Source organism: Neodiprion pinetum, chromosome 1, assembly GCF_021155775.2.
Source record: "Neodiprion pinetum isolate iyNeoPine1 chromosome 1, iyNeoPine1.2, whole genome shotgun sequence".
NCBI lineage: Eukaryota > Metazoa > Arthropoda > Insecta > Hymenoptera > Diprionidae > Neodiprion > Neodiprion pinetum.
In genome coordinates this window covers 22,114,082-22,186,170 of record NC_060232.1, presented here as the reverse complement: position 1 = coordinate 22,186,170, position 72,089 = coordinate 22,114,082, and the positions used below count along the sequence as shown (strand labels likewise).

The window sequence follows — 72,089 nt, the reverse complement described above, 5'->3', positions numbered from 1 at the left end:
CCGCTCTGTTAAATTTTTAGACAACACTAGTCAACCACTTTGTATCCTTTCGAGTGAAGTTTTGCGCGAACATATTTAAATTTGATTCATATCGTCAAAATTGTAGTGGTGGGCGCCAAAATTTTCAAGTTTCCAGTTCCCCTAACGGCCTTAAATTTTGATAATCTTAGACCTTTGACAGGACCTTAATTGCGTCCCATCGACTAGTTTATTTCAAAAAATTTCTCCAAATATTGAAGAATTGCACTCTCAAATATAAACCAGATAGTCGAGAAATACTTCTCATATGAACAAATAGAAATTTCGGGTTCGATTAAGGTTTGAATGGAAATTCGTACTCAAATGCTGGGAGAAAAATGTCCAAATGTAAAGCCTCGTTATTACCCAAGTCTGCTGTCTCAGCCGGATGAAGAGCTGATCAATATTCACACGGGTAATTTCATATTCCAGTGGCAATGAACGCTGAAGCCCGATTATGTAATACTCGCTGAATATTTCAAATTATTTAGAGAGACACGAGCTCGTCATGTCTTCATACCCAGTTAGTCTTCCAAGTTTTGATAACTCCGTGTACATGAAATTTCCCGGGGCTTCGTTTCAAGAAGGGTTCACAGTATCAATACAGTATTGGACGTGCGCACCACGATGGTATAGGATACCGTCTATCTGCAATTGAATTCTCCGGCTTACCGAATGGAAGTTATTCATATTCCAAAGCCATACTCTATCGATTGCTATTTCACCATGGTAGTCTACAAATTGCGGTCTTACCTGCATGCAACCAGCGGAGATTAGGTCGAGTTTGTACATGGAACACTGAAGATCCAATCACCCCACGTTTATGCGCCAATAGTAAGGATATAGACAGGAGTTTGAATATACTATACGCATTGGTTACTGTAGTTGTCTCATATTGTTACTCCGAACGTTACGGGATATGTTCTTCGATTCCAATTGCATGATGTTTACTCAGGATTTTTCATGTACTTATCATTATACATTCACGATGCGGCTATCAAACTAGCTATCTAGCTTCGACTGGTACCAATCAATGTCTGAGGAAATAGTCCAACTTTGACTGTGTCGTCTTCAGAACATCTCTTCCGAGAAATCTCTGACACAAACCGAAAACAAAATCTTACTCCCGTCACGATTCTGCACGAATATGGCAGATCCAAAGAAAAACTGGACTTCACTCACCTGGGCTTTACTTGGGGCTTTTTAGTTACATCTGATCCGTCTATTGTATCACCCACAGAACACTCCCAGTGGCAAATGCTCTTACATTACCATCCCTTTATCCCGATTCTCATAGTAATGGAAACATTAATTTCATGACGACTTCGACCAGAATTATGAAATATGACAATTTTTTATCACAGTATGTTTTGAATCAAAGAGACGACTTCTAATTAGTCCACTCACATTCGATTTCACGAAGTAGGTAAAATCTAATTTTACAACTACAGCTTGCGAGTCCTCCGTCGGAGTAAGACGGTGATAGGTACTGGCGAAGGAGAGTAGTAAGATGAAAAGAAAAAGTAGGGGAGAGAGTGATATGGATGGAAAATTGGAGCGTACTACGTGCAGAGCTTGAGCATTGTTGGGGTTCGGTCTTTCAATAGGCATTACTGGTTTTCAGACTGGATATGGGAAGTTTAGAAAGTAAGTTTAGCAGGACTGGCGAAGACGGACTCGGCGAGATGCGAAGAGGCGGGTGACGCCAAGACAACTCGATTTCGACTTTTAATGCAATTCGACGACCGCCGAGCCGGGCTCTGCAGGACTCGAGTTTTTCCCATTATCTATCTCAGATATAGTCTCACCGCTACCCGGCCTCCTCGAATAATTGGCTACTCTCCTAGAAAAATACCATCCAAATGTCTTTGGATTTCAAAAGATCGTCAATACTTCTTGTTGAAGACTTTCGGATCGGGAAAACGGAAACTAAACATTAACTGTAAGTTCAGATGAAGAAAGCTCGAGCAATTATGGAACTAATTTGTTTCAATTCTAAGGAAAAATCAAACGAATCCGCAGGCTTCATTTTTTGTGCCAATGATTGAAAACTGCGGCAAGGTTTTCGCTTAGAAACATTTCGAAGTTAACCTCCACATCAAACTAAAGCCTATCCATAAAACTCGCTTACTTAACTATTCTGACTTGTTCTGTGTAGTTGCAAAAATTTTCCCGAGCCGACCCAGTGAACACGTTTATGTAATTTTGACGTCATTCATTATCATGCTCTACATAAGATATGACTCCTGAATGAGACAGATCCTGACGTAACAAAAATGACACGGAAACGATGTTAATTTGACTTTGTGACGACACATACCTGACATCCTTTCTCGTAGGTGGTTCAACATTTCAAAAGTATATATAGAAGTTACCAAATAATTCTATTACATATTTTTAAGTTTGAGTCCGAAGTATTTAGTAGATCTGTATAATGTTTAAAACTGCAGCATGGTACAATACATTATTCAGATCTACTATAAACTTATCACCCGAACGTAAAAATATATAAAAAATTCAATTTGATAACTTATATAAGAATATATAAGAATATCAGGGTATATATGTCCATATCAGGTCATATCAAGCCATATCAGAGAATTATATGGGCTTATCAGACTACACATGGGCTTATCAAAAATTTTTTCACGGGGATGTAATAAAGCTGACGACCCTGTGATATAACTACTCTGGCGAATTGTTCTTAATAATTAAATATTTCGATGGTGAAGAAAAAATTTGGATTTGTTTTCTTCAGTTATAATAAAATCGCTAAGTATATATTTATAAATATCTTAATTCCTACATTCCTTATGTCAATTGGTTAAACATTATACGATTTTCAATATCGAGGAACTTATTCTACGGTGAAATTTCAAGATTCTTCGAAAAAAATGAAGAACTTTTTTTTTTATTGGAGAGACAATACGAAAGAAAATATTACCTATTGTGTAAAATGATTTCATTGCTATGTGAAACGTACATAGCAAATTGACTTCAGTATTATATCATGGCGTTATGTAAATATTATACAGCACTTAAATCATTTTATAACATAAAATTAACGTCACGTTTTAAGTCAGTATAATGTCAGAATGATATCATATAATTTTGCATCACATCTGAGCCACAAAGCATGTCACTATTATGTCTATAATTTGGTTACGCACCTACGACCTATTGATGATGTAAAATCAAGGTCATGTGTTCACTGGGGAGTGCCGTTTAGAGGTGCGTGTACCAATATTAAACATCACTTCGAACGTCGGAGCTGTAATCTTTCAGAGGAAGGCAAGCTTCGAAAACGATGAACCGATCAAACGGAGCCATTACCGGCTTACGCCCACGCAACCTCTATCACGTTCAAGTTCAACATACTTCGTGATCTCAGCAATATTTTACTGAAAAGACTGAATTTCTCTTAATGGTATCATACGTTGTTAAATTTACCAAATATGGTGATCAAATGTAGCAAAGGTAATATTTCTTCGACTTGGTTATTCAATTCGTCAGAAAAGTGGTCAGTACAATAATTTGTGTCATCAAGTACGTAGAACCATAATTTTTTTAGTTAACTAAACATTCCTGTCGCTAAATTTGATTAATGCAACGCATTTTTTTAAATCTTTTGTGTATCCGTAACAGGAAACTGCAGCAAATAGAAGCGAAACGAAACACAAGTCATTTTTATTATATTTCACTTGATAAAATTACAGCTCACGAATGCTGAAAAATATTGTATGAAATCAAACTAAAAATACAGGTTCGTCTAAATGGTAACCACGTTAGAGTTTAAATTCAATTTGTGACCATCTAAACAACGTTTTGTTGAATTATTAATCAACTCAAACTTATTTACCGTTATTTCGTGCGGAAGATTTTGATCTTAAGAATAGAATTTTTACAGACATTTGCGCTGACCTTTAAAAACTTTATAATCACCTTGGATTAGGTTCTTCAGTTACATGAATGCAGAAATTTCACAATATTTGTACCTCTGAAATGAAAATGACCAACAATAAGCAGCTCAGAATCAAGATTTTAGTGGTCAATCGGGGTGAAAATACATTCCCATAAAGATGTGTCAATTTGACCACCCTTATGTATGTAATACATCGTACAAGGCTTATACCTCGACACCGTTGTGACATGCAAAAAACCTCTGAGTCTCATCGTGAGCAAAAAAAAGATTGGAAGAAATGAAAAGAGGAAAAGTTTGGACGGGGAAATCGTTGACAATATTACAGCAGATGAGCGAAAACAGTTACGATGCTCGCGAAAGCTCTCCAATTAAAATCTTCCGGCAACTTTCGGCGACTTTCGCATCACGTTTCCCAAATTCTTTTTTATCGAACGAGAATTCTCTTGGGATGGGATTGATCTGATAATGTTTTGGAACAGATGAGCCTCAACCAGTAAAATTTTTTTTCAAGCAATACTTACAGGCCTGCCTACGTGTAAGTGAAAAGTTGGCGGCCCTGGCAATTTAAATCAGTTAAGCAGTAAACGGGAAACTATTTAATGAAATGAATTACCTAAAAAATGCTATTTTGACAACTTATGTTTTTAACTAGCATTTCTTTTGGTACAAGATATAAAATTGATAAACTGGTGAATTCGAAAAATTAACGACGGAGCCAGGAATCAAACCTGGTATCTAGAGATGCTTGACCGGAGCCTTACTCCACTAGACCTCCTAGCCGCCCTGACTCTGTTGTCGTTAATTCCTCTCATCACCAGTTTAGTTCAAATTTGTTTTCTTGTGCTTTGTATGTGTGAATAGAAAGTATTCGTCTCTTAAGTACCCGATGTAAGAATGTATGTAAGAAATGTTTACATGTTGGAATCTTACGCTTCTGATGGGAAGCACGTAAGACGGTCAAAGACCGTCTAATAATTGAAATGCGGATATGCATTATCATTAGTTACGAGATCGGGTGCTTAAGAGACGTCTTACGTGCTTCCCATCAGAAGCGTAAGATTCCAACATGTAAACATTCCTTGCATACATTCTTACATCGGGTGCTTAAGAGACGAAAAATTTCTTTTGGTAGTTGATGAACGCGGATAAATTTTGTAAAAAGCCGGCTCAGGTCACTGATTTTTACGAAGTCGTTGTACCAATCGATCAATTGGCAAGTTCTTGGTAATTTATAAATTTTATTGAAAACACAAGTGACTATGGCCAGCATCTGAATAATATAAATTATGATTGTCATCTCTCAAATGAATTTAAAATTCTTCCAAACGTTGATTATTTTTTAGTAAGTTATTCAGTCTAAGTATTTTTCTAGAAGCTCTTTTCAACGTTCAAAAAAATTCAAGAACAAACGAAAGCAGCAGACTCCCTTAAGACTATTTGAAAACATCTTCCTTCCACATGACATCTTCTTCATTCGCATTTGACAACGTAGTCTTGTGCTAAACTTTTGGAAAATGAATGATAAATCTACAGTACCACTAATGTACAGCTGTCGCGTTCGGTACTAAACCGAACAAAAACTTCTATCCAATTAAAATGCAAATACAACAAAGTTTGTAACAACTGAGAGCCATTGAAAAAAGAGTTGTACAGATTTGGGAACATTTTTAGCGAGGGCACGCATATATGCTAGTCTTCTTACTCCTCGATACTGAGTTGTCCTCGCTTCCTTTTTACCTCCCATTCATCATTCAAGCGTTTCACACTAGTACTTATCAACGCTCAAGTTTCGTTCTTTCATCCTGTTTCTTATTTATTTTTACGCACAGCTATCGAATTGTCGATGACTTCTTGTCTCTCGTTCATACTATTGCTGTTCCAGAAATAACTCTCATCAGTATGCCATACGTTTCATAGGGTCAAGCGTTACTTAAACTTGGCCGCATGATGGGCGGAAACATGGTTGAAACCACTTGCAAAGAAATGTGAGTAGGGATGGTGTTTAGAGAAATCATAGTTTCCGCCGGGTATAAATAAGCCCTCGGCGTAGAAAGATTAACTCATCTTAGTCCAAATTCTACAGTAATACGGTCGATTGGTGACAGCATTATTATATAAGAAGACGTAAGTGACAGATTTTGAGTAAAAATTACTTTATCCTATCTAACTAAGCCTGTACTCTGTGTATTCTCTCGTAATAATTTGACCATTTCACATATTCATTACGGCGGCCATTCAACCTGTTTCGTCCCCACACGGCACGAAATATGTCAGAAATATTTCCGAAATGTTACAACATTTCAGATTCATTACATAATTTCAGGAATATTTCTGAAATGTTTCTGAAATATGTCAATTGCAATATAACATTCCCAATATTTCGGAAACCTTTCAGAAATATTTCAAATGCAATATAACATTTTCGATATTATAAATATATTTCAGAAATATTCCAAGCGCAATATAACATCACCGGTACTTTCGAAACGTTTCAGAAATATTTCAAATGCAATATAACATCACTGGTACCTTCGAAACGTTTCAGAAATATTTCAAATGCAATATAACACTTTTGATATTATAAATATATTTCAGAAATATTTCAAGCGCAATATAACGTCACCCGAACTTTCGAAACGTTTCAGTAATATTTCCATTTATGTGTGTATACATAAGTATTTTTCATAAAATTTGTCATTTTTAAAATTTTCCATAATGGACACGTGCATAAAGTTTTTCAATATTTATACCTTTCATAAAGTTATGGATCTTTAATAATTATGCATACTGAGCTACGTCCAGTCAAAAAGACCGAAATGAAGACTTTTTGACGGAATACGAATTGGGCGTCATAATTCTCATTTGTCTTGTTGAATCTACCAATTTTCTCGAACAATATCTCTTAAGGGACAACACCACTGTGACGGCTTCAAAAAATCGATTTTTTGAAAACCATCTAGAAAAATCTAGAATACATTTAAGAATAGAATGCCGTTGGTCCCAGGTCGAAAAAATAATTATTTTGGGAGATATGGGAGATATGGGAGATGCCAAAGGGACTCGTGAGAACGGGTCCGAAAGTGTGGTCCACACCGAATGCGTGTTTACTTTAAAACCAGTATAACATTGACCAGATACTTCCAAATTCCAATGTTTAGAATATTCAAGTATTGGAGGTGGTGGTTTCGAACGCCTTAAACGGATACATAAATATTCGTTATTTACGTCTGAACTATATAAGAATAAACAAGCAGTGTTTATATTTTAACTAAACAATTCATCAACAATTAACATTCCTTTTTGATTCCTGGGTGACCGGTTTACACTAATTGTAATATTATAATATTTATTCACATTCTTATTCTACGTATATGTTTATTAAAGCTACCGTCGTACTTATATTAATTCAAATTAACGCGCCTTATTTATTCGCGTTTTATCCGCGAGGAAACGCTAAAAAACCCTAAAAATATGGCATCACGTCGCATACTCGAGCGCGAGTGCTCGAGCGTCACGCGCTAATTTTTCGCGCATCACCGTCGCGTCGTGCACTCTTCCATCCTTCATTCTCGAGCTGTCTTGTTCTTTCGCACCGCGTTTCACAGTTGGTTAGATACCACGGATCTCTTGAGAAAATTACAGAAACCTACGTGGCAAGAAAAGTGGATATTTGGTAAGTAAATGTTTAATTTCCAATAAATGTGTAGAGAATTAGACCAAAAAATATCCTTAGCTACTTGGCATAATTACATATTTACGTGCATATTTGCTATGTACGCGGTTCTGCAGTTTGCTTGCTAAATCGGCTATCCTTGGCCGCCACGTGTTGAATGGTATGCAATTGAAATACCGGCTTATGTGTGAACAGAAAGTACTATACTGCTTATAATTTTTTGTCAAGCTGTGAATTAAATAAAATAATTACGATCGTTGACTTCCCAACTATGAAACATCTATAATATTAAATCTTTTTATAGTTTACTCAACAAGGTTATTTCCTAACCGCAGTTGACCTCTCACGAGTGAGTACTCGTTTGCTTTTCCATAGAATTGAAAAAATCATGCTACGTATTTGAAGGATAACTTTTTGTCAGAATAACTTTTCCTTTGGAGAATCATTGTGATCTGGATGAACTAAGAGTGTTTGACCAAATATTTAGAAAAAGTCAGAAATAGTGGAAATTGTGTTTGGAAATTTCTGGTTTTTTTCTCATATTTTTTGGTTAACAGATCTTCGTTTATCCAAATCAGAATGATTCACCAAAGAAAAATTCGTCCTGATAATTATCCTTCAAATTGCATAATGATTTTCCCCCTTGACGGAAAATCACACGATACGGCATAATTGCCTTATGCAGTATTAAATTATGCATATTCCGATATTCGTATAGTGTCGCGATTTATTAATAAAGGCTAATTTTAATTTATACTAAATTGTTGATCAATTGAAACTTGAAGATACGCCGAACGTTATCAAACTTCGGTTTACTTTTCACTAGTTAATTACTGATTGAAGCCTGTATATTCAAAACTGTACGTTTTTAACATTTTAACTATAATTATTATAGGATATTATTATGCATTATAATTATTTTTCACGCTATACATATAGACGGGCCCTAATGAAACACTTAGTGTATCTAGCTGGCCCAAATAGAACAAGGCTATTTCATAAAAAGCTGTATAAGGCACGTACAGAGCTCTGTATGTACGTCTTATGTCAGCTTCAGTTTTATGCACATTCCTATCATTGTTGATTATAAAATAGCAGAATATACTCTCACAAAACATTCTGCTTATGGGCTATTCCGCGTCAACCGGATCAGTCATCTCTCAGATATTTTTTTAATTTGGCATGTGGATTGTGTAGGGGGAGTTAGATTTTTGCGCCAAAGTGCGAATCTCATAATGCAAAATTCGATTTCTTATTAACAATAACAAATTAGACTCCCATTTTTTTCAAAAATTCATAACTTCGGCAAAAAATTAGATACAATATTTTTTTTTTTTCAAATTACGCAGAAAGCTCCAGAAAATTTAAAAAAAAATACGAAATGGTAAAAAAAAGTTGTTATCAATTGTTTATTTAACAATTAATTTTTCAAAGATTTTTAAAACAGTGACTGACACCATCAAAAACTTTTTTTAAAATTCTGACATGTTCCTTGAACTGTACTACAACCTGTGAATCAATTCCAGAGGGGTGTTTTTCTTCGTTTTCGAGTAAAAAATCATTAAAGGTGTCGATGCGCATGAAATTGCGGCGCGCCGAGTCTCTACGTAACGGCGGGCGGCCGGTTGCCGTCCACCGCTACCCCGCGGTGGCGTCGCAGCGTTATTTTAGAGTCATGTTTACGATGTAGGACATGATTGGAGAATCTGAAAAAAATACCGTACCTTCACAAGGCCTGCTCAAAGCGATAAGTGAAGTTTCAAGAATGTGTTTTTCACCGTTTTTTTATTACAGAGATTCAAAATAACGGTTACACACCATGAGAGTGCACATAAATGATAATAATTACATAACTTGCTACTTATTTTAACACTTTGCCGTCCGCACGATTCGTAAATATTTATTCACCTGGCGCCGGCAGCGCTTATTCGGATCACTTGACTTGTCGCCGGCCGTTCTTGACATTATCTGAAGATTATAAATTGTTAAGTTTTACTAATCTCTTTGATAACTTGTGTAACTTATTGTTACCGAAACAAAACACCAACAGAAAGCTAAAGACACTAAAGTGTTGCCACAGACCCCGAGCGATACTGTGCTCACAACACCACGTGGTGTCGCCGGTTGTTGGCCATCAGTTTGCGCACGTCACCACTGTGGTGTCACCGGACGGCAAAGTGTTAAAATAAAAACACATTCTTGAAACTTCACTTATCGCTTTGAGCAGGCCTTGTGAAGGTACGGTATTTTTTTCAGATTCTCCAATCATGTCCTACATTGTAAAAATGACTCTAAAATAACGCTGCGACGCCACCGCGGGGTAGCGGTGGACGGCAACCGGCCGCCCGCCGTTACGTAGAGACTCGGCGCGCCGCAATTTCATGCGCATCGACACCTTTAATGATTTTTTACTCGAAAACGAAGAAAAACACCCCTCTGGAATTGATTCACAGGTTGTAGTACAGTTCAAGGAACATGTCAGAATTTTAAAAAAAGTTTTTGATGGTGTCAGTCACTGTTTTAAAAATCTTTGAAAAATTAATTGTTAAATAAACAATTGATAACAACTTTTTTTTACCATTTCGTATTTTTTTTTAAATTTTCTGGAGCTTTCCGCGTAAGTTGAAAAAAAGAAAATATTGTATCTAATTTTTTGCCGAAGTTATGAATTTTTGAAAAAAATGGGAGTCTAATTTGTTATTGTTAATAAAAAATCGAATTTTGCATTATGAGATTCGCACTTTGGCGCAAAAATCTAACTCCCCCTACACAATCCACATGCCAAATTAAAAAAATATCTGAGAGATGACTGATCCGGTTGACGCCGAATAGCCCATATAATTAATCATTTTACTCAGATTCAGGACTTTCTTTATTACCTGAAAGATTTTTGAAATGTATTGTGGAATATATCAGAAATATTTTCACTATATCTTTCGGAAATGTTTCAGCAATATATCAGTCACTATTTTCAGATATATCGCTGAAAAATTTCTGAAATATATCGCGGAAATATTTCTGACATATTACCGAAATGTTCCTGACATATTTCTGACATATGTCAGCTACAAAACGTTAGTTATATATGCGGACATGAACATATTTCTGACATATTTCTGAAATGTTGCAATGGAATATAACATGTTTCTGATAAGACATTTCTGAAACATTTCTGAAACATATTGTGCTGTGTGGGGCAGTAATGAGGGATATTATAAAATAAGATACAAAATTTATAGAATCATGTTTTTCAATTGCAGTGTATTTCCTGGAATTCCAACGTAAGTTTTTCGACATGAAATTTGTATGCCGAATCATTTGGATATTGCCAATTGTATTGGCCTGCGCTGGGTTATCTTCGGCTGGTCTGAAAACTAAGCACGAATGGAAATACGTCGACTACGTATGGGAGAACGATAAGCAAAAACAAGATGCCATCCACATGGGGGTTTATAACTACGCAACAATCGTGATATTCGACCATCAGCCACTGCCAGGTACTTTTCTTCCTAATCGTGAACTTTAGAACTATTCATTATTAGGATAAATTGGAATGAATAAGAATATCATAGGATGTTGTACTCATATACTATCTGACCATTGTCATATGACTCTTTCAAAACTTTATCTACATCAGCTAGAAGTAATCCAGCTCAAACTTTAACTGTTACGCATATGGACTCCGCTTGATAGCGAGATGAAAAATTATGTTTGTCAATAACAAGTTAGATTTGAACAATAACTATCTGAAAGCTATACCCGTTATTATCGATTCACAAGAAAGTTGAATTTCTGATCACCATAAGTGTGAGGCTAATGTTCAAGCCGGTACTCACTGAAAATGTTTTAAGTTCTATATATCGATGTTAATTTTGAGGGGTTGAGAAAACGAGAATATCTTTTTCTTTTCCATTCTATGACTACAATCTCTTCCGATCATTTTGGCGCGAGAACAACTGATAAATTTGCAAAATTGGGCTCAGCTTGGGTGTGGTACATATTTGCACGCGCTTTCCTCTAAACAACATTGGTCATTACTTTTGCCACGATGACTCAAAAACGCTTTGACATATCGCCTTAATTTTTATTTTTTTCTTCCAAAAATGAAGGTATCAACCTTCTCTACGAAGCGAACCTAAATCCATGTGAATTTTTCTACAATTGTCGTTGTTATTACAAGAAATGTCATTCGGTTTTCCTTTTTTTCTTAATTTTAGCCGCCATTTTTTATTTACATGTTATTTCAAAAACTTCTGGTCTAAAGAAAAATATTCCCCGAAGGAAATGGCGGTTTGAAATTTCAGAAAACTCTAACCGTTCACTCGGAATCGTGGCAATAAGGGAGTAGCGCATGAGACGCGTGGTCTTGTTTATCTGTCCATATCTATCTTGAATATTTATATTTTTCAAACTTTGACCCCTCAACTTTATAGCCAAAACTCTAATACAAACGTTACAAAAAAGAAAATGTGTGTATGTTGTTACAGTTCTCCAAAAATACCATTTGATTTTTATCACATTATCGGCACATTTTCGCTCCCTAATCTCCTTAAATACAACTTCTCTTCCCAAGAAACAACTTTGGGTAATTGTATTATACTGATTTTTATTTATTATTTTTACAGATGGTCGACAAGTGATAACAACTCCGAAATTCTCCAACAACCCTGCTACGTTATCGATAGTTTCCAATAAAACCGGTGACGGTGGTCCGTTGTTGGCTCCCTACCCAGATTGGAGCTGGCATAAAGCATCGGGAGACTGCTCCGGCATCACGAGCGTTAACAGAGCAGTCGTAAGTATATAGGTATAATATCGCAAGACGTTTCTTGGGTATTCAGTATCCTTACGTGCAGTGTTTGAATATTTACAGATCGATAAGTGCAACAGATTGTGGATCGTCGACTCCGGTACAATCGGAGACGAGCGGGTGTGCCCGGCAAAAATTCTCGCCTTCGACTTGAAAAATGATAGGCTGGTAAAAGAATTTCAACTCTCAGATGATCTGATGCGCAGTCCTTACAATAATTACAAAGGACTGCTCGAAGTACAAATCGTAGAATCGTCTGCCGACGCCTGCGATACATACTGGGTAAGTCAACTCTTACAATCAATTTCGGTATGATGCCAGATGCTTTCGAAACTTAATCGTTATCGACTTCTGCAGGTGTATATCGCAGATGGGCGGAGTTATGGTGTAGTAATTTACGATGGAATGGACGCGTGGCGAATCGACGAAAAAGTCTTCTTCCCGACCAAACAAGCCTCGCAATTCAGTATTGCTGGAGAAAATTTTACGTTGGAAGTTGGACCTTCTGCCTTTTTGATAACCCCGGACGGATTTTTAAAAGAGCCCTACATGATTTTTAAAAGCCTATCCAACTTCAAATCGTGGGCGGTTACTTTGCGGGAGTTGCACAGTACTAAGTGTGGGAATGAAGTCAACCTCTACGTCTCCAATTACACAGGATCCAGTCAAGAAGCAGGGAAGGGTTATTCAAAAGATGGCGTCCTCGTAACTGGTTTCGCTCAGCCAAGGCAACTCGTGTGTTGGAATCTGCAGTACCCTCTGGAATCAGAATACGTCGTACGTATGCCATGTTTCTTCACGATAAAAATCATTAGCTAGATCTTTTTCTCCGGTCAAATGATGCTCATTATCAATGGACACCACCGCATTGCTTATAGAATACACTGGCCAATGATTTGATGACATATTTCGCGAATCTGCAACTCACACGTATTATAACGAATGATTTCAGGGTGTTCTGGCGCAGAATGACACTACCTTGCAGTTCATTAACAGCGTCAAACTGATCACGGAAAATGGTTGTTCAATCGAAAAACTTTCGGTCATGACAAACAGGTTCCAGAAGTACATACTGAAGACTATGGATTTCACGGAAGTTAACTTTAGAGTTATGACGGCTGACTTCAATGCCCTCGTCAAAGGCACCGTGTGCGAGCCGACAGGTCGCCCTGTAGTTGTAAATAGTATAGTGGAAAAGGAATACTTACCTCTAAAAGTTACGTAAGCTTGTCTCCAACATGGAGTTCCTTGTTCCTCTTTGTGTTCTTAAAATAGTCCAATAGCTCGGAACACGAGATTTATGTATTCGACAGATATATTGAAACATTGAAATATACATTGGTTGAAGAATCGTATTTCATTAGTGCACAACATTCCTCGATCATACCAAAAATAAAAATAGGACTACGACAAAGGTTTCCAGCCTGCTACGATCAGTTACAGGTTGATGAATTCTCGATTTCATCAGTTGCGACCTTCTAAGTAAATAACCAATTAACCTCACGTTTTTTATCGTCATTCGTTGAACGCTCACGGAGATCAGATGGATTTGTTGCTTAATTAAATCGGGAAGGTTAGAAATGAGTAAAAATTGCCAAGAATGTAGGTATACTTTACGATAGTCGCTGTTTCATAAAATTTCGAAGTTCTTGTATATGGTATTTCAGAAAATTCCAACTCTTGAGGAAAGCATGGTAAAAGGTTATGTTTTTAAGTAAATAAAAATTAAATTAATTAATTGAAATGATCATTGAAACTGTAAGATGTCTCGGATGAATCTCGAAATACTTCGGATGTATCGCTTAGAAAAAACCAAGGTGTGAATGAGGAAGGTCGACAATGCATAAGTTTCAGCGTCCTATAAATACGAAGCTGAAGCAATCACGAACAATAATAGACCGGGAGCCCGCAACAAAAAGCACGTATGATCGGCTCATGGCTAAAACTTTTTGAGAAGCTAGCCAGTGTTATGAGTAACAGGGAAACGCAAGTATGGCGGCCTGTCAGTGTCATCGTTGCGGTGCGCAATTTTTTGAATATGTCGGAAAAAACCATGCCCTTGGGTGATGAGATCACAGTCAATTCTTGTTTTATATTGTTCATTAGATAGCCAAAGTCCGAAGGAGTTGTATGCCATACCGATACGGCGTCATAAACTGGCCACCATACCTAATTAAACGTGTGATTTTTTTTTGCCTTTTTGAAATACTTTCTCAGAGCTAATTTTTGGAACAGTGATAGAAAATCATGTTTAATCAACGAATATGACCATGCCAGCCTGATCCGGCGTCATTAAGTATCCGCCATACCGGTTCAAAGATGTCAAGTTCTTCACTTGCCCATGTATCATAGGTACTAGTATGGCGGTTTACATGCCTTGGGCGAGCACTTAATATTAATATTAAGGGCTCAATCTTTCAGGGAATTTTTTTTGTTGTATTTCCAACAAAATTTCACGATGGGACCGAAAAAAAAAAAAAATAGTCCAAAAAAAAAGCACCCTACTATATACACACGATTGTGGGCCACCTTCGGTGCATGGCCGCCTAGGTGTCACGTCGACACTCCAACCTAGCTGGTATCACGAAAAGCCGAGCGTTGGAGATCTCCCTACTCATCTCTGCTTTCCGCGGTTCTCCTATTTATACTTGTCGTGATCGCCCATCCTGCTACATCGTCGTCGTCTCTTCCTTATCCATAACCTTGCCGGTACATCGTCGAGTTAGTATGTGTCAGCGAGGCGTCGGTCAGCGTCTGTTATTGTTGTGATCTGTCGTATTTACGGCCGTAGCTGATGTCGGAGGTGACCTCGACCAGCTGTCCGTTACAATACCTGTACCTATAATAGAACGAATACTTGAACATGTTTTATATTCTATCCGCGGTATTCAAGAAAGTCCGCTGTATGTTTAACGGGCGTAATTGTATAACGGCCCGTTGCAATATCCTGTTTTCATTGTTCGTATCTTATAAAACGTATAACCAGCGTAAATTTGACAGTCGAAAACAATAAAAACAGAAGGTTATAACGGGTCGTTATACAATCATGGCTGTTAAACGTACGAACGTTCGTATATACCGCGGTTAGTTACATATCCTTCATTAGTAGTAATACATCGTATAATCATGCGGCTACGCGTAACTCAAGTTTGACCCTGTGACAGGTATGACATATTGGTGATAGCTTTTGCTGAAAGAGCAATAGGGTGAACGAGATACAAGAAGTGATTGGCGAAACGATAACTGTAAGTGAAAACAAATAAGAAACAGGATACAAGGACGAAAATTGAACGTTGATAAGTAGAAATGAGAAACGCGTAAATGACGAATGGGAGGTAAAAAGGAAGCGAGGACAAGTTAGTCTTGAAGAGAGTAAGAAGACAAGTATATGCGTGTCCTCGCTTCAAATGTTCCTAAATCTGTAGAACTCTCTTTTAGACGGCTTTCAGTTGTTCCGAACTTTGTTGTATTTGCATTTTAATTGGATAGAAGTTTCTGTTCGGTTTAGTACCGAACGCGACAGCTGTACATTAGAGGTACTGTAGATTTATCATTTACTCTCCAAAAGTTTAGCACAAGACCACGTTGTTACATGCGAATGAAAAAGGTGTCATGTGGAAGTAAAATATTTTCAAATAATTTTGAGCGAGTCTACTGCTTTCATTTGTTCTTGCATCTTTCTGAACATTGAAAAGAGCTTCTTCGAAAATACTTAGACTAAAAAACTTATTAGAAAATTAATAACATTTAAAAGAATTCCAAATTCATTTGAGAGATGAAAATCATAACTTATATTATTCAGGCGCTGGCCATTGTCACTTAAGTTTTTAATAAACTTTATAAATTACTAAGAAGTTTCCAATTGATCGGTTGGTTACACGACTTCATAAAAATCAGTGACCTGAGTAGGCTTTTTGCGAAACTTACTCCCGTTCGTCAACTAGCAGAAATAAATGCTAGTTACAAATCCAAGTTCTTAAATCAGCATTTTTCAGGTAATTTATTTGCTTAATTAGTTCACGTTCACTGATTTAAATTGCCAGGGCCACCAAATTCTTGCTTACACATTTCAGCAGCCCTGTAAGTACTACTACAAGAAAAATTTTGCTGGTTAGGGCTCATCTGTTCCAAAAAATTATTTGATCAATCCCACTCCAAGAAAAGTCTCCTTCGATAGAAACGAATTTGGGAAACGTGATGGAGAAGTCGCCGAAAGTTGCAGGGAGATTTTAATTGAAGAGCTTTCGCGATTGTCGCAACTGTTTTTGCTCATCCCCTGCGATATTGCGAACGATTTCCCCGTCCAAACTTTCTCTCTTTTCCTCTCTTCCAATATTTTTGTTGCCCACGACGAGAGTCAGAGGTTTTTTGCGTATCACCACGGTGGCGAGATATGAGCCCTCCTGTATAAGAGTAGTCAAATTGACACAGCTTTATGGGAATATATTTTCACTCTAATTGACCATTAAAGACTTGATTCTGAGCTACTGAAGTTGTTGATCATTTTTAATTTAGAAACACAACTGTTGTGAAATTTCTGCATTCATGTAAATGAAAAGCTTAATCCAAGGTAATCATGAAGTTTTTAAATGACAGAGCGAATGTCTGTAAAAATTTTATTCCTAACGATTGGATCAAAATGATCTAGGGGAGAGAGGGGTCTTCTTTGACATATTTTTCTTACTTAGAATCCGCCCTGTTTATCCAATTTCTCAACATATCTCAGTATCCATTGTATGATATAGACATTCAAGTACGTAAATAAAATTCAATGAACGTATAAATGTTGCTGTGATAATAAAAAATTACTGATTTTCGAGAGAGTGCAAATGACAAAACCCCATGTGTGGGGTACCTCGTGCCACGGTGTGGGGTAGAAGGTGATATATACTGTAAAACGTGGAGCAATGTGTGCTACGTAGGAAAAACAGGCAAATAACGTATCGAGTTTCACTAATTGTTTATTGCATTTTTGAGTACACATTGTACAACGCTGAATATCTCTGATATATATTTCACTTAAAATCATATAAAAGTAGAATCTTTTTCAGTATACGAACCTAATGCGTAGCAGTTGTACAGACATTTTTTTTATTCACTCAGTACCACAATACCTATTATATTTTCCATCAAAACTTAACACACATTGCATAACTCTGAACATCTTACACATTACACGCGAAATAGTGTTCAAGAACAGTATTTTGGAGTACGGTAACTAAGAATGGTAAATATGGTAAATATGGTAAATCAAAACTTAACATATCATTATCACTCATTATTATTCTTGAACCTGAAATAGTTTGTTAGGGATAGTTATTTCGTACGAAAACTTATTACTAAAAAGTACACATATCTTTGCGATTTGACCTTAAATGTATTCAGGTAAATATCGTTTTCATTCTCATTGGAATTTGAAACTTATTACTATGATGAATATTTTCCATTACTTTAGTCTGAAACGTACTCAGGTACAGAATAACAAACAGGCTTAAGTGTTTGTTTTTCACGTTAAAAAGCAGGCGCTTGGCCTTTGCTCGGTAAAGATTCCTTCTTCACTCCTTTGGCTTCCGAATTTGTAGCGGGAATTTCTGTGACAAAATTATCATCTAATTTGAGTTCCTTGCACACTTTCTTTCGACTTGACTTATTCTGCAGCTCCTTTCCTTCTACCAACTCTTTTTTAATCTTTCTAGCTTTCATTTCATTGCATAGAGTATCTTTCGCACGGGTATTTGTTAATATCACGCTACTTTTTCGTTTTCTGTAGATTCCTTTTCGAGGTTCGGCCTTTGGAAATGGTTTCATATCTTGCGGCAAAATAGTTGTTTTCTTATATATTCGATCTTTGAGTTAGTTCTCGATTCAAGTTCAACTTTCGGTGAATCTTCTGGAACTTCAGGAACTACAGATTCACTGGTGATAACTGATAGCTTACCATCTGTTATCACTGTAATGTGGAGGACAATCAGCTCATTACAATTCTCAAGAGGTGTTAAGATATCAGATAACAATGGAGCATCAAGCAATATCGACGCGTTGTGATGAGCACAATTTGTTTGACCCCCATCACTTGCTGAGCTTGCAACTGCTACATCAACTGCATGAAGTGCTAACGGATCGTCAACATCAAAACTAGTTCGCGAATCTGTGAATTCATTCTCATTATCATCATTCTTATTATTATTATTATCATTCTTATTAACATTACGTGAAGTATCATTGATGTTAGAATCTACGCTTAGGGCCTGATTCGTTTCAATGGTAGGAGTAAGTCGATCAGTGACATACGAGCACAGGTATTCATCGTCATAAAATAGATTTCGATTCAACGGCTAAACATCCGTCGATTGATTATAATCCATTCATTGCATTCGAAGTATGTGACGGTAGGGTCATCAGGATCATTCCATTTTCCTTACAAAAATTCAAAGAACCATTCGAAATTTTTCCTTGGAAATAATAAGAATGGAGTGATCGAATTTCCATTCGTAGCAATAAAACAACATGCTGTGATGAGAATTCTCTGTTCACCGGATATCATTTGACCAATCTGCTTCTTACTCTTCTGTGTAGTTACATACGGTGGATTGTTGGCTGTTGTTAATGCAATTTCGTCTAGGTTGTAAATGAAAGCAGGTGACACGTCATTTCCCAGCTGCTTGTACGCTGCTTCTAAACTGTCTTAGAAAGTACTTGACCTGGCTAGACTGGTCCCTTCTGGTTTTCTGAGCGATGAAACTTTTTTCATGAAATATAAAAACCAATCTACAACAGCTGATTTTTTGTGAAGCCATTACTCTAAACAATTTGAATTATTGGCAACAACTAATTGCTATGCTAATGCCATGATGTATATTCGATGCGGTGAGCAAATAGTTTCTCAACTGTAGCTCACTAACTTCTGAGAAAACAATTCTGGTCCGGAAATTAGGAGCAAAATTCGTACCCTGCTGTGCATCTGTTGGAAGTTTCTTGTACTTAGTGACGTATCGCTATAAAGTCATTCTGTTGATTCCTAATGCTGCTGCAGTGGAACGGACATTCCAGTCGTCATCAACAACTTTTCGAACACCATCTTCCATCGTAGCACCATCGATGACTTTTTAGTCAGATTTATTTTTGCCATTTCAGATCATGTCTGCTGAGATTTATTTTTATGTCAATCAACTCGAATACCTGAAAAATAAAATCATACTTATACACTGCGCTATGGGATTGTCAGAAGGAGCTCCGTAAAAGTTTGTTGCAATGTACCCCGCTGCTCGTTGATAATGTTTTTACCTAATCATTATTTGGCAGAAGAACCAGTTTCAGGTGACGTTACTCATACTTGCACTTACCTGTGTGCATGGCTAATGATATATGAGCAGATTTTCAACAAAAACTCCACGACAATGGATAAAAAGACAAATTATGCAAAGCACAAAAACCAACTTTCGGAAGGCCGGAATCTATTTTGTATTTCTACATGATGGCAACCTTTCACTGCATGAAAATGTAGAATTCACAGATTTTAGACAACGAATGACAGGTTGATAGTACAAAATTCCGCCACGCCAGGCAAACGAGATATGGGTAGTGGAATAGGGTGCCCATGCCCCGAGTCACAGGGGACCCCACTCACTCCTACACAAAATAACGGTGAATAATTTTTAATTGATTAGTTATTCAAGAAAACGCTGTTAGTTGAACTCTAGCGCGGTTACCGTCTTGCTGTGGTTTGAACACTGTTATCACTAAACTCCCACGAATTATTTGTTGCCTCGCCTTTGATATCGATTTTTCAGTATCATACTGTTAAGATCACAAAGTACGTTAAAGTTGAAAAATAAGAGCGTATTCCTAGAGTAAAATTATGGTGTTCATCGTCACGGTCCGTTATAGCGGTTCAGTGCACGTAAGCTGTTAATGGCTCCGTTTGATCGGTAAATTGTTTTCCAGGCCTATCTTCCCCTGCAAGATTACAGCTTCGACGTTCGAAGTGATGTTTAATATTGGTACACGCACTCCTAGTGATAGAACGGCACCCTCCAGACCTTGATTTTACACCATTAATAGGTCATGGGGAGGTAACGAAATTTTACGTAAATTTGACGGAATAGTAACATAGTTTGTGACTCGGACGTGATGCAAAATTATATGATATTATTCGGACATTATACTGACTTAAAAAGTGATGTTAATTTTATGTTATAAAATGATTTAAATCCAATATAATATTTACATAACGCCATGATATAATGCCGAAGTCATATTTCTATGTACATTTGACATAATAATGAAATCATATTACAGAATGGGTAATATTTTCTTTCGCATTGTCTCTCGAATGACAAAAAAAAAAGTTTTTAATCTTTTTCGAAGAATATTAAATTTCCAGCGTAGAATAACTTTTTTAATGTTGTAAATCGAATAATGTTGAATCATTCGATATACGGGATGTAGGCATTAGGATTTTTATGAACACATATTTAGCAATTTTTATCAAAATTAAAGAAAAACAATCCAAACTTTTTCTTTAACATCGAAATATTTAGTTATTAAGAACAATTTGCGCTTATTACTACGTCACAGGGACGTCAGTTTTATTACAACTTTGTGAAAAAAATTACTGATTAATATGAACAATGAACATATATGTATACCCTAATATTCTCATGTATGTCTATATCAGACAATATGTCACCGGAATTGCATTTTGATATCGGTATATATATCGAACTTTATATACATATTTACATACGGTCATATCAGATTACATAAGGTCATATCAGTTAATGAAATCTATGCATTTACAGATTGTAACGAGGCATTTTTAATACCCGTTAAAAACGCCTCCCTAAAACCTGGGCGGAACCAAAATTCAGGAGTTTCCGATATCGAGTAGCAAGGTAATTGCAAAAGAGCGCCAGAACTGGAGTCACGCATCCGAGATTCCGAAAGGATATACTGTAGCAAGTAGCAAATAAGATATTTCGGGTTTTTTGTTTCTTTCATTTTTCGAGTTTCAACGGCATCAAGCAGGAAGTCGGCAACAAATTCAAGGAAACTGCGGAGTGGCGAAATAGCGACGATCTCGCAGGAAGGATGTCGAGGCTGCGAAGGAGGAGCCAACGAGGATCCCTGCATCGCGGGAATCCAAGGCGGATGAGATTCCCGCTGGCGGCCGGCGTACCGCAACTTCTCTCCCTCGCTCTGCCAACAATTGACTGCCGAATTTGCGTAGGACCGGCTAGCAACGAGGGAGCACCACCCCGCTCACCACCGAGACATCACAGAGCTGCGCAGAGGACGAAATTGCGATCCAGCGTCAAGTTCTGCGCCGCGATGCTTCGACAGGTGCGCGTCGAGTTGCGCAATCTACGAGATCGATGACGAATCAATTGACGCGTATTCTTGCGGGTGTGACGTCACGTAGGGAGTAGCGTGCCAAAATCGGTGTTGCGTTCGGTCGTCGATTTTGAAACCGCTCTAGTTCTGGCGATCGTGCGAAACAGTCGCTCGAGCACAGTTTTCGAGTTGGCAAGTTCCTTTTTTGTAGCGACGATGTTGCCGAAGACTGACACGAGGGTTGGAGAATTCATCGTGGATGTAAAGGAATAGCCATTTTAGATTTGCGTTGTCGAACATGTGCTCGAAATTCGTTTTCCGATCCTTTTGCTTGTAAGTTCTCGGTCATTTCTCCGGGTGGCCGAGGTGCAGTAAAAATGAGGGTCACAAGCTATATCCGACCACATTTATGGCTAATATAACTTTTTTATCTCGTCAATAGATCTTATGATATATAGGTCATCTATGACCCGATATTTCAATGTATTTCGATATCGGAAAATGTCAATCAGAAATCAAGTTTTAACGGATACAACCAGATATGTCCGCGTGTGATTTTGTTTATTCCAGTGAAATATTTTCTAATATAGAAACGTATGAGAATATCAGGGCATATATGTCTGTATCAGGTCATATAAAGTCATCCCTGGTAAAAAGAAACTCTTTCATTCATTAATGAAGGATTAGAAAATTCTATTGAAAAACCGTTTCCATTATCTATGATTTCAACTTTCAAATGTAGTTTTACAAAAAAATTGTTTTCTAATCAATTATTCCGAGTCGTATCCACAATATTATTTCTCGTAGGTGGTGCAACATTTCAAATTTTATATGTATAGTAGTTACCAAATAATTCTCTTATATATTTTTACGTTTGAGTCATAAGTGTATAGTATATCTGTATAAAGTATTGTACTATGTTACAGCTTTACGTGTTTGTATTGCATGATATTGTTGTCTAAAGTGTACGTCTATGTTCCATTCCACTACATTATATCTGCATGATGTCTGGTATATATCACCACAAAGTCATAGTTATGAACAAAAAAATTAACTGTCCTTATTACATCAACGTTGAGTCAAATTGATATTTTTTCTATTTCATTTTTATGAAATATCTGACCTAAATGAGTGTGAAATAATGATTCATATATGATTCATTCGCGAGTCATATCTTATGTCATGCATGATATTGAATGACATCATGTTGATGTCAAAAATACGTAACCGTGTTCACTGGGTTGGTGTACCTGGCGAAAATGTTATGCCACATCTCACTTCTCTCACAATGTATCCGACATTTCGCTAGTTTCATACGTTTATACATTTTTAGAGCTTTCATTTAAGCTCTATATCAATACGATAGATGCACAGAGAGCCGAACTATACCAGTTCTAATATTTACAACATCGTAGAATCGTCAGTTCGACCATGAATTTTCGTAACGACTTTCAGACTTCAAGATTAGAAATGTATATAGGCATGTCATATTAAGCTAAATAAAAATAAGTCCGAACACGGCTCCGAGAAGCTTACGTAGATAGCACCAGAGAGTACGTGTCGATCACCGCGCTCGGTCGATAATGACGTAACGTGGTAGTGCGGTATACGGCTAAATTTCGTAAAAAATACGTCGGCTGCGAGACACAATAATTCATAATGATTCGATGCGAGTGAACAGACGGAGGGAATATCACAGCCAGTGTTGAAAAGTTTGGAAATGGAAGAAATAAATCGGTAGACATCATTTATATTAACTTTTTTTTATCTACAATAATGTTGCGGCGTAAAAATTGGACCGAGAATAGTTCCGCTTTCTTGAATCCCTTTACTTTTAGGGTTGTGACAGCACAGTTGTGGAAATAATCGGGATAATGAATAAGGAAGCATTTGAACATGTTTTGAAACGAACGTGTGAAAAATTTATAAGCTATATTTTACAGGAACGAAGAATTGCCGATCGGATATTCATCAAAAAATTATTCTACTAATGAGTCTGACGGCATGGCCATTATTTGGAGCTTGATGTAAGAAAATTTGTATAATGCAGAACATCGTGCTTTGTGGAATACATTTTCATTCCATCAGTCACAAAATAATATGCAATGTGACGGTGTTGAGAAGTGAGATTAAAAAGTATCAAAACATGATTTATTATTAGTTCTACTTACTAATTTAACTTATTTTCATGGATTTTTATCAATGTATGAGTTATTTTGTTTTTTATTCATATTTAATTATCATTTGTAGTTGGATAAGTTTAAAGTCAGTCTGACCCCAGTGTGGCAGCAATGTGATTCCAGAGAGATGTGGAAGCTAAGGGTCAAGCTTTAATCATGCTTTTATTGCGAATTAAGGGACATGTACTTGGCAGTAGTTTGTGATTGGAATCTTCTGTGATAAAGATTCCCATCATAATATATACCATAAAAATTTCCTCCACGACGATTTCAACATTATCGCTAAGAACAGTCTTCACTTTCGCATTATATCGATACTCCATTCCAGGCATACCTTTTTCATTCGCTTAGAGAAGTAAGCTAATACGTGGGATTCAGTCAAGAGTTCGACACCGAACGTTCCTGAGTCCATTCTTTCCCCCATAACTACTGCATAGTAAGGCCCAAATACCGCTTTGATGTATGAGAAAGAAATCTTTGCCATAACTGCACTCTTTTGATCATATTTGCTCTCGAGTATTTTTGCCAGCGTCTGACGAGAAGGTGGTTTTTGCAGCGGTACTGCTTTCATCGCAAAATACCGAAAACCCTCCCGCTGTGGAGTACAAATTGGCATGTTGTCCCTACATACCATTAAAACGAGTGCATCGTTTGATCCTGCAGCACATTCACCACCGTCTGAAATAAAATGCATTGACGTAACAACAAAGTTCGGCGTATAGGATTGCAGTAAATCACGAATGTGAAAAAAATTGCCAACCTGAGACAGCGATTGCTCTTTTCCGTGTTTCATTGATGCTACATCGTCGTTTAGAAGAAAGTACTCCACGTATGGATCTGACGATGACTGTCTAGCTGGTGACTGTCGACTCGATCTCTGGCGAGAGTGTTCAAAATCATGGGATATTCAGCGTATTTGCATATAATATTACGCCCAAAAATCTTGCATCCTACTTACTTGAATTAAAATCACAAGATGATCATCAGCGTCGTCATCCTCAACCTGAATATTGAACACATTGTTTTTTTTCTTTTTTTTTTTTTGAGATCATCCCATCCAAAGTTTAATTCCGTGCAAAGTTTTTAAGTGATTCCAAAAATTTTCCGTGAATTCACAGTAACCTAATAGCGTTGTGCATTGCTTACATCTTACTTCTTTTTTACATTCCTTGATAAAGTAATGCCACATGCCACTTTTAGGAGTCACGTTGATACAGTATTTATCGCCAAGATACGATGTTTTGTAGTTTTGGGACAGAAATGCGTACGCAGCGATCGCCATGGTCACCATCGAGGAAAAACAGAAATAAAAATATTGTTTGATTCGAAAGATTCGAACCTTTCAATCGTTCTGCCGCGTCAAACTATTCCGCACAAAAATGATGATAATCTGATCGCTAATCGGCTAAAAATACTCGATTAGCGCGATAATCAAATCCAAGTAAGGTAAGACAAGTTCAGATAAAAATTTAATCAATAGTTCACAACAAAACTTGTTTACTAGAAGTATTTATTATGAATCATGCAACGGTCTCGTGTCAAGGGAAAAAGTCGGGCATTTTCAATAACTATTGCTTCATATATTACTGCGTAGTTCTATAGTTATTTAATATCATGCTGTGATCCAAATTATTATAGGTACTGTCTTCGGATACTTCGTTTCCATCGATATTTGTTGCATGCGATAATTTTATACCAAACACACTACATTATACCAAAATGCGTAATAGTTACGGACGACTCACGGAGCTCTTAAGGGGGGAACCCAGTTTAGACCGATCGAAAAATCGTCTTTTTTTTTATTGCATGAATCGTTAGTATAACTATTCAAGAATATGTGGTCAAAATTTCGAAGCAAAATTCCCATTAGTTCGAATGCAATGAGCACTTAAGTGACCGCCCGTCGGTTCTGTGAAGAAGCGCACGGTAATTATAACGGTGATGGAGATTCGAAAACGTTCACAGCGATTCTAAATTTGAATCCCTGCGGTAATGAACTGAAAGTTGTTAAAAGTGAATGTATAGGCCATGTTCAGAAAAGGATGGGAACTCGGCTCCGAAACATCAGGAAAGATAAAAAACTGGGCGGAAAAGGAAAATTGACAGAGGCGTTGGTGAAAAAGCTCAGCACGTACTACGGCTTAGCGATTCGAAGAAATATAAACAGCGTCGAAGACATGAAGAAGGCTATAATGGCAACTTTTCAGCACATGATAACCACAGACAACAATCCACAACACGACAACTGTCCAGAGGGAGAAGATAGCTGGTGCAAGTGGCAGCAAGGTAAAGCACTTGGAACAGAGCCTGAACCGCACCCTGCCCCATTACACTCCGACGTTGAAAAAGAAATTCATCCGATATACGAAGATTTATCGAGAGACGATCTGCTGACGAGATGCTTAGGCGGTCGTACGCAGAATGCGAACGAAAGTTTCAATTCAACCGTTTGGCGACTGGCTCCAAAGCATCTACATGCTGGTTTAAAAATAGTCGAGGTTGCAGCATTCTTGGCTACTGCATTATTCAATGAAGGAAATTCAGCCCTTCTAATGCTGATGAATGAATTAAATATCGTCGTTGGCTCACAGAGCTTCAATTATGCCGAGAGCATGGACAGAAAGCGCGTGACGAGACAGAATAGGCGCAGCTCATTGGAGACGAAGGAAGGTCGTATAGCTCGTCAAGCGGAGTTGCAAGCTAAAAATGACGAATATGAGCAAGATCCCCCCCTTAAAGACGTGCCATCTCCTTTACAGATCCTATTTAGCCTCCATCAAACGTAGGACTTTGCAGGCTTACATTAGGGCTAATATTTTGACTCGGATAACGACGAGTAGTTCGAAGCGTCGGAGAGTTCGAGGCGCACAAGTAGCGCAAATCTCGTTGCCTTGGACTGTACGCTCAATATTTTGTACTAGCGAATCGCGATACTTGTCTCTGATCTTTAAAAGAGGAAAACACTCATTGAATTTTTGGATGGGCATCCGAAATTCGTAATTTTCAGTAAGTACATGTACCGTGACTGTGCTCTGACCGAGTTTTGCGTTTCAACTCGATTTTTCAAATTCCGTTCCATTATACATATTTACTAATTGTGAGACACTATTCTCCTCTCTTAAGAACATCCCCAACGTGCATTTCTAGCTATATGAAGTAACAGCATCAGATATTTCATAGATTTATAATAGGAGCTATTTTCTGTGTAGAATTAATGTACCAAAAAATCAGAAATTAGACAATTGTTCTCAAAGCCCTTTGATTTTCATATTTAATGAACAAAACGCGATATCACAAAATACATACTCATATTTGTTGGAAATAAAATTGGAAATACGTACAAATTATTTTAGATTTTCAAATTGATTTTTAACAAGTTCTATGTATGCTTAACCGAAACAATTATTCTTTCCGCTCTGAAACACTGTTTTCCTACTCGAAATATGCACAGAGAGAAGGAATTTCAGGACTTTTTATAGTAAGGCATCGCTTGCCAGAAATTATAATGTTAGCATAGACGAACCGTGGCAATAAGCTCAGGACCGCAGAACCCGACCGTGCGGAAGTGCTGACACAAAGACCTGACTCCGGCACATACTGAAACCTTATTGTCTAATTACTCCCGCGTATTAATACAACTTTGTTGCAGCTCCGGCCTCTTGGACCCTCCGTCCCAGGGAGCTAAGTCTTCTGTCTGTAAAGTCGAGAGGTGCGTAAACGTTTACCCGAGTCACCCTTCCAAGCAAGAGTTACAGTTGAAAATAGTGATTTTATCAGACACTCTTGCGCAAATGTCGCCCTGATGCACTTGTATCTAAATAGTACTTTTTGCAACAAATGAAACCCAAGGAATGGTGATGAGTCTGCGCACGAACACGAGTTCGGGGTGACCCGACGGCGAACCGGAGACAAGTACGGATTTCGCACGCGGATCATCATTTCCCAGTTTCGTCACTAATTGCATACAATATTTTTTTGATCATAAATGCGTGGAAAACGGGTTTTGATTCTCGTAACACGTGCCTTAAATGGCCTGCAGTGTCAGCTGTGTATCAAACCTAGCCTCACACGGTTTACTTCAATTGCGCATGCGTAGCGATTCACAGTGGTTTCTAGTGTGCGCGCGCAGTAGCGCACAGCACTCTATACGACCAAGTGCGCATGCGTAGAGATGCACAGTGTTTTATATGATTCAGGCTACGCAAAAACGGCGTAAACATGTGTTCCAGACATCAAAAATTGAGTTTTCGACACGTGTGTGGTAAAATATATCGTTTTCTTCATTAATTCTCATTTTCTCAGTTCATAAGTTGACAAGTAATTACTTGTCGTCATCAAACATACATAAATTTTTCTCCACGTATTCTTTAGAGAGATCAGCACGGCGTACTTCTAGCTTGGCCTATTCCTAGTTTTAATCACGTTGATATTTTAAGACTACACACGTACATTTCTTATCACGTAAGCTCTTGTTATATAAAATACACATACGCAGAGATTATAGTTATATAATTAAACCACAAGCGGAGCTACTAACATCCAGTGTCAAATTGGCTATAATTTTATAGAATGCTCGAACCATTACTTTTCGGTACTATTGCTCATTTTTCTCCATGAATACTATTTCGCGTTACGTTTGCTAATTGAAGTGAGCGCCTGAATTATATTTAGTGCTTTTAGATTGCATTTTAATTTTTTAATAGACAAATACGTACATCCCTTATATATATCTGGACTCGTTTCATATAGGCACAATTCGCGCGTCGACGTCTCAATCATATATTCATTTGTTGACATGGCAAGAGTACAATTTCCGTAGCGCCAAAATTTGACGGTGAATTTTGGGTTTGTGTATAAAAATGAACAAAAGTTAAAGAGTACTAAAGGTTAATATTCCGATTATTGTACGAGATATCGAAAATTTTCTGTCAATGTTCCGGTTATGCCCCTGTCTTACGGAAACCTCACTTATTCCAACCTTTGCCGCGGATAACATCGTGATCTGGATTCACCCTATCTATTGTAATAGTCCAGTCACATTAGATTAAAATGAGGCACATAGAAAAATTAACCGGTAAAAAGCTATAAATTGGTAGAGTCCTTTATTTTGGCATCTTTTTGAAGTTAGTAAAAGACTGACCTCTACCTCCAGGGCTCAATCTGCCATTTTGAAAAAAGTTGCTCCAGTCGAGTTTTTCCACCACACCTCGATAATCGTTGATCCGATCGCGATGAAAGTTATTATAAACATTAAGGCTCGGTAAATTCTCTATAAAAAAAGTATAATTCATTTTATTCATACCTTCAACGGTATCTCCGTAATACATCGTTAAACACAGAAACAATTTTTACTTATACGCTACGCTCTTGAACCTATGCTTCTATGCGTTCAAAATATCAACAAAAAACTATTGGCTACATTTTAAAAGTCCTCATACTGAATGTGATAATAACGTCTACGAAATAGTGTCTTATAATAGTCGCTGGTCATACCTGGGCCTGCTGCGTAGCAACAGAACCGAAAGGGGGGAACTATGGGCTCGAGGGTCGAGGGAGGCTTAGGTCTGCTATAGTCTAAGAACTGGCGGTGGTTTATAAACAAAATTTTGTATCTTATCATATGCTCTTAACATCGGTGATAATTGATTCGGAAGTTTACCTGGCGTCCAGTACTGGAAAATCAATTGAAAAGTGTCATATCGTAAGTGCTAGTTTTTAGTATGACACCAGAGAAAGATATTTTGAGTTGAATAGTAAAAATGACGGACACTTTCGTAGCTGGAAAAATAACGGCAGACGGCAATAAACATAGGCGAAAATGTGTCTGACTTACGTCATACCATAACGGCTGGAACAACAATAAATATTTGTAGAAAGTCATCAAAATTCTAAATACCTGTAGAAAAGGACAGACAAATATCTTGAACCGAATACCCTGGATGACAACGATAAAGAGTTATTTTCGATTACCAGAATTTTATTTCGTTACATTGTTATATAGCAGGGTGAGCTTATGTATTAATTATTATTATTATTCACTATTTGTTATTGTTATTTAGCCATATTCGGCCTTACGTAGCATTGTTCACGGTATGATATTAATGTCTGGGTTGAAAATTTTATTCAGAAAATTAGTTAATTGTTCTGTTTTTGATAATTTGATTGGACTATAAATCGATTGAACCACATTCGAAACGAATAATTTTCAGAACATAGTATCTTATTTTATCTATTCATTCATTTTTGCTACGTCATGCACATCATTCATGTTAGCGTGGTTTATCATAACTACAAGTCAATTGCGGTATATTACCTTTTGAACTTTCATCCTTCATAAAAATCCAATGTCTTCTCAGTATGAATACAGTGCTTGGACTTAAAATGTGTACGGTTCACATGAATTGAACTACGAAACAACTGACCAAGTAATCGGACTGATTCTATTGAAAATGGCTTGGATAAATGGAATACGGAAACGGGTAAGCGAAAATCGGTTGTTCGTTCTGTCCCGAAATTCCCCCATATACATAATAACAGAGAGCATTATGGCCGATGTAAAAAATTTCACGTATCTGACAATGGGCTGTCTGAATATAAGAGAAGGGTCCAAGGACCGTGACGATGCTTATGTATAAAAGCGAGCTCACTGTGAACGCGATATAATGTAAAAATACGTATTAACATATCATGTGATCGATCTTCCACACCTATGCGCTCCTTTGACTCACCTACATCTGAAACTTCTCTTTTTACCCATAACGCACACCATAGTTCAGTAGATTCTCGTGCATTCGCACGAGCCAAACCCATTCCAGTAATAATACCCGCTTGGATAAGACGGTTCATGCAAGATGGATGTTTATTGGAATACATAAATTTCGCCAACCCTGCAGCAGCCTATAAGCAGCCGCGTGGTCGTGGGTGTACAAGGTAGATGTTTGGTACAAGAGTAAAGGGAAATGGGATAAAGGGGAAACGGACGTGGGGTCGGTGTTCATATGTACGTTCGCATCAACGTGGCCGCGCGAAATATTCTCCGGCATTATTAGCTGCAGGATGCAAGCTGCATTGATCCTTGTATCACGCAAGGACGGAAGTAGGTACATAGTGCGATTTTCAGACGCTCTGCAGAGATGGGACATTTCACTCGGCTGCGGCACTCGTTACGCTCTGGAATACTGGTAGTCGAGGAAATAAAGCACTAAAAACGGCCCAACTATCGATTTTTTGAGCAGTAAGACGGATTTTAATGCGGTTTTTTGCATTCGCTTCGTAAGAGCGCCTACAAACTTTGTGAACTAAATTGATTAATTAATTTTTTGAAAATGCATTATGGCATTAATAATATGCATTTTGCAAGTGCACTTCCAAGAGACACTAAATAAAAAATTAACTGCAGAAGACAAAGTCTATACTTCTTGTCACCACAATCTACACAATTCTTATAATATTTCAATAAATAATTAAGAACAATATACTTTAATTGAGGTAAAAATGATAATACTCAAGATAATTCCAGAAAAAGACGTTGAAACGTTCACCCTGGGCACCACGTACCTCGGAGACGGTTGCCGTATCGATATTCGTGTTCAGCGACCCCAAAAACCCCCGAGTAGCAAAACTGGACTCATTTCCATTAATATTTACCGAGTTGCAAATTTTTTATTTAGTGTCTCTTGGAAGTGCACTTGCAAAATGCATATTATTAATGCCATAATGCATTTTCAAAAAATTAATTAATCAATTTAGTTCACAAAGTTTGTAGGCGCTCTTACGAAGCGAATGCAAAAAACCGCATTAAAATCCGTCTTACTGCTCAAAAAATCGACAGTCCATTGCTTTATTTCCTCGACTATGGATTGCCTCAAGTGAGTCACGATCATATACACTTGGTCACAACGCATGTGAACAAATCGTTAAGCGATATGACACGTTTATGATTGAATGATTGTACACTGCATATCGAGGGGTTGATGATTTTTCGATTGTTAAACACGTTTATAGTATACATCTACTGTCGTGAAAAGGGAGATTTTGGTAGATTGTTATCGATGAACTCAAAAACTGCTAAACTGATTTGAAAGCTTCTTTCACCGCTGAAAAGTACCTGGGGATTTAAAAAAAGTGCCATGGGAATTCAGTAAACGATTTATTTTACGAGACGGTTATACATATATAGATACTAATGCGAATTAATTGTTTCACTATATTTCGTCTAAAGGACTATACCTTGATTTTACTAAGGCTATATTTTATTGCACCAACTTCTCTGTGAACGCACAGAAAACTTAATTGTATATATTATATAGATTATGCGGTTAAAAACAAACGCTTCGGTTCACGATGTCTGTTATACCGGCATCATTTCCTCAGTAATAATTTGTTACATCGACTCGTTGACGACTTTTTGAATTGATTGTCATAATTATGAATTATCTTGAATGAACTTGAATTAAATCAACATTAATTGGCTATAAGAACTTTCGAAGATTTTGGAAATGATCGTGCTTTGAAACACTGAAATTTAATCGAATAGGTATCTGAAAGTCAAGAAAAACTCATTGGAATTAGTCGCTAAAAAATATTGACGTGTCAATTCGAGGTTGGGTTGTTTCTTTCTCGTTGCACATTTGATTCGGATGTTAGCAATTCTCCTTGCGCATCAAGTCGGAGTTTAATGAGATACCATATCAGTTTTGAAAATAAAAAATTGATGAACCCCGTTGATTCACATTCGATCAAACGAATCACGGAACTTGGTCTTATAGCAGGTAAAAGATTAATAATCTATAAGTGTATCAAGATCATAACGAACCTTCGTGTAAATTGAATATTTCACTTTGTATTACACGTAATAAACATATCTTGAAGCTGCAGAATAGTATCAGCCTAGTATTTGGCTACTGCTGCGAGAATTTTTTTCTTTTTTTTTCTTTTCATTTTTAAATTATAGATATTGATCATTTTTAATATACGCGAAAGATATTTAATGTTTCTTCAAATGCATCCATCCCGATGTCGATATTTTCGAATGAAATGTGCATAAAAAACCAGAGGACGGGACAATTTTCAAGTAGTTCAAAATGTATTAAAACAGTGTAAATTTTCATTTTAATTTCACTCCTCTGAAGATGAGGATAGTACAAAATACTATTGGCTCGATTTTTCGGTAAAAAAGGAAGCGCCAACAACCCTTTCAAACAAACACCGATACATTAGGTTACGTTTATAATATTAGGAATCGTTGGGTTTATCTATCTAAATAAAATTCAGAACTCATGAGTTTTCATTACAAATAAAACTACCGTCGTTTTAAGGTGGATAGTCAAAACTTGAACGGTGAAACTGTTTCATCGCTTTAATGTATTTAATATACCACTACATGTATTTTAGCGAATACAAATCATTATGAATGTTAGATACGGTGTGTAGATTCCTATACTAGCTACTTGAGCTATTATACCTGACGATAAGCTCGCGAAGGGAGAAAAAACAATGGTTTGATTAATCGAGGCACGAGTTCTACGGACTTTTCGGTACAGCTGAACCTTAAAGATGCATGCTACAAGATTGAAACGGGATGTTGAAAAAAATCAAAACGAGGGATCTCTTGAAATTTAATGCGTAAGATATGCGCTTGAAAAATTACATGCAATTGAATATAAAATAAACTCTCTGTATTGCGAGGCTAACTCGACTTTTGCCCCCACGCAAACTCTCCTAAAATGTAAACTTCAATGATGGAATAATCATGACAAGTCTCCCTGGTGAAGAAAACATGAGACGTAGTCTTGCCGAGCGATTCGTTATTCATGTAAACGATTCAATAAGTCGTCTCATAAGATATGATGAGGAATATCATGATCGTCATTTCCTCAGACTTTCTTTGACCCAAGTGAAGAGAGACTCTTATTTATTAGATTTATATTCTATTTATCGACTCATGGTGACAAAGACTTCAACGAATGTAGGTAATTTCATAGGTGCAATTGAAATTTTGAATAGAATCGTCTGACAATAGATGCGATTTTAACTGAGAATAGTTATCGAAGTTGAAATATAAAACCTTATTCATATCTTGTAAAAATTCGTTCTTCAACATTCTTTCACATTTCTTTCCATGTATCAGAATTTTATTCAAGACATTGCTCAGTTTAGGAGAATATTATTTCCACTTTAAGTAGTTCAAAACCTACGTTCAAAATTCCTATGCAAACAGCTTACAGTATGTAATTTTCGTAGATGAAATGGAGCTCTCGTTTTAAAAATCACAACACTTCAATGCAAAATTTGCAATCAGTAGCGAAAAGTCGCTGAAAAAAAAGTTCCGATGAAAAATTGTTTACAAGTAAAAATATAGATAAGCTCGAAAAATTGCGGATGTTTGAGTTGCAAAACGCTTGCCTCCTTCGTTGGCCAGATAGAAAAAGTGCGATACCTGATTCGGAAATATAAAATGCTTCGCTATTCACCCGGTGAAATGTTAAAAGTGACAAGTGGAAAACCGCAGCGATAAAAGTTTTCTCATAAAATTTTTACAGTCACCAAATCAACAGTTTCACTTTAATGCTTTCGCAGGTATACGTGAATACGTTTATATGTGCTCAGGCGTGTAAGGCGTACATGCATATGACACACAAATGAAATCGTGAGCTTGGAGAAAAGTTTTCACTCTGAATATCTCGGCAGTTAACACCGAGACCAGGCCACGAAGTCGTTGGATATTAAACATGAGCGTAAAGCAAAACGCGTGCATGACGAGGCATGCGGACTGTGACGTGAAGTTGGCCTCAGGGTGTGGTCTTATTAAAATATGTATATACGCGGCCCGACATCAGATAGCATAAATTTTATAATCATCGTAACGTACAGGGTTGACTCTTGCGAGGAAATCTCGTTCCGATTTAACGGATAAGAAACTTTCTTAAAATTATAATATAAACAGAATGAGCAGAGTAATTTGAGGCCTCGTTAGAGCCGACGGTAGGCGTAATGTGACACGCGCCGGTGAGATTTTCATTTCCTAAATCGCAGAGAGTAGAACCTCGTCCCACCAAACGTCATGGTTCTTGTGTCGAGTGTTGAGGTCATGCAGTACTCCACCTTTACCGACTGAGCAAACTCACACCTTTTGTTTCTTTATTAAGCAAACAAACGAACGGAAAGAGTTCAAATTTCCACGTTGAATCGCTATTTTGTAGCGGAAGTCAGGAGAGTTACTCATATCCCGATAATCGTCAAAATATATATGGTTTTTTGACACGTGTCACTTTTACGCAATTCCGGAATAAATTAGGAGTAAACTGAGGGTGCGAGTAAAAAATCAGACAAACCAGAAATCAGAATGGTCAAAATTTCGGACACAAATATATCGAAAACTCACAATCGCGAAAGAACAAAGTGGTGAATCTTCATTAAGCGAGAAATAATGGAAATAGAATATAAAAGTATCGAAATTTGAAGTTATAGAATTTAGAATACACAACTGGTGAAAATTCCGAAAGGCCATTAGCAGAATGAGGCAAATGCGATTGCTCACAAACACAAATAAATAACCTTCAGATGGGTCATAAGGCAGAATTTTCATCTATCCGAATTCATAAATGCAGCAGTGATCTCATAGAAGGCTCAGAATATAGAATTGTAGTATATCAGAATCGTCAGAACGAAGAATCGCAATATATCAGAAGAGTCATGAACATCGTAAACTGATCCGTCGCGAGACTGTTGTGATGGAATATTGAGGTCGCTAGACGAGAACTAAAAATTAAAATAATTTCGTAAATAACAGATGCTTTCAACTTCCGCTGGACGCACGGCCGAGCATTCCCTGGTTGGAACATTTTACGCCTCGGTCTTTCCGGAATTGCGCAAAGTATCTCAGCGATGTATTTTTTGGCCCTGAAATGCGGGAAATGTGAGAATAGTGACACGTATTTCTCATGAACGGTGGAGACTAAGAATTAGATGGTTTTCGTATCAGAGTATACACTGTACGATATCCAGATTGCATTCAAATCGAAATTCTCACCATAAAAATCTGGCTGAAAGTTGCTGGATTGGCCTACGTCTATATTAAAAGGTTAAATCGCGGCAACCTGGGTTTTGAAGTTGACACTTTTGAATTTGGTTAAGGTTTCAAGTAGAGATGTTGATATCAAGTGTCTGCGAAACGCACTGTCTTGTGAACTGAATTCAATTTTTACGGGTTGCCATCGGCAAATTTTTAGTAATTCAGTGACAAAAAAATATGCTTTGCAACATCTGCTGGGAAAGTTGGATTTATGAAGCCTGTGTGGAGCGCGCGTAAAGCACCCCATTTCCAAACAGTGCGGAAAAACGACGATGGCGCAAGCGTACGACTGAAATGCTCCATTTTCCACATTAGTGGAGAATAGAGCTTCTTGGCACAGGCACATTTTTGAATAAATGAAAAATAAAAAACAACATCAAACGTGCTCAATAATCATACAGTACGTTAAATTGAGATATTCTAAAATGGATATGAACCCAAAGTAGCCTTAGTATGGAAAATAGCGCATTTCAGTTGTACTCATGCGCCAAAGTTGTTTTTTCGCACTGTTCGGAAATAGGAAGCCATACGCACGCTCCACAAGTTTAAAAAATTGAACTTTCCAAGCAAATATAGCGAAAATCATCGTGTGTGAGATTTGTCAAGGTATCACTTATTTTCCGCATTTGTTATCCAATATGCTACTCCTTGATTATTACGCAAAGTGTCTCAGCGATGCATTTCTTGGCCCGGAAATATGGGAAATGTGGTAATTTTCACACATGCTATAATCCCAAACATTTCTTTAACGTTTTCCAAAATATGAGTAACTTTCTTGAATTCCGCTACAACAGAGCGATGCACCGTTGTAATTTGAACCCTTTTCTTTCGTTTGTTTATGTAATATAAGAAGAAAAAGGATGCGTTTTCTCGGTCGGTAAAAGTATGAGTACCTCTATGACCTTAAAAGCAGCGGGGTAACTTGGCTCCACCCAATCAGATCTTCAGCCAATCGACGGTGCGCCCCTGCACCGTTCACACAGTCTCCGGGGTCGCCGGAGAAAAAGGGGTCAGAATCCAGAAAATTGAGTTCACGATAGCGGGGTTCTACTGTAATTCGAGCAGATCTACGTCACGGGTAGAGCGTGGATTTTCATTTTACGCAGGCACGGGTAATCATAAGCAAAAGCGAGCGATGATATTATACAAGCGTTTTCGCTTAATTTTAATATAATAATTATTGAAAAGGTGCAGCAGCCTGTCAACGGTATAGAACTAGGTATTTCAATGCGGAATGATGAGATGGAGTTCTCTTGAATCCATTCGGAACACGGACGGTAAAACGAGGAGCCCTCTCCGGGACAAAGACAAGGGCAAACACTGAATGGGGCTCCTTGGGCACGACGAGCTTCGTGTATATACGTTCGAGTAAAACGGTCCCCGCCGACGAGCAGCGAGCCCGTAATGGCTTAACTGTTCAAAGAAATACTTAATGTGTCCGCGCCTCGGTGCCTGGCACGCGAACATTCTCGGTTAGAGGGTAAGCCTGATGGTCCAAGTTCACACAACTGCTACAAATTATTCCAGGACCCGAATCACTTTGTAGTATAATTTGAATTAGTCTATTTTTGTTTTGTGGGGTTGAAAAGTTTTTTTTCACTTTTCTAACGCACAATATTTTTACATTATCGTGAAGAGACCTTCCATCTTAGCGGATTTTTTACGCAACGTGCTCCCTCAAGGTTTTCAGGGTATACCCAGACGAAGCAGGGTTGAAAGGATATCTCATAAAAATCGATATTTCAGATAAAAACGAGTAATAAACACAAAATGGGTCTTGAGGAAAAATCTCATCTAATTTCGATTCGATATTTCGCACTTTTGGGCATTCTAGGAATCAAATAAGTGATTTAAAAGAAATTCAACGAACTACAAAAAAAAAAACTATGGGCAACAAATTTTCACAACATTGTGAAATTTTTAAAGAAATTATCATCTCTGACGAAAATTATCATATTTGATCTCCGTTTTGCATCTGTTTTCCCTGTTTCTCAATCCTCAATGAATAGATTGTACAACTGCAATATAATGCACATTTTGGAAAATGATACCGATTATTGGCTTGGCGCAGATGACGTTACGCGTTTCTATAATGGCGACAGCAGCTTCAACCATGCTCCAGAGCTTATTGACATCTTCGAGTTTCTTTCCTACTGAAATTTTGTTCTGCCTTGCGAAAAGACTTTCCGTGAGTATTCCTAGATTTATTACATAAAATTCTTTCGAAGTACTCACATTAAATAAAAAATTCAAGCCACTTTTCTGAAACCGGATTCTTATCTCGGAAACTGTCTGTCGTATATCTGAAAAGTTCGGCACACCAAGCTTGAGGAACTGAACGGACTGAAAAAACCAATTTCATTATTTTCCCACTAATTTCAGGTCGTGTCATGATCAACTTAGGCGGGAAAACATGTCAATTTTCTTCTAAAAAATGTGTTCGTTTTTTCAAACTGTGCCTCTTGATTTTCGAGGATTTTACCTAAAATATCACTCTTTAAATAACACCAAACCTATAAACCAGCCGACACCGTAAGCCAAAAAATGATCTGGAATTAAAGAAGAAATTATACTTTTTCTCCACTGTAACAAGATTCGCCATTTGACAAACTTGGGCCTTATAGTACTAATTACGGCTGTTCGATTGATCGATTCGTTGTTTTCTTGATTCATCGCTTAATCGGCTATTTTAATGAATCATTTATCCGATTAATCAAACTCTATGACTCATCAATTATTTCCACAGCCTTGGTACCAATCAATACATTTGTGCAGGAACAGCGCAATCTTGTGAATAGGAATGAAGAAATAAAAACCGGGCGATCCTTTCAAACGGCCATTTTACAACTTCGAACGTCCGAGTTGCGAATCCCAATTCATGGGAGTTTAAGCTTCCCCCCCCCCCTTAGGCAACCCTTATCTCTAGGGTTATTTGATTTTTTACCCAATCCCGTGCTGTACGAGTTACAAACCGTATCCTCTCGTCGTCAAATTCTATCACCTTGAAGTTCCACACATTCTTTCATCACCAGATCCTCTAATTTTCCGGTCATTTCCTCGGCTCTGATACTCTTCAAGTTACGGAACGCGCATTTATCGCTAACACCCGCGCCCAGCTCCGTATCCGCACATATTAAGGGACCAGGTCCCGGCTACTTGTGTTTTGGAATTGACGCTTTTTAATCACGTTGCTAATATCAAGGCTTCATGAAATGCGTTATCTAATGGATTTAACTGAGATTTGTGAGGGTTAACTTACACAGATTATGCAACTCGAAAGTTTTTGTTATTTCAACCATGAGACATTTCTTCCTATTGGTGAAATAACGACTGACAAGAATAATTACAAAAGTTTTACAAGTTCAGAACGAAAACATGTTCATTTTCGTTTCAGCTGTAACAAAATGTGCTGGATTTAACGAGACCGAAACTTTGCCGCGACGCTTCGTGTGAAGTTGATTTAATTATGATCTCGTTTTCATCTCTCTCCAAAAACGTCGGAATGTAATCCTACGTGCCTACTTTCTACAGAAAACTAACAACAATCACTTTACTAAAAATTTGTAGAAAACGTGTTTTCTGTTGGCTCCGGAGGATCTACCTTAATATAGATTTCATATCCGAAACGATTAGACTTTATTCTGCAAAAACACGTCCAGTCAGAAAGTGCTAAAAATTCGTAGACGAAGGTACAATTCGAAAACGTGTCAAAAATGAACCACGTGTTTCTCATGAATGGTAAGGACAAAAATTTAGAGGATTTTCGTATCAGGGTGTACACTATACGATATACGGATTTCATTCATTGTCAGATCGAAATTTTACCATAAAAATCGTCTACGTCTATATTAAAAAGTTGTTAATTTTTTAAGTAGAGGTGCTAATATCAAGATTATCAAGTGACTGCGAAACGTATCGTCTTGTGAAGTGAATTCAACTTTTACATGTTGCCATCGACAAATTTTTGTTTTCAAATTTCAGTGACAAAAAAAATATGTTTTGCAACATCTGCTAGGAAAGTTGGATTTATGAAGCCTGTCGAGCACGCGTGAAGCACCCCATTTTCAAACAGTGCGAAAAAACAACGATGGCGCATGCGTACAACTGAAATGCTCTGTTTTCCACATTAGTGGCGGATAGAGCTTTTTGGCACAGGCACATTTTTGAGTAAATGAATACTAAAAAAAAGTATCAAGCGTGCTCAATAATCACGCAGTGAGTTAAATTGAGTTATTTTAAAATGGGTGTGCACCAAAAATAGCCGTAGTATGGAAAGTAGCGTATTTTAGTTGTACTCATGCGCCAACGATGTTTTTGTACACTGTTCGGAAATAGAGAGCTTTGCGCAGAAATACGCAGACTCCACAGGTTTAAAAAATTGATCTTTACAAGCAGATATTGCGAAAGCTATGGTGTGCGAGATTTGTCAAGGTATCACTTATTTTCCGCACTTGTTATCCAATATGCTACGTCTCGAAATCGCGACTAACAAGAATGATTACGAAAATTTCACAACTGCTGTTTTTAACGCAACCTGGAGGCAGACGGACGCCGCTTCGCATGGAATCGTCACAGTTATCGCGAAACATGAGTTTCGCAAAGACGCATGGTGTTTTTTCTTCCCGTAGGCTGGTTCCATACTTCCATTGTTCCCGCGCCGGAGTCCATTCTTCTGGTATAGTTGTTTAAACGACGAAGTGAGATAAACTTTCTTGAATATATAATTAAGTTGGAGGAGTTAAGAGACGAAACAAAGTTGCTGCGGCAGAGATAGCCGCTTGTATAGAATGTGCCAACCCACCTCGCGTCTCTCCAGCAAACTGTAAATAAAGAATATTTTCTTTCCGGCCCGTTATTCTCGCCCCTTTCGCATCCCCGAGCTTCGCGTATACACGTTTTTACGCTTAATTATTTTTCAGAAGTCTCTGGCAGCCTGAATACGCCTGCTCGTTCCCCGAGGCGTCTTTCGTATAACTAATAAGGTACAAATTGCTAATTGGAGCTTAGCATGAAATTCCGGTATACTGCACGTGTATATACGATAATGTAAACCCTCGAAATTATCCAATTCTAACGAAATGAGAAAATTCGTGAGAGGATACTCGCTGATTTTACTTCTTCCAGTCACACTATTTGCCGTTACTTTTGTCTACCTGCGATCGGAGAATCTGTACGTTCTCATAAGCTGCCTATAGAAAATCATTACATGCGCTCCGTGCGCTTTCGTTCTTTGTGAGGTACAGTACAATCCCTGAAAAATCCACGTGTCTTAGCCTCGCATCCATAAAATACAGTGATTTGTCTATTTTTAATCTTAACTGATTCAATAATCATCACTTTCTAATAAATAAATTCTCTTTCATGTTGAGTAAAAAATCTTCAAAAGATATTATACCTCCCTGTTTTCTTGTGTTCTTTGACGGCACGTTCCGCATTTCAAATATATGTTATAAATCTCTTCGTTCATTTCAGAGAAATTATGGGGGTTCCTAAGTCTCGAGAATAATTTTTTTCAATTTTTGGTTCTCTGCATATTCTTGTGGTCGGGTCCATTATCTTTATTTTAATTGGTCACTGAAGCTGAAATTTGCAAAATTAAAAAAGTTACGGGCAGAAATGTCGTGCCCAGCTTCGCCGTTACGCGGATGTTTCACCACTGGAAACCACATTTTCGATAACGGTAACCACGATCCCATCAAATCCGTCCATCCGATCACTTTTAAATTTATACACAATTTTCATATGATTATAGACTAACCTTCTGTATAAAGGATTTAATATCTGTCTGTCCGTTCAACATGTTCACTGCTGAAAATCCAAAAAATGTGCCATTCAAAAAATGCGAGACTGTCCTGTATATTAGGAAGCTGGTAAATTTTTGACAAAACGTATGACATATCGATACATGTATCGACCACTTACGTTCATAACTCTGACAGTGGATGGATAGTTTTATCGTTCATCGCAAGTTTCGAAAGTTCGAGGTTCGGAAAGTTATACCAATAGTCCAAGTCCCTCTTAGAAGCTGTTGTGTTTAGTTCTTGTTAGTGTTTAGTTCGGTTGGCTAAAAAATCTTAAGAAGCAACTTGACAAGGAATGATTCCAAGTGATTTAAATATAGGAGGTAAAAGCTGGTTTTGCTAAAGTAAAAATCTCATTAGTACATTAGTTCATTAGCTCATTAGTACGTTAGCTCATTAGTACAAATCTGAAAGCTGCTTCACGAAACGTGACCATTTTCTATTGTAATGTGTGAAAAAATATGCTCGTATATTTTTATATAATATTTTCACAGAATTTTCCAAAATGGTTGTCTACTACAGTTTAACAGATGGATTAGGTTTATTTTAATATAACTAATAACACATTTGTTTTCGTAGCCCTCCGAAGGTCGGCTTTAGTTCACCATCTTAAACAACAAGTACGGAAAGTTTTGATTTTGCTAATATCTTAATTTCTGGATGCTTCAACGCAAAAAAATTTATCACATCATTTTTCCAGACAATCTAATTATCCACACATGAGACCGTACTTGGGATTAGTTTGGAAAATTCCGTGAAGAAGTTGGAAGGAATTAAATCTTTTTTGCATGTCATTCAAATGGGTGAAAATCACATGCTGTGAAGCACCGGTTAGATGTGACACAATAATCCTATACCCCGGGATGATTTTTTGTGCGTTAAAAAGTAATGTCTATACCTTGTTTCAACGTAAATAAGAGAAGAAAAAAAAAAGAAAAAAAAAAACAACCCCGATGCGAAACAGTCCAAGGAATACACGTGCGTACAAAATGCGAGAGAGCATACATGCTGGGGCGAAGAATGATGTATACATTTTCGACAAACACGATAACACTTTTACTGTTCGCTGTTGCTTTCGCGTGGGTGTGAGTGAGTACGTGCTAGTTGTGTCCGCAGCAGGAACTCCACACTTCCGGGGTCGCGTAGGAGGAAACAGTACGTTAATTAGTACGCTATACCGAGTCGCGAGGAAAGTGGAAATCCTTTTTCTCTGGAACAGTGTTTCCCACACCAGGACCACAGCCATTTAGGACGTACACAAGCTGCTCGGTGACCTTGACATCTCGAAATGTAACCAAAATTTGATCCAAAGATCGACATTTATCGTTCGAATCATATTGATGTTATTTATTATCTTTCGTTATGAGATTGATTTTCTGCGATTTGGACTCAATTTAACACATGTATTCTAGGACTTGAGGTTATCCCACAATTGACCCAAAAATACAGAGAATTAAATGAAACTCAAACGGAGAAATGTCCCAAAGTACACACGTATAAATAAGAGATAAATAACATTATCATGTTAACAAAATTTCTTATTAACTTTGCAATGGTGTATTTTGGAATAATACAACCAATAATCGAGAGTTAGCTCAGGCTGGTGTGACAGATAAATATTTTTCACTAAACTCTCAACATTGATACATTTTGTTTTTCTTTTAAATTTCCTGATGTAACAGATAAATATGTTTTCACTGAACTCTGAACATCGATTCATTTTGATTTTTCTTAAAAATATGGCTCTTCTAATCTTTAGAGAAAGTTAACTGTTGCCGGTGGTAAATGATGTAGGTAATGGGAATATTTTTGAGAAAGGCTTTGGGTATTCCATCCTCAAAAACGATGAGAACTGGGTGAAGTATTTCTTTTCTCAGTGTCAATAAGCAACTTATATAACAAAAATACTGTGCGATTTTTCCTTTACCAAATTGTATAAGATTTTTTTAAATCAAGCTTTGATATCGAAAAAAAAATTTCTAGTTATAAGTGCTATGATAGTCTTCAACTATTTTTATTTGACACCATAATGGAATTGTAATTCTGAACAAAAATTGAAAATGAGTTTCGCGGCTTACAATTAGTCAAAAATCTAGTTACATGCATTGATATTGTCTTTGGATGAAGTTAGTCGTAACATATTTCGTGAAAACCTTGAGATTGCTTGGCGTCATTTAAGAGACATAGTCGTACATCAAGTATTTCTCAAATTATTATATTCTTAGGGTCAGAAGATCTCCTTAAAAATATAAAAATAGAAAATAGTTGTATTACACACAAAAGCTTAGATATGATCGATGCTTCATCTCACATGGCTTCAAAATGCTTCGAAATCTGATAGATTCGATCAATTTCACTTTGCGCAGACGGATGCTATTGAGAATAATACCTTTTACTAATTCACTTGAAAACTTTTTTTTTATATTATGTCGGTATTTTAATATATTTAATCCTACAACATTGTAAAACATTACAGACTATTAGTACACCTTCTTAGCTTCTTTGATTCAGTAACTTTCAATTCAAGTGTCGTAGAAACTTGTGAAATCTAAACATCCGATATCACAAGTGAAGTATTTTCCTTTGTCTTGCATTCATGTTCACTACAGTCCATAAAATTTCTGATCACTTTTGCGAATTTGAACCTATTCGATTACTCGCCTCATACTGAAATTCGACCGTAAAAGAGCTTTAGGCGACAGTTTTCAACACACTCTGCACTTCGCCGTTTGAAAATTTGTATTTTCGTACAAATCAAAGCACGTTCGTACCTACACTTACGGTCACAACATTCGATTGAACGTAATTAATATATCAAACGATTTCGACAACTGGTACCAAGGGTTCCCAGAACCGATGCATCAATGCTGTTTATAACAGTGAGGTAGGTATAGAACCAACGCTACGTGGAGGTAGAACGCTGCATTTATAATCGGCCCGCGATGACAGAGCTCATGCGTAGGTCGACATATCCGTTAAATTTCGAGCATGATTATCATCATTGGAAAATTCGCAACCATCTGTTTGCATAATAATAGCCACGGCATGAGCCGAGACTGTTTCACACTGCTACCGATGCACCGACACAACTTCGAACAGGATTCACCGACGCGCGCAAACGCTTGCGAAGTTAATTCTACACCGATGGTTTAACTGCGGATCAAATGTTGATCTAACCACGAAGGGTATAACGCAGTTGTCCGCACGTGTCTCTTTACTTGCACGTGCAAATCGTCCGCCACCGATACATATTCATCGGAGTTAATGCTATAATGATACGCTCCGGTGGTTGTATTCTCTACACTCGATACGCGGGTTCACGTAAGGGATGAACTTTCACCCCTCGGTAACCCGCAGCGCAGCGGTCCGTTCCTGCCATCGCCGACAGAATTTTCATTCTACATTCCGAACCGTATACATACGTACCATATAACCTCGCGTCTTTTACAACGCTCGACTCCAGCAGACTCGGTTTTCACATACCACGTGGAACACTTTGCAATTCGCATTCTCGATTGTCACTAGAACGAATCACTGGACATTTTCTTACTTTTCATCACGTTTGCGGTGATGTAAGAGGGGTATTGGTTTCTGTCGAAAATCACTTTTTTTTTTCTTGAGTTTCAATGAATCTTCACGTTTTCGAATATCTAGAAAACGAAAAACAGGTTTTTAGAAAAACGTCGGTCTGTCAGTCTGTCCGACAAACTCGCGCGATAATCTCGGAAAAGGCTCGATAAAAAAAATCTGAAACTTAATGGATTTTAAAATCAAATGATAGGCATGAAAATTGGCATGTCACGTCTAAATTGACGTTCCGGTTATACCGGAAGTTAATCGATGTTCAATGTTTTATTGACAAACCCGTACTTTTTCTATAAGAACGATTATGTTTTCCGAGTCATTATACTTATCTTTTGAAAAATGTATAAATTTTTTATCTTTCAGATTGTTTTCAATCTTTTTTCCAACACATTATCATGTGTCTGCTAAGTCCTTTCAGATTCAGATTTTTCATTTGACCGTTTTAGAGATCATCGTGGAAGTTTGTCGGACAGACCGACAGACTTCCACTTCATGACGATGAAAAGTATCGTCAAAAAGCTGTTTCTCCGGCTTGTTATTTTTCATGTTTATCAAATTTTGTCCAGTTTTAGTTTTATCTTTCGTCAAGTCTTGAAGAAGGCAGTTAATGAATGCATTCTATTCTCAAAAGTGCAGACGGTATTTCGTCACGCAGCGATGAAAATATGTCCTAAATAATTCATTTTTTTTTTCTTTTCAGAACCACTCGACTGCATTTATTTATTTATTTTTTCACTGTGGTCACGGCAATTTATCCCAAACGTAACGGACTATCTATCACTCGAGTATAATTGCAATAGTGAAGCCCCGTTGTGGGTCGGACTTTAGAAAACTGTTGTTTTACAATCCTTCACGATTTCTTGTCATCATCCAAAAAAAGTTATCTTCAACTCTAGATTCATGAAATAGGTTTGTGATCGTAACGCCTGCATGTATGAACTATAATTCCAGTTTTATTCGTTCGACAACTTTGACATAACTTTATCGAATGGAAATCGGCGCTTCACCATTGGAATGTTCCAGAATATGAAAATATTTGTATTATTCCTAACATTTTTGCTAGAGCAAGGTCTGAACATTACTTTTTGACAAACTAAAAATCCTTCCAAAGTATAGCTCCCAAAGATTTTCAGCTCAAGGCTAGAAGTGCCTTACACGGCGTGACTTTTTTCCCGTACATCACGTGCCAATAAGTATAACGATTTCAATATCTACATAGAATTTTTCAAAATATAGGTGCAGTACTGGTTAACAGTTGGACCGGGTTCATTTTTGGATTCCGTTTTTAATTATTGGAATTACAAGTAAAAGACTGATTCGCATTTGTCGGTAGGTACCTGTATGCGCTGTTTTACTCTCACGAAGTTATAATGATCCATTACTTAATAGAGATTCTGGGCTGATTCAGGATGGGAAGCCTCATTACTGTTTTCAAACTCTGAAACGTTGGATTTAACGATTATGGAAGAAAGTAGTTATAACAAAGAAGGAGTTTTCACTCTCTATACTCTTAATTCTTAAACTCTAGTTTCGAGCCATTGAACGACAACCAATGAGCGACAATCGCTTTTACTTAGATCTCCCAACAGTTCTACGATTACGAGCTGAAAACTCATTAACTCCCGAATTTCAACCAATAAAAATACACTTTGAATGAGTGTTAGAATAATGCAAGTAATGGAATGACGAAGTTCGAGAAAGTTTTTCAAAGTACACGTCGATCTTGAAAAGACTTCTTATACACACGTATTACTTACGTGTTTTTAACGTTAGTTTTTGACTCGAGCACGTAATTATTATCAAAAGCCCAAAAATATCAGTCAAGATAGCATCTCAATTAGCTCGATCAAATGAATAAGCATAAAGCGCGCAGCACAGCAAAATAAATATGTGAACTATATGCTAAATTGTTTGACTGACAATGTATGAAATACATGCTAAATTCTTTGAGACCCAAGAGGGACACTCGTGTACCCTAACTCAGCGCCGGCGCTAGGTATGGGCTAACCGGGCAACCGCCCGGGGCCCTGTTCCCGAGGGGGCCCAAAGACTGAAGAAAATAAGAATTTTTTTCGGAATAAGGTTAACTGCGATAATACATTATCCTGTGTGTGAACATCGAGATGATAGGTGTAAGAAAAAAAATATGAAAAAAAATTATAAAATGAGGTTGAACGATTGGGCCCTTGTAGAAACATTGTACGGCTCACGCTGCTGTACTAGGTTACCGGTGAGCACGGACCGCGCGGGGTGTTGGCTGGACCGACGGCCCCCACCACAATTTGTTCGGCTGCAGCGCATGCGCCAGTTTATAGCTCAAACGTCAAGCTACGTCGTGCGGCGCGGCGTGCCCAGAGACTACTATCAGACCACGCTGCTTGTAACTTGTATGGACTGTGGATTCACTGCTACGCTCTGTCTAGCTGAACCGCTGTATTCGCATATTCCATAGGAACTCTTTTAACAACGTGAACATTTCTTGAAAATTTTCTCGCTACCTATTGTTGTTTCTTATTTTTTATTCTCGATGCTCTTTTGAAATTACTAGTAATTTGCAAACTCTCGGATATCGACGAGACATTTATTCAGAAGCTGCCGACGTTCCGGTCAGGCAGCGGCCGATCACGTTTAGGGCACAATCTTTAATATAGGCATTTCTACGGATATTCATATTACTTAACATTAATTAACCGCGTTCAACTTGACTTACATTGCATAAATTACGATTTGATTGAATTTTTCTGAATTTATTTTTGTAATTGTTGGATTGCACAAGTCATAGTCGATAGTCATTATGAACAAGCCCAAAGACTTATCAGGGTCCCAAAAGCGGAAATTAAAAAAAGCTCGATGTGAAGCGGACAAAAAAAGTGCTGTTTTTTTTCAAGGCTATGTTAAGCGGTTGAGGTCTGATAATGAGGGTGGTGAATATAGCCAAACCACGGATGATTTAGACCCCGCTTGTCCACCTTCCAAGGACGCCGTAGATTCTGATGGAAATTTGGACGCTCAGTCAGTGAATACCGGAGATATGACGATAGCTACAGATAGAAACAACTTGGCAGAAAAAGTTATAGAAAAAGATTCTACAGTATCAAATATTGATTGGCAAGATCCTGCTAAGTGGCCGAATAACATCAGCGACAGTTCACGCGTAGCATTGGTAAAGCTAGGGCCTACAAAAATAGATCGGAATACAATTTTTCCTTTTGATACAGATCGCCGGCGCTTCACCATAGAAAATTGTTATCGAACCCTGAAGAATGGCGAAAAAATGGAGAGATCCTGGTTAATTTATTCAAAGACTAAGGATTCCGTTTATTGTTTTTGCTGCAAATTGTTTGGCCTCCGCAACATTCCAACCCAATTGCAATCGACCGGATTTAGATCCTGGTGGCACTTGCAAGACAGTTTGAGCTCGCATGAAAAATCCAAAATGCACATTGAATGCATGACAGACTGGAAAGAACTCAAAGTCCGTTTAGATTGTAGAAAAACCATCGATGATGAGAATCAAAATTTAATCCAAAGAGAGGAAACCTATTGGAAACAAGTACTTGAAAGACTCGTTGAAATAATTAAGCATTTAGCTAAGCGGAATATGGCATTTCGAGGTTCTGTCGATCGATTATACGAGCCGAATAACGGTAATTTCTTGAGCCAAGTTGAACTGATGGCGAAATTCGATCCTATTTTAAGCGAACATGTACGTCGAGTTCAAAGTGGGGACCTCCAGCGCGTTCACTATTTGGGAAAGGAAACTCAGAACGAATTCATTGACATACTGGGTAATGCAATTTTCAAAGAAATTAGCAGGCGAGTGGTAGCCGCGAAATATTACTCCATAATTTTAGACTGCACCTCCGATATTAGTCATGAAGAACAAATGACTGCCGTTGTTCGATTTGTCACTGTGTCTAAAAACACCGTGGAAATTTGCGAGCATTTCATTGGCTTCGTTGTTGTAGACGATACAACTGGTAAGGGATTGTATGAAACGTTGTTAGATATCTTGAAATCAAACAATCTTGAATTGAATAACTGTCGGGGTCAAGGGTATGACAATGGCAGTAATATGAAAGGTAAAAATAGTGGTGTTCAGGCCAGAATTTTGAAGGATAATAAAAGAGCGTTTTTCGTTTCCTGCAGTTGTCACAACCTCAACCTAGTAGTTTCAGATGCCGGACATTCGTCCGTCACAGCTGAACTATTCTTTGGTGTTCTTCAAAGGCTATTCGCAGTCTTCGCTGCTTCAACCCAGAGGTGGCAAATATTGAAGGAGCACGTTAATATCAGTGTGAAATCATTGCCTGAAACTGGCTGGGAAGGGAAAATAAATGCTGTAAAAGCTGTGAGGTTCCAAATAGCAAAAATCAGAGATGCGTTGCAGGAACTTTGTCGAATGTCGCAAGGTAAAGATGCAAAGCTGAGATCGGAACTGAGAGGCCTATGTTTCGAAATTGAGTCATTGTCTTTTCTGATTAGATTGGTAGTATGGTATGATGTACTGCAAGTGATCAACAAAATCAGTAAAGCTTCACAATGTCCGAAAGTTGATTTGCATACTGCGATGAACATGATTGATGGTGCTCTTCTTCAATTACAAACCTTTCGAGAATCCGGTTTCAAAACTTGCATAGCCACCGCTAAAAAAATGGCTGGGAAGTTAGATATTTCACAAACTTTACCCGAATCACGTACCCCACGAACAAGACGATTCTTTGATTATGAGTCTCAGCACGACGAACGACCTAGCGATTCGATGAAAAGGTTAGAAATTGAATTTTTCAACAAATTATGCGATATAGCGATATCAAGCCTACGCGAACGTTTCGAAATGACCCAAAACGTTTGTGAACCATTTAGTATCATCCGAAACTCGGATAACTTTATGAGATTGGACAGAAACCAAATTTTGACTAAGTCCAAGGCTTTAGAAAATTATATGACTGGTGAAGACGAGAACAATGACATTGATGGTCGGGAGCTTGCCGAAGAACTGGAATCTTTAAAAGCTTACTTCGTAGCCGCTGGAATGACCGACTTGAGTGCACTCGTTATGATATCGCACATTATTGATAAAGGTCTGGATGAGATATATCCAAATTTCACTGTGACCTTAAGAATTTTCTTAACATTACCAGTAACCTCCGCGTCGGGTGAAAGGACCTTCTCAAAGCTAAAGCTCGTCAAAACTTACCTGCGATCCACTATGTGCCAAGATCAACTGAATGGTTTAGCTGCGATGTCAATTGAGGATGGAATTTGCAACGAGTTGAATTTCAGCGATATTATAGCATCTTTTGCGAACAAAAAATCTCGCAAAGTCCCACTTTAAGACTTCAGTGGTCCAAAAATTTCCGATAAGGGGCCCGATTTTCAAGGCTCGCCCGGGACCAGCCGTGGGCTAGCGCCGGCACTGCCCTAACTTGTTGCGAAAATGACACAACATTAGTAGTATAGATACGAGATTTGTGAATAAAAAAAATGGCGGCTCACCGACTCCTTCCTATCTTACCGACAGTCGGTATGTTACCACCACGATGGTAAGCCTTATCCATAATATTGTAACCAGCTGTTAACATACATGGCGCCACCAGTATTTTCGCTCGATTTTGCCGTCAGACAAACAGCCATTTTGATAGCAGCCATTTTGATTTTTGCTTAGTCGGATGAGCAGCCATTTTGATTTTTTATCGTCAGACAGTTTGTTAATGAGATTTCTTGCTTGACCGGATGACCAGCCATTTTGATTTTTTCACCGTTTGATGAGCAGATATTTCAAATTTTTTTATTGTTAGATGGTAAACATCTTACCGACGAAATTGTTATCCCTGATGTTACCGAAAGTTTGGTGTTACCGGGGTGGGTTACCGCAGGTTTGTCGTATGTGGCGCTCCCCTCCGCCGCATCATCGATCAATCGATATTTCATCGAACGACTCTGCGCGATGTTTCCAATGATCGCCGCAAGATGGCAACTTTTTTATTTATCATGGCGGCGGGTGGGTGAACGTTTCAAATAATAACGGTTGGACGCTTTGAATAGATTCACGCTAATAGTTTACCCCCAGGGCGAAAATAATATTTTCGACATACTTCAAATACATTCTTTCGGGCTAATTGACTGGATGGCGACACCGCAATTAGATAGGCTGGGAATATTGATGATGATCCGTAAACTTTCACGCTAATAGTTTACCCCCAGGCTTATTTTACATTCGATGGGGTGAGTGGTATACATATAAGACGTGAGCCTATTCCGATGATCACACTGTTCTCATCGTCTCTTCGCGTCGTGAACTGCTCTTACTCGTGAAAAAACAAGAAGCTGATTGAAACGCGATGGATCTAACAAAAGTTAAGCACGTCGGCCGTCTGGAGAATCCACCAACCAAGAAGATGTCGGAACTTGAAATTGGAGAGGTGTACAACGTCACCGGGTTACGGCTGGTCAAAACGAAATTTGGGGTACGTGTTCTGGCGACGATCGATGGAGAATACAACGTCTTTTTACCACCGAGAATCGCAAGGTTTCTACAAGAAGATTCCAATCAGCTGACTGAAATGTGCAACATGGCTGGGAAAAATCGTCTGCAAATGAAATACCTTGGTGGGGAATTCAACAAGTTTGAATTTTCATGCAGTTATGCGCCATAAATAATAAAGCGGCGTACCGTTGAGAATTTCTGTCAACCATGTTTTCTTCTCGACTCCTTTGACGTACACGTAGCATGCATTTCTTACCATTTTTCTCACAATCTTCGGCACATCCTCGTGAGATTTGTCGCCAGCATTCCATGATATTCCGTAATGATTGTATATCAACCAGACATTAGTAGCTCTACATTCAAGCAGCACTGCAGATACGAAAATTGTCAATAATAAATATCAACTAGATAGATTAAAAAAAACGTTGGGAAGTTCTTTCAAAATTTTCTACTTCAAGCAGTTTACGACATCCAAGCTGATAATCTGTAAGTACGGTATCTTTTAATAGCTTCAAATATAACGTTTAATAAACATGATATCATAAAACGAATTCAATTAATTGTTGGATAATTTATTCCAGAAATTAGATCAACACACGTGCATCAGTGAAATTCAATATTTCGGTTTATACACTTTTCAAGAATACCGAAACTCATGCGCGGAATGAATTAATTCCTGGCTAGCAGTCATAAAATATCGTTAACTTGCATTAGGTGCCAGGTAAGAATTTGAAATGGCAATCGTACGTGGCGTAGGTTTCTGGCCGTCATGTAACCGGTTGATAATTTTATCTCAGCATGCACTCCACGACGACAATCAACTCGACATGTGCCCCGGCTAAGTGGTGGCGAGCTGAGTAAGCTTCGTGATCCCTTTTTTGTGGTTGCTGCCGACTACATGCCAGTGACCATATCTACGACCTCCTCCACCTCAGCCTGCTACGTTCAATTATTATAATAACTCAACTACAATGGAGTGCCATTCGTGGCAATCAGACGAAAATATTTCATATTGCAGATGTTGAAACAAGGCAATCTCGTCTAATCGCAGTCTACCTTATCGACAGGACATTATAGGACTCTACCCATATCTAGATTTTCTGTACTAACGTGTTCTTTGTTAGACCAACAGATATTGAACTGATACAAATAAATATTTACTTAGCCGTCCATGACCGCACATTTACTTGATTCAATGACGTTTTTCTCTCAGTGTATAGTGTGACGAATTGTATTTGAAATCGGGGAAGAGACAGAGAGGGAGGGAGAAAGACGAGTTTGGGGTCGAAAGAGTTAGTAGATCTACTTAGCTCGATAGGATAAGACGTGTGACAGTAGTGATTTGAAGCGAAACCATGGCCAGGTATAAATTTTAAGCAAATATACAACCGAGCGTAAAAAGAGTTCAATCGCTATTTATTTTATTCAGTTTTAATATCGTCACCGTCTTCTATACATTTTTATACGTCCGCCGGAAAAACCCCTCTCTCGTCTTAATTTTATTTTACGGATAATTGTCTCCTCACGCCTCGTTCTTATCTTTTTATTTATACATCTTTATGTTATTTGTTATTTATTATGTGTTTTGTTATTCTTAAAACTATTAGGCTACGTTGGTAAACCTACGACGAGTCGTGTGCTTTTTTTTACTGTAACCCTAGAAGAACCTAGCTAAAAAAGAGTGCAGAGAAAATAAAATCGTTACAATAGGTTGTCGAATTCTCAGATTATATCTACGTCAATTGAAATATTGTTACCTACGTTATGATGCTCGATGTACTTTATTCACACAGTCAATTATCAATTTGCCATTATCTCTAAAAAGGTCCATTCGGCCTCTTTCTTATTTTTTAGTCAGGTAAGAATCCATTTAGCCCCCATGTTCCCCCCTATCATAACAATTCAACGGAACAAGGGAGAAAGAAGCTCGAATAATTCGAAAAGTGGATGAAGACTAAATCCACCACGTGGGCTACTCTGTCCAGGTGAAAGGTGTTGATATTCTATTGTAATTTATTATAATGCTATGCGGGATGAACGCGGCGGCGGTATCGTGTGCCGCAGCATAACCGACGGAGTAAAACACGAATCACCTAGGTGTGCTAAAATACATGCATTTCAAGGTTTACTGCCGGGTCTGAGGCTTCGCTTAGTCTGGTTTACTCTGTACACAGGATTACGCAGTTCCGACACCGCGAACTCCTCCCGAGCCTCCAGATCCGCAAACTCTTCCAGCTTTCTCATGGATACTCGGGTTCTCCACTGTGCATACTGCCAGATGAATACGTGCGCCGTAATACCACCCTTACTTTCCCTCGCCTGTTTTCGTATAATGATTACGGCGCCTCTAGTCTGTGTATCACAAACACATATGTAGGGTGCGTTGTACGGGATGGTCAGTTTTAATCGCCCCAAGCAAATATCTGGGTAACGAGAAGAGATACAAAAAAAAATAAAATATTTCGTATCCGACTTGGAAAGTTTCAAGGGCGAAAGACTAGATCAGATGCTGATGTTGGTCGACTTGTGGAGTCTGCTGTTTTTGAAATTTTGTACGCAACGTATTATCTTAGATAAGAAATACGTATTTTCGGTAAGAGCAGTTGATAGCGAGATTCAAGACAAATTCAAAGACACCAATTTCAAACGAATTTTTTCTTTGAATTTTTTTTTTCTCTCACCTCAGCTACAGAACTCATTCATTACCCTTTACCCTATATCATGATTTATGATCTGAACTAACGGTACGAAATTATATGATATTCGTGAGCAGGTAGGTCAAATAGTGAGTAATGAGAAGAATTCGTCGTTTTGCTACAACCGTTGTTTTACGTTTTTGTAAAATATGTATTTTGACCATCACTCAACGAATTCTCCTCATTAAAGCTATGAAAATATCTAATAAATTCAATCGCGCCAAGTTTGTATTTACTAGAAAACTTTTCAGCGAGAGTGGGGGACATGCGTACCTGCAAAATCTGCGGTGAGAGAGAATAATTTTTTTTTTCTACTTGCTTTTGGATTTGTCTTTGATCTTTCTATAATATAAGCTACTGATAGGCGAAAAACGTATTCCTTCGTTCATATCAAACGTCACTTACAAAATCTGAAAAATATAACGACAACAAGCCCACCCACTTAAGCAGCATCTTCCCACCTTGAGACTTTTTCTTGAATCTTTCTTCGTTTCTGAAATATTCGCCTGGAACGATTGAAAATGATCACCCTGTATATCGTAGCAGTAGCTTTGGTTTTCACCGAACCTTCGAGAACGGGAAGAAATGGATTACAGCTTTGAGGGAAAGGGTTGAATGTACAATACGTAACTAGTGGACTGTTTCAGATGATAAAAGTATTTGGTCGTCTTTTATTTTTATTTTTTTTTTACCGCCACAAGATCTAAATGTTAATTTTCAGCGAACTGAAGCATATTTTTATCTCAGGTCTCAGAGATGGCAGATTTCTGCACACGACAAATAAAAAAAAAACTGTTGGATTTATATGTGCGACGACAATTATGCTGTGAGCATTTTTTTTTTTTTATGAAAATTGGATTCTTTTTTTGATCAGATTATGACAGGGATTGCGCTAAGAATTACTCATGACTACCTATGTTGAATTCACCTTCAGGAATGTTCTTTTAACTTGGTGAATATTTCAACCTCGGTGAAATTCTCTTTAAAAAAAACTTTATCCATATAATTACAGTTACCTATGCAAATACGACAGATTTTTTCCACGTAAGTGAGTCTTTCCCATTTTAAGAACATGTAACAAAATAAAAAAAAAAAAAACAACATTCATTTCAGTTAAAATAACCGTGAGTACGATTTGGTGATCGGACTAACTTCAATTTACTATACCTAAACTAACAGTCCGTCGTGGTTTCACCCGGATCCAAATTTGATGTAATAAAATGAAAACTCGGCACAGATAATCTTGCTTATAGTTAAGAGGATTTGACTTTAGATTGATAATATCTGATTTCACTGTGGAGGTTAGAAGTAAGGAAAAGTATCTCATATGGGATTTCAAGTGAAAAAGTTTCCACCAAAAAGCGACATACAGTGGTTCAACAAGTTATCAGAATGGCGCTGATAAGCAATAAGGCTTCAATCTGAGTGGCACTTTCTTTTAAATGTGAATCAGGATTCGATCTGATTGGCGCTTTGTAGAACTTTTGCTACAGCAACGCCACCTTAATTGTACTCTATTTCATAAACACTTTCTACACATGGAGATGGTCCCTCTTACCTCTATCCTCCACAAACTTGACCGAAAACCTAACCTAACCTAACCTAACCTATCCTCGGTCTGTAATTGTTTTGTCAGGATTCACATAAGTGCGTGGTCCCGTTTCGTCTTGGCTTACAAATATCGTTATATTTCCAAAACTATTGATCTGGTTGTAACGAAATGTAGCAAAACATAGCCAGACGTTGTAGCTAGCAAAAAAAAAAAATGGGTTCAAACTCGGTTCAGTAGTTCTGGAGTTATAAGCCAGCATGCGTGAGAAAAATTTAGAGTATCACGTATGCAGAGAAGTGAAGATAACAGCAATCCTGTCTTTGTAAGCCTTGGAAGGGTGGCATCATCCCACCATTTTTAACAAGAGGTATAAAAAATCTTGATTTTGTTGATTTTTAGTTCCTGATTGCTCTAACTTAGAAAAACGCTATTATCATGATTTAAAGTAATTCAATTATCGGCACTATTATATCCATGTAAGTCTGCACACGCAGTAAGTTGGGCTTTGCGAGGAAACACGGCTACGTAAGTTTTTCACTTACTTTTGCGCTCTTTTGCATTTCTCATACCAACCGCATGCCTTGAATAGAGAACGTAGCGGCACGCACAAGGTACCTACGCTGTTTGAAGAAGAAAAGTTTTCTTCTTCTCGGTACGTTGACAAACAACTTTTAAACGAGTAGAAACTTTGCAAAGTAACTTGTATATATATGTATGTATATACAAGGAGGAAAGGTCTGGAATAAGTTTTCTGATAGTCAGCTCCGTCTATGCGGTTTACCAATTTTACGGCTGGGTTTCCTTGTCGTGCAGATGAAATTTCCAGTCGAGACATCCAATTTGTACCGATAACCCTCTCATGAAATAAACCGTGAACAAAATTCTAGAAGTGATTGTAATGCCAGACCGCCGAATTGTCCAGCGCGTTTATTTTAGAGATTCAACGAAACGAGAATTGAAAGTAATCAGGATCAAAATGCAATTTAAGATAAAAATACCTACTAAATTTAGAACAAAAAATGTTATGGAAAATCATTTCTAGCGTAGAATAAGCATAGCACTAGTTTAAAAGGTAGAAAAATGATTGGAAGTATGTACTGAAATGGGTGAATTCTCGTGCAAACTTGTTATCATCGCGCATTTCGATTTATACTGTTAATTGAAAAGAGATTCGCAATTGCCTTCGTTTCAATTTTACTAATTCTCATCGTTTCGTGAATAAATACTGTGTGATTTTTCCAATTTCTGTAATCAAATTCAAGTTCTGCCCCGATTCAACAGAACCCAGTACTGTTAAGTTTTATAAGAAATAACGTTACCTTTTATTCATAATAATAATCCTCAATCATTAGCGCTAATTTATCCTAATCAATCATCGCGAAGTGAATTTTAATAAACTTTCTAACAATAACTTTCGGCAACACAACACAAACTCGAAATTTCAAAAGACTAAGTGACGGGTATCGTCGTCTTGAATTCCATCAACCCATTTGGTATCGAGGTGAAGCCCTTTGAATCAACCAAGGACGACTTACATCCGACGGCCTTAATCTCGCCACAGCCATAATAAGTTAATTCGACTTGCTTGTCTGTTATTAATTGTAATAATTTTCACATTTAAATTAAGAGTTGACAAGCTTCACTTGTCATCATTTTGCAAAGAATTGTTCTCCACGGTTTAATTAAAGAATTGATCCACATTTAAATCAAGAATTGGTGCAGTCCAGCTGAGAAGTTCATTTCCTGATGCAGATAAAGGTATCCTTTTAAAGGTACCCTACTCTTAGCTCGGCCGCATAAAAAATTTCAATCATTATGTCGCAAAATTCCCGAATCTCATACATGTGAATACATACATGTGGATGTATCAAAAATTGTAGCGAGTTAAGGTAGTAAGATGAAGGCTTGGCTTGACGCGGAATGCCCCATATATACATGTACATATATACACATTATAAAATGTTAACCATCCAGAAAGAGAGATAAATACGTTATAACTCGACCAAACAATTTAGAACATCCATTATTATGTTTACCAATTAACGTAAACCCTTGAACTGTCTTTTTGCAGCTAGTCTGGTTTGAACTACATATTTCACGCGTCCACGATACAATTTTACATTCATTTTATACGTGTTCATTTTTATATTGTAATCTAGTTTCATTTAATCATTTTATTAATAACCAAACAAATTCATTCTCATTAACAGATCGTTTGAAGAATATATTTTATTTTTTATCTGATTAACCCATATTTATTATTCATTTCTGAACTATCACCTAACCTTTATCATTATAATTTCACCTCAACCATTTGAAGGACTCTGACAGTCCTGTATAGAACTATAGCAACACGAACCCACATACCGGCTTATCGAAAGATATTCATATCCCGAAGGATGTCATATTTTAAATAAGTTATCTGATTGAATCTGTCATTATTTTTATAAAAAATGCCTGTAATGTTAATTTAGCTTCTTTTGTACAACTTCGCATATGTTATTACCTTGATATTTTTATTAGTACAGTCTTTAATCAAGCACCATATTAACTTAACCTCGAATGAGGTATCTTGGAATGTAACATAATAATTGCATTCGCATTTAAAATAATATTAGTTATAATATAAACGAATAGTGTTTAAAAAATTGTAAAAAAGCAATTTCTCTATGGAATATTGTTTTTACAGCCTGATGATGGTGGCTGCAGTCTTACCGAAACGTCGCTACAATAAAACTTTTTCTTCAAACAACGACCTAACTTCGACGAAATCGTTCCATTATCGAAAGATAGGCCGTTTGATTTTTTAATTTTTATTCACTGTCGTTACACGGGAGCAGCCTTGCTTATTTATAAACATTCACAACCACCGCTCTTTCACGTCTCATCCCCACGAAACACAGGAATTGGTTATCAAGAGAAAAAAAAAATGAAATTAGTAAGCGGTACTTTGCGGGCCTTTTTAGAAAAATATCTCTATGAACGAACCAAATTCTATCATTATCGTTGTATACATCATGCAACGAAAGAGGCGCGCCAAGTTTCACCAACTAATTTAATTTGTTTCTGAATTTTCAATACCATCGTGTAGCAGTTGCCGATCATTCGCTTGCAATTACGCACTGGTAGCAGGGTTCGGTAGCACACTTATAGTTGGGCGTCAAAAGCACACACAATATTCACTGCTTATATATCGATCGGAAAGTTTCATTAACTCTTGACTACCAGACCGGCTTCCGATTGGCACCGCTCTATCATATCTCTAATTTGGCAGTATGTCAACGTACGAGTTATTTGGTTTTTTATTCATACTTACTACTAGGAAGCCCTAATACGTAGTATCTTTTTTGATAAAGGATGCGAATATTCATGTATGCTGTATTTTTGTAAAATATTTTTTGTTTTTTTGTTGTATAGTGATTATATGCATGTATTTTTGATAAAAGAAGGGACCACGTTTTAAATGTACTCGGGCAAAGGTTTCTGCACCAGAGGTACTTTTTGGGTTAACTTCCAGTATTGTTTGGCATTCACCGGGGTTAATCCTTTACATATCAAAGTTAAAGTACAGATTCGCAAACAGAGAATCGAGAGAGTTAGTCTCGGTTGCACATGTACGATCGATAATGCGCCACTACGTTTGTTAGTACTTACTCCTTCCGAACAAAGTAAGGCACACAAAGTTTGGCAGGATCGTTGCGCCAAATAGACCGATGAACGGTTAAGCAGGCAAGTTAATTTGTGGCTTACCAAAGGTTCACAAATCCTCTCAACAATTAAGTACGGGTATCTGTCTTAAACCTCGATGTTCTTTCCATTGTTTCTAACCAATTTCGTAACGGTTTTCAACACAATATTTTTCGAACTAATCCAAAAGTGGCTGCTCTCGGTTAATCTCACTGCCATCGAACCAGCAACTATTTTTATTATGCCCATATTATGGCTCAAGATTTACTCCTAATTAAATGGTGCAGCTCCCGACTACTTTAAGACCACTTTCTTACGGCGTTCCTAGAGTAATCAAACTCCGCAAGAGCCAATGCAGCCCTGCTACAGGAACGTAAAATATTTACAGGCGGGTGTGACAAGATTTTATGGCTCATAGTTTCCGAGGACTGAGCTTCTCCCGGTGTTAATTGTAGTCTTGGGTATATTATTATAGCTATAGCAGCCTCGTGAAAAAGATGAAAAAAATCTTTCACGGATTTCTTCCCCGTACTTCCGCTTAATTTTTTCAGCGGAAAAGACTACGTGATAGAAAAGAGCACTGGGTGCACGGAGCATTAAGATGAGAAGCAAAATTTCAGTTGGTAGAAGAATCCAATTTCCGTAGCTTTTAGGAATATCCTGGAAGCCATGTTCCATGAAATTTTATGGGTGAACAGAATTATTCTTAACGGCATGCTATCGCCTCTTGGTGTATTGCTTTACTTACACATTCCTCGTGCAGCGGTGCCTATTCACGAGAATCCCACATTCATTCCAGACGATACCAGATAAATTTTTCAATAAGCCTGCTGACTTTTTCAAATTTTGAACCGCGACTTTTTCTTTTATTTCGGTTGATTTTGCTTCAATCTTATTTTCCAAACCTCTTCCTTCTCACCAGAGAAGGATATTCTTAACGTATTGTCTATAATATGAACTTTGTATTTTTTACCTACGTACCTACTTCTCATTCTGAACTAATTGCAATGAGAAGAGTAAAAATATTCGAAAGAATAATGTATTAAGATATTGTTAAATCACAATTTTATGATATATACGTAGATTATAATGATTGTACAAATCAGATGCTTTTTTACCAACCAGCAAAGCACAAGAAGCAATCTGTCTCAAACAACTTGTAGTGTATTTACTGGAGAATAAAATAAGCGATTGTTTAAGAAAATTAGAAATATCATATCGCGTGTCTAATGGTAGGTATAAAGACGTAGATATGCGCTATTATGCGAGTTTTTACCACGAACGAAGATTAGATTAATTAAGGGTGAAAGGTTGTAAGTATTGTTTGTTATGCCCTTTCATCGCGAGCTTTATGCAAAATAACCACATTCGCTAAATATGACACTGATACGACGACACTTACGTTTCATACTAGTTTGCGAGAAAATAAAAAATTTTAAACATCCTTCCCGAAATTGACGAATCCTTACGTTCAAAGGTGTTTGCGTTGCTTTGCGAAAATAATACAAATATGGCGGATACAACCTTATACCATTCATAAATGTGATAAATAAAAATATATTTTGTTGCTGAAAGGGCGAATACACCAGACATGAGGCCTTTTACCATTATTTATTTTTTCGGCTAATTTTAGTACAGATACATATGCGTTTTGAGTGCTTTTGTAGTGAATGTTGCGGAATAAAAATTATATGCTCGGTTAGCACTTTTTTACCTTTAGCCACGCGATGTGGATTTATAAGTGCGCAAATAGTGAAATAATATGATTCCTCTTGTTGTTAGTAACATAGCATTTACAGTTGAAATTCAGCGTCCAAACATCGTTTATACAAATCACAGGGACTTTTTGATATCATATTTAATTGCATAAGGTTACAAACCTTAGCTGAGTCACGTTATTGAGTCGGCAAATTTTTAAGCCTATTGTATGTCCCATAAATTTTAAATAAGGAAAATAGGAGCAGGTTTGGAGCTATTTCAACATCCAACTAGCTTGAAAGACTTTCAGACAAAAAATTGTATACTTGCAGCCCGTAAGTTGCCGTTTTCGATAAAATTTTGACACCTACTCAAGCCATGTCTGTAACATGTGATATCAGAACGTCTGTTTGCGTTTCGACAAACCGCCAATTCGTCGCTGCACTTAACCCACTTTTTACTTTCCCCGTATATTTTTCTTCTTGTAGTATTACCACCCCTTGCGTCTTCCTACAAGCCAAGTTCGTACGGAAAAATGCTACAATTCGAACTATTACGAACTATTTTAAAATTAACTTTTGCAAAACAACAAAAATTGTTGTATAATGTCCAAGCAGTTATTTTTATTGACCGCTGGGGCTTTGCTAATCGTAACGGTTAATCCATTCCATAATGCGAATTCGCATCTGCATTGCAAAACTGTCATATAAGTTTGGCGACGTTCAACGTTTTATAAATGCGTTTTTCGTAATTAGCCGTTGTCATTTTTGAATTTCAGCTTGACTATTCGATTTGCCAGGATATTTCACTACCGCAAATGTATCTTACAACGTAAAATATCGTCTATGACACTATTGTTATTAAGTAGTTGAAAAATTCGAGATCCTAATTCGCATCAATGTGGAATTTGAACATACATGATCCAAATTTGGAATTTAAGAGGTAAAAAAACTATTGTGAACAGTCACTTCTGCCAATAGTAGTTCTTGATACCAAATTTTGAAGATAGTCAGAATTTCCCAACAAATAATAAATATTAATGATGAAATTGTACGATTTATCGGAATCCGAATATTGTAGCTTCATAAAGTAGATGATTCATTTGTGGTCACTGTTACAAAATCTTCTATTTAATGATGTAATTTTCTATTCATTGTGAAATCTATTTAATTGCTTAATTCTGTATTAAAATCAAACAATGCGCAAGTTTCAAACAGGAGCTTTGGATACTTGATACAATTTGACGTTAAAAAATTTGTGCCTACGTTATCTAAAACACCTTTGTACCAACATATTCACGAACGAGAATTTTTAGGAAAAGCTCGAAAATCGCGACATTAGCGGTTATTTTTTTGAAGGCGTACGTCAAATATCAGAAAAAAAAACCATATTTACTTTATGATCTTAAAAAATCGTTGTCGGGCGTGAGAAATTTATTTGGGTAATAATAAAATATACATGCCCGCTTATTTTGGGCAAGGAATAACATCCTGAAGTTACGAGCAATTATTGAATATCACCTCCATTGGCTTGTACGATTTGAGGTGGATTCAGCCAAGTGATGAATATCGCCGTAAATGATACTAAAGTGATCAAAATTGGCCTGTCCACCCTTTGTATTAATTAATGACTCTTTTCGCTAGATGCAATTTTTAGTCATCGATATCTACCATTGAACCCAGTATGTAACCAATGTCTAAAGAAGCTGATATCTTTCAATTCGTTTCGGTCTCGACTGGGAGCAGGTACATCATTCAGGAATGCTATCAAACACGCCTTGCTGATTGACATTTTTCAAACGACGTATCAAATAAAAACACGATATTGTATCACACAAATGCACAATAGTGTGATGATAGGACTTTCGCCAGGGGTATTCAAGATTTGAAATTTTTCGAAATGGTATATTTTCATTTAATAAAGTGGCTATTTAAAACGCACTAAGATCTACCGTGACTATAATCGTATCATCTCCGTGTAATTGTCTAACGTTTTTTTTCTTTCAAAGTCTATACTTTCGGCTTCAGCTGGTTGTTTTCAAATATTGCCGTATTTTTTTCATAAGAGGTTTTTTTTTACCATATCCTTATTCTTTTCAGAGCGTAGTTTTAACGATTTTGACGAATGTATCATCTTCATTCTCATACGAGCTGTTTGGAAAAAAATCACAGCAGCAGGCAAATCGCTGATCAGGATTTACCTTCCATTTTACATCAATAGACTTGAATGCGATTTGACGAATGAGTTTCACCTGATCGATAGGTTTCCTAAACGGCCGGAAGCCCTAATACGTAACACGTAATTCCATGCACGTAGTACTTCGTCTCCCTCTCTCCTCGGCACGTGCAGATTTGGCATACATCAGACTACGCAAGGGCGGAGAGCTTATCTTGAGAAATCTCTAGGTAAGGCGAGATATGGAGAGCTGCATTGAATTAACCTCACCGGGTCATGAATAGCAACCACCGTGTCTGCGGATTTTACTCCATAGGTACACGAGTGCCACCGTAAACGTGCAGTCGGCTACTCTCACACGTCTGTACATTGCATGAAACCTGCATCAGATCCACTTGTAAGAATTCCTGCGAACCAAAAATATATCATCCTGACGGAGATTAAAAGGAGATGAGATCCCTTCTCCAGGGACTGAATTATCGAAGTGAGAAAGTGGTCCATTCCAATGTAGCTTGACGATTCGTCGACCTCTCAAAGCCCAGATTTAGCGCTGAATTTGGTCTCTAACACGATTTAATCGAACGCTCCGCATCTAGTCAGTTACCTACTCATGTGGGCAAAGCGGGCGCTTTTATCTTTGTGCATTGCTTTGCGCGAAGTTGAGCACAGTAGCACGTATTATCGAAAAGGGCTGGAGGCATGATGTAACAACGTGGATCAGAGATGCACGGAGAACGTGGAGGGCTTGCGGTGCATTTATCGATACCTCACACACGCGCGTATGTCGATCCATAATGTGTTCCATTGTGTGGACGGACATTGTACAACACACGGGCAGGGTTGAGAAGTACAGAGGTTTGGGGTAGGGGGCAGGAAGATACGCTGCGGGCATGAATCCCCCGACTATCCGAACACTGATATCATGAAACTGGTACAAGCTATTGGGGGTAAAACAACATCGCAATGCATGGTAACGAATACCTCTTTGATGCGGGGTATAGGTTTACTTTATCAAAGGAAGAATCTCGGCCAGCTAGCAATAGGGATTGCTCGTTCAACATCAGCGTGCCTTAGAAAATCTGCTTTTCACTTATACTCCGATATCTGTGATGGACAACGCTGCACTTTTACGACGAATCATCATAAACGGACCATTTCATCTAAGAGGACCGAAAATGCTAAATGTAAATATAAATGTTTTCAGTATTCCGAAGCTCTGCCGGGAAATCCAATGAAATGTATCGCAATCACTCTGTTGTGTGAAAATCTTACCGTACGAAGTCAAAGCTTTGCTCCTCTGTGGATACAAATCTGATTCACAAATGAAGTATTCAACGTCAGTTCGCCCATTGAATTAGGATCTGTTTATATGAACCGACGGTAAATAATTAATTACCTTCAAACTTTATACCGTTGTGATTCTCTTAAAAATTAGACCGAATTACTTGCGACGCTGTGAAAAAATTCGCCTGAGTGAATCGGATATCGCTTTAAGTTGTGAATCAGTATGAGATCGAAGAATGAGAAAGTGTGGAAAAAGATAAGAACAGATTATCCGTCGTGTTGAAGTTCGGTCCATAGCATTCCTTATCGCTAGCCAATCGTTGCAGCTCGGTGAAGTTGGTTAAGCTGAGGTTCCAGACTCACGACGCAGCATCTCAGGTTGTCGGAGCTTAGTCAACCAGTAAAACGTCTCACTTATGTGATCACAATCGCGCGTCTCAGGATAGTAAAAACTTTTCAACACTGCAGGAGGGTAAATCCTCACAATGGAACCGCCAAGGTATACCCGATGCCACTAGAAAGACCGCTTGCTTGGTCTATATCTTCAGCATGACGATTCGTATCCAGATTGAGACACTTACTTGAAGTTTTCTCCACACTTCGGTGATACTTGTTATTAAGTTTTTGTCTCTTTGGCTCATCACGTTTTTCTCGTAATCTTGTTTTCAAAGTGGGAATGAAAATAAAAATGACGTTACATTTCATAAAACTGTTACATTTAGCTGCATAAGTATTCAGCAATGCATTAAGGTCATATAGATATAATAACTGTTTTAATATCTTTTTCAATCGTTATTAGACTTGCTTCTACTGCCAAAAAAATTTGGACATATTTGCTTATATCTCATAAACAATCCCGTGAATCGATACAAAATTTTAATCCGGTCATTGAACTACGCAAATCTATTGAATTGCCAAATTTTATCGAAAATTTATTGTTAATTCTCGCATGGTTGGAACTCCCTTAACCAAGAACAGAGGTACGCAAAGTTAGGCAGTTGAAATATTGGAAAATTAAAAACCACCACATAGTAGATACCAATAAAGTGATGGCGGAGCTGTTGATAACGAGCCGCATTTCCCGAAACACCGCTTTTGTGGTCAGAGCCGCAATTTGTTCGGTCAGATGCAGAGTTAACGCAACCTCGAGTGTATAATTGGATTTAAAATGGCTGACTGTTGGGCCTATTACGGTTGCGCTGGTGTTCTGTAATGTCACGATCCGTGAACGCGCACCGCTTTTACGAAGAGCACGATTCGATGGTTCGAAGCTTTGCTTTGCGCAGCAAACCGTGGTTTCGCATACGCATGTATAAAGCGTCATGGCGATGTTCCGCGTCAGTCCTGTCCGTGGGTCAGCAGTGGAATTACTTGAACAATGTATCATGAAGCGTTGATGAGGCTGAAATTGGCCAAGTTTTAAAGGGGTAAGCGCCCGGGAGAACCGCCCTTGAATTCATCTCGTTGCTACGCGGTAACGTTGAAATTCATCCTCGATTTAGTCGTACCTGCTGCCAACAACTGGAACTACCGATCCGGAAAATGATTGGGCTCGAAACGAATCTGATTAATATGCATCTTTACTTATTCCGAAACGCTTCGGCTAATTTCTGTTTTTCTTTTATGATTGGGCCCGAATTGCAAAACGCAATAGATATTTTAATCGGAGAGCAAAGAAGAATCTCAGAGGGTTTGGAATTACTTCCTCGGGCCTAATTCAAATTTCTTATTCATCAACACGGAATGCAAGAAATACTTTCAATCATATAACTGGGTTAGAGGTAACAACCTTTCGAGCTTCTATATAATCTCCGTTTATTTAATCAAAGAAACACGGGTAAAATTACAGAATTATGGGATATTTAATATTGTAAAATTCAGGGCTCTTATAAATTAAAAGATAATATAATTAAATTCTCAATTTCCCTTTGGATTGAATGTGATTTGATATTTATTATTTATCTGCCTGCGATTTATGAGACCTGAATCCTATTTCTTTCTGGTCTATTAATTATCTATTCATTTACGAATCTAATCTATTCGAAAATATCACTACGTGTACACTTGATTAAAGGGGAGGCTCGAAGAAGACGGATAGGAGACCTAAGTACACCATAAACTGCTCGGCAATAAATACTTTTTACAGAATAAAACAAGCTTGAGTATTACACGGGTCAACACGAATTTTGACTTTGATAAGAGGGTATGAAATTTCGATAGATTTTTCGATAGTTGGATGAAAAAAATATGTATGCCCTGAGAAAGTTTGATTTTCTATCCAGGAGAACGGTTGAAGAGTATTTTAGAAAATCCATAGTTAAAATTTTTATTTATTCATAACTCGAAACGAATATATTTATATGTAATTTTTATCAACTTTTACTATCATATCAAATTACAAAATAGTGGAAAAAAGTTTGAAAGTGAACCCTATTACTTTTTCTTTCACGTTCATAAGTACTTTTTTTCACTAAACCCCAAATGTAGTCATCATATTTTCGTTGCATTGGCCCTGATAACGTTGTTCGAAGTTCATAATATCTTGATGAAAACGTTCTCCTTGTTCTTCTGAGCACGCCTCCACGTTGTTTTTAAATTTATCTAAATCAGCATGCAGCATATGTACTTTTAGAGACATTCTGCAGCCCATGGTTATAAAGTTTTTAAACATATTTTCAACTGGATCTTGGTAATTTTCATCTTTATTATTCCCTGAAAATCCAGAGACTACTGCTTTGAAACTATTCCAACCTTTTTTTTTGGCGCTATTTTTAAATGTAACAGAACTATTGAATATTTCTACGATAACTGAAAATAATGTATTAATAACCGAAGTACGACAGATCTGCTCTTTAAATTTATAGAAACAGTCTAAATAACCGAAGTACAAACTGATCTGCTCCATCAAGTGATTGCAACGATATCACCTCGAGTTGCCGTGTATCGCTGCTATATATGGGGCATTTCACAAAGAAACGACCAAGCCAAACCGATGGGGTCGGGAATTTAAGTCATATATTTTTATCCAATAGGTTTTGAGTTTGGAAATATACTCCTAAAGGGATTCTTTAATTGCCGCCTTCGTTTGGACAGAATCACTCTCGGTCAATTTGAAAAATTTCATATTCAAAGCTAAGTTTCTAGTAGAAGAAATGGATATTTCAAATAAACATCAAGAACAAAAAGTTATTGTAATGATTCAAATATAACCGCGCGATGAACACGGCACGAGTGGATTAGGTTAGACCCAGGGAGTGGGGAACCTGGTCACAAATTTGAAATTGGGGTTTGGTCTACGTCTCTCCAGGAGGAAGGAGGTGCGGAGATGTTCCTCTCTGAAATGGTCGACTAACGGAGAATAAAGGAAATCTAAACTACGAGGACATACCTGTTCAATTAAAAATTAAACACTCCAAACCCAAGCCCACATTTAAAAAGAGACGATAAAACGAAGAACATTAAAAGTGATATCAGAAAGTATAGTGCCTCGACGAAAAACAGTGATTGACAATGATCTATAATTTCAACGATATCCACCCATTTTAACCATATACACTGTTTTTAACAATATACCCTGTTTTAACTATATACACCAGGAGTGAATGAATGGATGAATGAATGAATTTTAAACATAATGACGGCTCATGTGTGGTTATATTTATAAATAAATTAGAATTTGCACTCTACTCCTCATACTTTGTATAAGATTTTTAATATAGATTTCGCCTCATTGTTAATTTTCAAATAATCTTATATTATTGTTTTTGAACGCAGTTTCAAGGAAAAAATATGTGGTATCATAAAAGCCAGCAGAAACGAAAATAATAAATATTTTTTCGCCTCCTGAAAATACGCCATTTTCTATTTGGAAAAATCAAATCTTAAATTAATCTTTGTCAAATTACGAACGTTTCAAGCCCTCATTCACTGTGCAATAACGATTTTTCAATTTTCAACACAATATTGTAGAAATAAGAAATTGAATATGAAATTTTTCAAATTGAACGACAGTGATTCTGTCCAAACGAAGGCGGCAATTAAAAAATCCCTTCAGGAGTATATTTCCAAATTCCAAATCTTTTAGAAAAAAAATGATTCTTTGCGAAATGCCCCATATATACCTTTTTCGCTACACATATGCATTGTTACGCGCTTCAGGTATCGCTCCGCGCCAGGCGTGCATGATCCGAGATTGTTGTTTATAGCTATAAATATCTATATCAGCTCTCTGTGCATAAAATAGTCCCTTGTATGATAACGTATAATACTATTAGAGACCGTTATAAATAATAATCTTTTGTCCTTCATAAATATCTATCAACCTCAATCACTCTACAATTCATTACACTACACTTGAGCAGCACGACTATGAAAGTATCGGTAGTTTTAGTTTGTTAAAAATGTTCAGGAATTACTTATCGTTATTGACGTGAAACTGATTGTTGCTTGACGGATTGAAATCATGTGCAGAGAATTAAAGTGAATCAGTCCAAACGACTGAATAAAAAATTAGGAATTGAGAAACAATCGTTCAGAAAATCTTGAGACATATTTTTATTTCCGCTAATGATAGTAAACACGAGTGAAAAAACATCTCTGATACATGTTAAAAATGATTCTGAGCAGATTGGAATAACAAAAGCTGAGGTACAAACAATAAAAGAAATTGTTTAAAAATTTTATGAACCGATTCTAATGTTTATCGGCTCATTTTCATCGCAAAACCAAAGTCTAATTATAACGCGCAAATGAAATCGCTTATGAACGTACTTGCACAAATTTGTTCGTATTGCAAAGATTCAAATGTACCCTCCCGAAATCAAAACAATATTCAAGTAGGATTTGAATCTAACGATAAGCGTGAATTAAGTAGTATCTTTTATAAAATGTAAACTTTGAAAATAATTATAACGACTTTCTGATATAAAAAATCTTGACGAAGATTCTACTATTATATAATAACAATGTAAGTGTAAGGTGAATATTAATTGCGTTGACTTATTGTATCTTCGAAAACGAAACAACATTGATATACGCTTTTAACGAATCTCTAATCTTTATTAACATTCACGACAAAAGATCTTCACTAATTATCACCAACAGGTAAGATGTTTACAAGGAAACAATTTAGCACACTACGGAGTAAAAACTTCAGCGAAACATGTAAAAAGTAAAGAGTATTTTAAAATATAGAAAGAACGATCAGAGAGACAATTTTACCGAAAGAACGACGATTTACATTCACAGTTTCTACCAATAAGTTATATACATTTTTGATAGATAATTTATGTATGGAATGAGTGAATGATTAAATGCATGAACGAATGAATGCACAATTTGCGTAACGGATATTGATAAAAAAAATTGGGGAAATATAATAAAAGGAACTATTTACCATTCTAATATTTAAACACGACACAAAACATTCTCTAATTTATTTCGATTCTACCTATCTTTAAGTTTGAGTAAATTCTTTGTTTCAGACAATATCAACTGCTTTTATTCAACTTTCAAATTTTCGAATTAGCTATTACTAAAATGTTTTCAGAAGTTATCTAGGAATCTTTATGATAAAAAATATAAGCCCAAAAATATCAGAATCGAATCGATTCGTCATTTTAAATGTTCTAATTATAGCATCTTTCACCAACTTGTCAATACAAATGTATTTTTATTCATATTCACCGTAATTGACGCAAATAGCATTGATGGAAATTTTTTAAACCGTTCTTTCGGGTTTCTCAACCTCTCGTCTGATTCAAATTTGGGTCGAGAAGGTGAGAACCTTTCATTGCGAGTCCCAGGTACGTACCTGAAAAATAACCGCAGGATCAGTCCGGCGCCGTCATCGTGACGCCGAGTCGTTACACCCTCGGGGGTATTAAGAGTCCCCGCGACAGTCGCCAGCATCAGAAACTTTTCCGAATGGTACGTCCCATACTTTTATCTGCAAAAAGAGAGTAACTTTCCACATGAAGTACTTCACCCAGTGCCAACTGGTAACTATAATTATAAAAGAAAAAATAGTTTTATTAGATGAAGCTTGCTTTTGTAGAAACTGGAACGATATTTCGGATTTTAAGAAGAATTACCTATTTTCTCAAGCATTTATTCCACATTAATCAAGTTTCAGTTTCGCGTTTGAATCACCTTTATTTAAAAATAATAATTAATAATAAACTAAAAATGTAGAAGAATTTATAAATAAAGTTAAAAAATTAATATTGTTCGTACTTCTTCTATGTCGTACTATAACGTCGTTCAAAGTTCATTGCATCTTGGTGAAAACGTTTTCGATCGAATCCATTTCAGATCGGGCAGGCAGTAAATATTTTTCCAAATTGAAATATGTTGTTTTTGAAAGAAAAAAATATTATCCATACTTTTTTGTTTCCGAAACAAAAATCTGCGACGAAGTTACGGCCATTTGAACGCCTAATCGCAAGCTACCAAAGTTTTTGAAAAACAAACACTTTTTGTCTCAAAGACGCCATATCTTTGGAACGAATCGTCTCAACTACTTCATCTTGGCCTCATTTCGTAGAGTTTTGTGCATTATTGTGAAATGTGGAGAAAAATTATAAGATTTTGGAAAATTGACGAAATGACGTTCTTTTTTCGAAAATTAAGGAAACCGATTTTTCTCGAAAAGATATTTTTTTTCGCTTGAAAATTTTACACAGTACGTGGGGTGATATGACGGATATATCCCATAAGCTTTATCGATGCTAAAACATTGCTTCATATCGAGAAAAAATATTCCTCGCTTGACTGAAATCCGTCAATAAGTTTATGTAAGCTTGTGTAAACTTATTTCTACTTTCAAACGAAGATTTAGGCGCATTTCAAGTAGCGAAGCCAAAGGAATGGGTGAACATAAAACCTGTTAATCGAATATAAAAATATCACATGTGAAACATGGAAATGAGTGAACTTTCGGAGAACTAGGCTTATGTATTCAGAACGGCAAACCACCCAGGAGTAAGGGTGTAAAAAAAGACGATTGAACTTGAATTGCTGTTTAAGTAGAAATTAGGATTTACACGATATTGCTATTTCGACAATAAATCCCTGATTGCAAAGTTGACTGGTATTTTTTTTTTTTGCTTTTT

General features: G+C 37.2%; 2 protein-coding genes across 3 annotated transcripts; both read left to right on the top strand.

Annotated features, from left to right (window-relative positions):
- Window positions 1-5,991: 5,991 nt before the first annotated feature.
- On the top strand, window positions 5,992-13,778 carry LOC124220615 (major royal jelly protein 1-like). Of its 2 annotated transcripts, none has more exons than XM_046629786.1 (6): window positions 5,992-6,064; window positions 10,874-11,110; window positions 12,239-12,408; window positions 12,487-12,705; window positions 12,781-13,200; window positions 13,376-13,778. In XM_046629786.1, the coding sequence occupies exons 2-6, from the start codon at window positions 10,909-10,911 to the stop codon at window positions 13,646-13,648; spliced, it is 1,284 nt and encodes a 427-aa protein (XP_046485742.1). In that variant the 5' UTR covers window positions 5,992-6,064; window positions 10,874-10,908; the 3' UTR covers window positions 13,649-13,778. The 2 variants fall into 2 exon arrangements, with proteins under 2 accessions (XP_046485742.1, XP_046485750.1); XM_046629794.2 differs by lacking the exon at window positions 5,992-6,064 and adding an exon at window positions 7,469-7,613.
- A 34,411-nt stretch (window positions 13,779-48,189) lies between these two features.
- LOC124224795 (zinc finger MYM-type protein 1-like) lies at window positions 48,190-50,733 on the top strand. Its single transcript, XM_046637000.1, has one exon. The coding sequence runs from the start codon at window positions 48,190-48,192 to the stop codon at window positions 50,731-50,733; it is 2,544 nt and encodes an 847-aa protein (XP_046492956.1).
- Window positions 50,734-72,089: the final 21,356 nt, after the last annotated feature.

Excerpts from the sequence above, each read along its gene's own strand:
- LOC124224795 (XM_046637000.1), top strand. The coding sequence starts at position 48,190 with ATGAACAAGCCCAAAGACTTATCAGGGTCCCAAAAGCGGAAATTAAAA.
- LOC124220615 (XM_046629786.1), top strand. The coding sequence starts at position 10,909 with ATGAAATTTGTATGCCGAATCATTTGGATATTGCCAATTGTATTGGCC. Across the intron at positions 11,111-12,238 it reads CGACCATCAGCCACTGCCAG|ATGGTCGACAAGTGATAACA; the intron begins GTACTTTTCTTC and ends TTATTTTTACAG. Across the intron at positions 12,706-12,780 it reads ACGCCTGCGATACATACTGG|GTGTATATCGCAGATGGGCG; the intron begins GTAAGTCAACTC and ends CGACTTCTGCAG.